Source organism: Bubalus kerabau, chromosome 11 (assembly GCF_029407905.1).
Source record: "Bubalus kerabau isolate K-KA32 ecotype Philippines breed swamp buffalo chromosome 11, PCC_UOA_SB_1v2, whole genome shotgun sequence".
NCBI classification, from domain to species: Eukaryota; Metazoa; Chordata; class Mammalia; order Artiodactyla; family Bovidae; genus Bubalus; species Bubalus kerabau.
In genome coordinates this window covers 83,615,652-83,687,570 of record NC_073634.1, presented here as the reverse complement: position 1 = coordinate 83,687,570, position 71,919 = coordinate 83,615,652, and the positions used below count along the sequence as shown (strand labels likewise).

Genomic DNA, 71,919 nt, shown 5'->3' with positions numbered 1-71,919 from the left:
GGCTCTGTCAAGGCCACATCCGTGGAAAGGATTCTCACTGTGGGCGTGGTGGGCAGAGCGTACATTCCAGGGGCAGGGAGGGGGCGAGGATGTTCTGCCCTGAGGGTAAGGTGAGTGCCCACCGGGGAACCTGTGAGAGAGCTGGAGCCATTCTGGATGAATGTGCAAAACGGATCTAAAACACCCTGAACACTGTCCTAACTGATGTTGCTCAATGATAGGATTTCCTGTGGAAGGGAATCCAGCAGGTCTAGTATCTTAAAGGTACCTGGACTTTGTGGTCATGAAAACACTTCATTTCTGGTCTTGATACTCACCAGCTGTGTGACCCCGGGAAAGTTACTTAACTCTTCTGAACTGATTTCTTTTTAATCTGTGAAATAGAGATTTACCGTGTCACAATGTTCTCACGTAAAAGTGCCTGGGAATGTATGGACACACACTCAGGAAAGCAGGTAAGAAACTCCCTCCTCTCCTTCTGCCCCAGCTTCTACTTGGAAAAATGAAGATTCCCTGAGAGAGACAGAGAGAAAACTACTGAGTGTAAAACATGTGATTGTCTCTTGGTATTTTAGCAATTCTTTAACTATTTTTCACAATGAATTTTTTACATTAAAAAATGCCTAAGAGTAGCAATATTATTGTTTGGGCAGTTAAATGGAAAAAAAACCAAGACACATATCTTCATATTCTTGGTGGCTCAGACAGTAAAGAATCTGCTAATGCAAGAGACCTGGTTCTATCCCTGAGCTGGGCAGATCCCCTAGAGAAGGGAATGGCTACCCATCCACTCCAGTATTCTTGCCTGGAGAATTACATGGTGGGCTACAGTCCATGGGATGGCAAAGAGTCCGACACGACTGAGCCACTAACACTTTCACTTCTTTATCTTCATACTTTCTGTGCACATGGGAAGATTACTGGAAGTAAATACAAGAGAATGGTATGTGAGAATTTTTGCGTGTAGGATTGAGTGAATTTTCCGAGGCTGTGACCCTGTGCAGATGCAATGTTAAGATATGGCCACAGGGGGGAGCCTGTGCCCCTCCGATGACTTTTCGGAGGCCCAGAGGAGATAGTGAACAACTTGAACGCAGAGTGCAGAATGAGCAGAGCGAGACCCGGACAGTCGTAGTTCCTGGAAAGTCACCCCCCAGCCCCCAACCAACCCGACATAAAACCTGTCCTAAGCCCTCCTCTGTAACATTTGCTGACCCTATTTCGTGAGGGCAAAGTGCAAAAAGAGGCTCAGATCAGATGGTACTCACAAAAGCATTCTCGAGTCTGAAGGGTGTGACAGGGGCAAGAAAACAGCCACCCGCCTCCCTCAGTTCAGTTCAGTTCAGTCGCTCAGTCATGTCCGACTCTTTGCGACCCCATGGACTGCAGCACGCCAGCTTCCCTGTCCATCACCAACTTCCGGAGCTTACTCAAACTCGTGTCCATTGAGTCGGTGATGCCATCCAACCATCTCATCCTCTGTTGTTCCCTTCTCCTCCTGCCTTCAATCTTTCCCAGCATCAGGGTGTTTCCCAATGACTCAGTTCTTTGCATCAGGTGGCCAAAATTTTAGAGCTTCAGCTTCAGCATCAGTCCTTCCAATGAATATTCAGGACTATTGGGGGCAATTAGGGCTTTTCCTCTGGCCCCCACGCATCTCTAGGAACCAAAGTGAAAGGCAAAGTCTCACAGCAGAGGCAAGTGTGCCCCACCTCTCCCCGGACACGGGTCAGAAGCAGGAGGCTCCCCGGAGATTCAGGGAGGAGACTAGTGAAGGTGAGACTGCACACCTGGCTGAGCGGAGATGCTGCAGACTCGCCCTGAGCCACCTGAGCTGGAAGAGCCCGGGGAGAGGTGTCGGGGGAAGCAGTCTCTCTCCACCTTGTTGGCTACGTGAGAACCAGAGACTTCTGGGGCCTACTGGATACTATGGAGGCCCTGAGGCATCCATGTTCGCCCCGCCAGACAGCGTCTACCGGGGAGGGACTCTTAAATACAAACGGAAGGGGACGGACGGGGAGCGGGAAGGAAGAGGCTGCCTCGGGGACCAGAAGCTCCCTCCTTAGTGGGATGTGCGGAAGGGCCTGTTGGTGCCCTGAGGTGTGCATACCCCTCACCCCCCACCAGAGGAACCCGCCCTGGACCTCCTGTCACACAGGAGCGCCCACGGTGGGAACGAGGGGAGCCAGGACCAATGGGAGATGAGCGCAGAGACAGTTCAGTGAAACAAAGAGAAAACCCCAAATAACACACACACCCAACAAATGCTGACTTTCCCCCCGCTTTCTCTCCTCCCTGCCCCAATATAGGGAGGTCTTGCTGTCAGAGAAGAAAGGGGGTGTTGTGAGAGGGCAGCCACTTCCCTCCACTCCAAGGGGTCTCTCTGACTTGGGTCCCTTCAGCCTCAAGACCTGCCGGGACCTGGGGGAGTGAAGGTTGTGCACTGGCTATTTGCAATTTTATTTCAAAGTATCCTGGACTTTTAACAAACAAACTACCTGACAGGTGGTGGCATCTGCCCAGGTGTCAGTAAGGGCAAAAAGAGCCACTTGATAGGACAACGTTGAAATTGGTGATTGGAAAAGAAATCCTTTTCAGGTTTTTTTTTTTTTTTTTAATTTTATTCTTGGAAGTTTATTTTGAGGCAATAATTATAAATGAAAGATATTTTACAAGATATTTATGTCAATATTGTTTGGGATAGCTCCACACCGGAATACCGGAAACAAATCCACTAACATGGAAATGGCAAAGATAACTGATAGATTCTTTGAAAAACTACTCGGTACAATGACAAATATATTAAAGGGTTTCTTAAATTTTTTTTTAACTGTGGTATAAGTCGCATAATATAAAACATACTATTTTAACCACAACTGTATAGCTCAGTGGCACTACGTTTTCAGTTAAGGCTGGTCAACACAGCCTCCTGGCCTCAGTTCTCCCTTCTTTAGCTCCTGCTGGGCAGTGCTCTCCCCTCTGCTGCCCAGAGCCGAGGAGAGGAGAGCGGGGAGGGGCAGCTCAGGGGTACACTGGAGTGACAGGACACAGTCCACCCTTCTCTTAAGGCCCCTGACCTAGATCGTCCACTGTCAGATGATGTTGATCAGTAAATATAGCTCTGGGTATTCGCTGCAGACAGTTGCTCTTAAAAAACCACGTAAGTTGGAATAGAATGCAGAGGACATTATAGCTCTCTGCCCCAACCTCCAACCACCCCTCCCCACCCCCCCAGCAGGCTCCCAGCACCCGGAAGATGCTGTCCAACCCCCTCCCTCAGGCATCTTGGCTCAGCTTCAGGCTTCCTGTCCTCTCTGTTGGTTGTATAATCCCCAGAGGAGACTGGATTGTCAGCCTCAGTGATGACTAACTTGGGTACTACAGAGTGTGTATGTGTGTGTTTGTGTGTGTGTGTTTCATAGAGGGCATCATATGTTAGAGAGAGGAGAAAACATCTCCAGTCACCTCTGTAAGAACCTGGAGCCCCAAGAGGGAAGCAACTAACCCCAAGTTCATCAGCAGCCCTGAAACCAGGTGAGGGCAAGGTCACTGTTACCTGAATGTGCTTTGGAGAGCCACCATGGCTCTGTGCCCTACTAGGGATGATGGGCACATAGATGGAACCATCTGGAGGGTCTGAGGACCCTCTACCCAATGGCACACACACAGACTGTTTTGTGCCCTTGAGTGTTTCTTACAATCGCTTCCCCAAAGGGAATATGACCCATTCTGCCTTCCCACCTCTTGGGTAGATATCATAGGCTCTGGTTATTTCTTTTTATTCAAACTAGTCCAGTCCAGTTCATGATGCCAACCTCATATGTGATTCAAAACTGTTCTCCTTGCCTGTTTTAGGCCATTGCTATGTTCAAAGGGTACGGAGTGGGGAGTAGCCCACAGTCCCGCCTCCTCTTTCTCTTCCTTTGCTTCTCCTACCTGCTCCAGTCTTGAATCCAACAGAGTGTTTGGGCAAGGAGGCAGAAATGGGGCAGTGGGGTGCTGGTGAGTGTTTAACAACCAGCTCCCTGGAAAAGATTCCCTGATTTGTAGTGTTTGCACATTTCCATGGGGTAAATGCCCTCTGCCACCTCCCCCTGCCCTGGCTGATTTCAAGTTAGTGATGTCGAGTCACACTACGTGTGGAGTTGGGAAGAGATTTGAGCTGGAGTGAGCACACCCTAGCTCAAAGGGGTGAAGGATAGAGGGCTGGTCTCCACTTGAGTGAGCACAGGTACAGGCTGCTCTTTGCTGACTCCCACTGCCATTCTGGCTGACACCAGTGGCTCTGATGGGCTGGGTTTTTAGTGGGTCCCCGGGCTCCCCACTGCTCAGCTCCTGCTCATGGGAGATCAAACTTTTCCTCCACCTTGGCTCCTGCCAACAGTGCCCAGTCCAGAGCTTCTTGCTGGTGGAGTCCCTCCTGGTGGCAGGGGGTACTTGTAAGTTCGCCCAGGCTGAGCTGTATTCTATCTTGTCTGCTTGACCTCCTGGGAGACCCCATATCCCTGACACAACAAACCCCAGAAGGCAGGGGGTGAGTCCCTTGTCTCTCCTGCCCTGCTCTTTCTATGAACTATTTTTCATTGTCATAACACTTCTGACACCAAATGTGTGGGTTTTCCACTCTGAGTTGTTCTCCAGTTCTCTGCAGACACCAAATGGGTCAATTCAATCCTGGTTCCAAATGCCTTCCTTGATGGCTCAGATGGTTTAAGAATCTGCTTGCAATCAGGAGACCCGGGTTTGATCCCTGGGTCGAGGAGATTCCCTGGAGATGGGAATGGCAACCCACTCTGGTATTCTTGCCTGGAGAACTCCATGGATAGAGGAGCATGGTGGACTACAATCCATGGGGTCGCAAAGAGTCAGACACAACTGAGCATCTGACACACATACCAACTGCCTGGCTTCCTTCCATCACATGAGGACATAGCGAGAAGATAGCCATCTATGAACTATCAAGCCAGTTCTCTCCAGATATCAAATCTGCCAGCACCTTGATCTTAGACTTTCCAGTCTCCAGAACTGGGAGAAATAAATTACTGACCTGTGCAGAGAATTTTATAACTGTATACCATTCAACAAGCTTTCCAGGTGGTACTAGAGCTAAAGAAACTGCCTGCCAATGCAGGAGACATAAGAGACCTAGGTTTAATCCTTGGGTCAGGAAGATCCCCTGGAGGAGGACATGACAGCCCACTCCAGTATTCTTGCCTGGTGAATCCCATAGACAGAGGAGCCTGAAGGGCTATGGTCCTAGGGTTGCAAAGAGTTGGACACGACTGAAACGACCGAGCGTGCACGCACCTTGACAGCAGGTCTTACAGACATTTTGGATGAGTGAGTTAGTGTGTTCATTAGGGTGAACCTGAGATTCCCTCATTCTGTAGGAGGCAACCAGAATGGGAGGGCAAGGGTGTCTGTGGGCCTCCATGGAGTCTTGTCCTGGTCCCACAAATGGTAGGGGTAGAGCTGAGTCTATGGGTTACTTTACCAACCAGCTTTGCTCATCATAGCCAATCTTTGGAGTTCATTTTGGATCTGGTCAATTGGCCTAACTTGCAATGGCACCCCACTCCAGCACTCTTGCCTGGAAAATCCCATGGACGGAGGAGCCTGGTGGGCCGCAGTCCATGGGGTCGCTCAGAGTCGGGCACGACTGAATGACTTCACTTTCGCTTTTCACTTTCATGCATTGGAGAAGGAAATGGCAACCCACTCCAGTGTTCTTGCCTGGAGAATCCCAGGGATGGGGGAGCCTGGTGGGCTACCGTCTATGGGGTCGCACAGAGTCGGACACGACTGAAGCGACTTAGCAGCAGCAGTAGCAGCCATTTGGTGAAAGTTTTCCATTGACTGTGAGATTTTCAATGGCAAGGACAATATATGGTTATGCATATGTAGTGAGATAATATTTTAAAATATTAGTCAGAGTGCTTCTCCCTTCTATATTTTGCATACACAATCTTCCCCTTATTTAGTCAGAGGCTAGGGTTAGCATTGTTGTTAAAGGAATGCAAACAGAAAGAAATGTCAGAGTTTCACTTTTGACTTGCAAAATAGGCTCTCGAAGCCCATAACAATGATTTCCAGGGAAAGGAATTAACTATAGAAGCTCAGGAGTCAAGGTTTTGGCATAAACAGTAGATGAGAAAGAGAGTTGATGAACTATGATTTTCCTGCTCAAAGTTGATAGTGTCAGCTATGAGATGGTGTTAAGACCTTTGGGACTTATATCTAAGAGGGCTGGTAAAGACGCTCAGAAGGGGAGGAAGATGGACGTTCCAGGTTAGTCTGGAAGGATCTGCGATCAGAAGATACCAATATTCGTTTTTGCAAGCCACATGGCAATATCTGCTCCCAGCATGACTTTCGAGTCAAGGAGTAGTGGCATCTCAGTCAGTTGTCTGAGAATGTGGGCCAAGGGTACATTGCAGGATGCCTCACTTACTCCATGTAGTTCAGGAAAAGGGGCTGAGAGTTTCTGAACCCCACAGAGGTATCACAGAAGTGTTATAAATGGGGTGATGGCCCCAAACCACTTGGGTCAGGTCCATGGGGAAACAGAGTACATTCAACAAGAAACGGAGGGTCCAGTGAACACGTGGATATCAGTGATGAGTGGTGATATGAGAGGAATACTAAACAGTGGGAAGCCCTTCCCAGTGGAAGCTCATTGTGGAGTCTTTATTCCACTTATCCTCACTGAGAGGAGATATACAGCCTCCAGAGATTACAGGTGCCTCAGAGGACAAGGGAAGGAAGGTGGGAGAGAAGGCTGAATTTACAGAATTTAACTCTGGGAATCACCAGGTTGTCCCAGAACTACTAAGGTTGTTTTTGTTGTCAGGCAGAAGCGGATTCTCAAGAGTTATATCAATGATAGAGAAATAGAGAAAATAAAAAAAATTTGCAGCTCTGAATCTGAGTTCTTGAAATTCACATTCTATAATCCTAGTTCTTTGCCCTGAACCCAGTACAACCTAAGTGTTCAGAAAACATTTTTTTGATTCAGGAAATGAGGGAATAAAAATTCAGCTGTTCTGATTGTCAGGGAGAGCACCCTTGGAAGACATGCTGCCAGCCTTCTCGCCTAAAGGGTCCTGCCTGTTGTCATTTGGCAGGACTCGCAAACTCTGCCCTGAGATGGATCGCATATAATGAGAATGCAGCAACCTACAGTTGCTACAGAATGCAGTTACATACAACCTAGTACTTCATTGTGAGGACGGAATGGTGTGCTTTGAAGTTTATGTGGGATTTATATTGATTCTTCTCCTTATCCAACTAAGAATTTGTTTTGTTTATGAGAAATTCCTCTTCTATACAGAATAGGAGCATGGGTACTAAGGACCAGGAGGGAAAGTGGAAGATAATTCACATTTATTACTCCCTCTTGTACTTGGAGTGCTCTAAAGCCTTGCCATACACTTTGAAGTTGGCACTATTATTACCCAATTTTATAATAGTTAAATTGTAGCTGTGGTGAGTACCCTTAGCACTCAATAGACCTTCAAATGTTGCTTGAAGGAATTCATAAATGAAAGTCAAGTCACATGCTTAAGGCAGCACAGGTGGTTAAGTGGAAACACCTTTGAAACCAATGTTTCCATGACGCTATGATGTGCATCCTAGGCTTGTAAATTAACTTCTTGGTGATGATTAAAACCCTCTTTCTCTGTAATCGTGGATCTCTTGGTCATCATTCTTTTGTCTCTAAAGTATTTGGGTCTAAGCATCCTTCCTGAAAGCAAGAGAGAAAGGGAAGATGCATGAAGCCTTAGAGAGACTTCCAGGTGGACCAGATGGAAGTTGAGGGACCACAACTTCATGGCCTCTATCTTCTCAGTAATTAAAGTGGCCAGGTCATATGCTAAGGATAACACCTAGAGATTGGGTTGGGATCGAGAAATTCCAGGACTTAGACTGGAGAAGATTTGGAGGGGGTTCTATGAGATTTGTTTGAAATTAGAGTTAAATTTGCAATAGTCAAGACATGGAAGCAGCTTAAATGCCCATCGACAGATGATTGGATAAAGAAGACACTGTATATATGTACAATGGAATGTTGCTCAACCATAAAAATGAATGAAATCATGCAACATGGATGTACCTACAGATTACCATACTAAGTGAAGTAAGTCAGACAAAGACAAATATTTTATGATATTGCTTATATATAGAATCTTAAAAAAAATGATACAAACGAACTTATTTACAAAACAGAAATAGACTTACAGATATTGAAAACAAACTTGTAGTTATCAAAGGGGAAAGAAAGAAAGTGAAGTCACTCAGTTGTGTCTGACTCTTTGTGACCCCATGGACTGTGGCCTACCAGGCTCCTCCGTCTATGGGGCTCTCCAAGCAAGAATACTGGAGTGGGTTGCCATTTCCTTCTCCCCTGACTGGATCTTCCCGACCCAGGGATCGAACCCGGGTCTCCCGCATTGCAGCCAGACGCTTTACCCTCTGAGCCACCAGGGAAGCCCCCATCAAAGGGGAAAGAAGGGGATAAATAGGAGTTTGGGACTAATAGCACAGGGAACTATATTCAATATCTTGTAGTAACCTATATAATGGAAAAGAATCTGAAAAAGAATATATATAATTAACTGAATCACTTTGCTGTTACACTTGAAGCTGACACAGTATTGTATATCAACTATATTTCAATTAAGATAAAATTAGAGTTGAATAAAAGATTTGCTGAGTACCAGTGGGGGAAATCCCCAAATAATTAAATTATTCCCAACTTGTGGATGAGAAAACTTAAGAATTTCTCAAGATTCTAAAGGGGAAAAAAGTGAAAAGTGTTAGTCACTCAGTCGTGTCCAGTTCTTTGCAACCCCGTGGACTGTAGCTTGCCACGCTTCTCTGTCCATGGAATTCTCCAGGCAAGGATGCTGGAGCAGATTGCCATTTCCTTCCAGGAGATCTCCCCAATGCACGCATCAAAACTGGCTCTCCTGCATTGCAGGCAGATTCTGAGCCTGTCTGAGCTCACCAGGGAAGCCCCATTTCTAAAAGCAGTAAGTGGCATTTTAGATTCACGTCAACTTCTGTAATTACCTGTATATTTTTATGGAGTCTGCTCTCCATATTCATTTCCCAGTTGACTATTGGATAGAATGCCTGCCTCTTGACAGCAAGGACTACGTTTCTTCATCTTGTGTTTTCCGAAGCCCTTCGCACAAAGTGCAGTGCTGAGCAGGCTCTCAGAGGACTGGGATCAGAGCCAGAGGGTGGGCTTTAGATATACAAGCTGGGCTTAACTCAATCGATATGCTCATTTAGAGGAAAAGCCCTGGAGAGAGATGGATGGAGACTCAGGTAGGAGCTTAACTCGCAGGCTCAAGGAAATATCCTCCATGAAGGTAAGGCTTCATGGAGTCCAGACTGCCCCTGGCTCATCAGGATTTTCCTTCTGACCTTGATCTGGAGTGAGGGAGGGGATCCTCTTCTTGCTGCTTAACCATGAGTGCACCTCCATGGTCAAGGGCTGACTTCTCGAGGTTTCTTCTTCTTTATGACTCAGCATCCCACTTCCAGCCCAGGATACAGGTTATTGAAAATACTAACTCATATAATAGTTTAGTGCTCTGGAGAAATCTGGGCTTTCACAATCGCAGGGAACCACCAGAGCCATCACTGGGTGTGGATATGAGGATGTTACCTGTGTGTGGCTGTTGAGTGTGTGTGATGCATGTAAGCAATTTCCTGAGAATATGCGTGTGCCCATGCAGGCGTGTGCCTGTGAGCGTATAGGAATGTGGATAACAGTACCTGTGGCCCCAAGTCCTGGACAGCAGATGTACAGCCCCGGAAATCTACTCCTAATTCAGTAGACAGAATTTTCCAGATTTTTCAGTCTTAAAATGACCTGAACCCAAACCTTGATCTGGCTCTCCTGGTTGTGAAAATACTTGCAATACAATGCTATGCCACCATGAAACTTGACGTTTCAGAAGCTAAAATAAATTCTTGAATCTTTGAAGGGTCTTATGTTTTAAAAAAATCTCATAGTTCTTTAGGAACTAAATAAAATAGTAACTATGTATAATATTTATTAATATTAAGTATTTGTTGTCTCAATTGAGATTAGAATTGGTTGCATTAATACAGACACACACATAGACATACAAATAAATTATTTGTTTTTCTCTCAAGTAAAAGAAGTGCAGCTGCTGATATTGATATAATAGCTCTGTGAAATGGTGAGGGCCCCAGGCTTCATTTAGGTAAAGGGGTTTTTATTTGTTTTGGTTGCTGTATGGAAAAATAATGGCTGGGGACCATTAAATTAACTATATATATCCAGGGGTGATATTCAAAATACTTATCAATTGCTAGAAAGACTGTCAGTTCTCACTGGCCCAGGCATTAACCCTTTAGTTGGCAGATGGTGGAAATTTCTAAGGGCTCCTGGGGTAACAAGAAAGACATTCAGGAATCCTGGGGGCAGAGCTACTTACCAACTGGCATAGAAGTATTTCAGTATTTCTGTATCTGTCCTCTCTGTACTCTACAACCAGAAACCCTGGTAATATATTACCATGCTTAATTTTTCCCTGGTCCATAATGTTGACGTGAGAGAGGTTGTTCATCCCAGTGATGTTTATGGTGATGGGGAATTTCTGCTATTCTGGGTGCCCATCATTGGAGAGTGGATAATGTACACAGTAATAAAATGGAGATACACACAGACCAATGGGGATGGAGGTAAAAACCACAGCACCATATGGAATGAAACACATGAGAAGATTGAGATAAAGGCCAAATGACTATTTGCATAAATTTTAAATGTATGCATTCAAAACAGCCATACATATTTTGCAAGGACACATGGAAACTAAGGCGATCAATAAGCTCATTAGAATGGCAGCCTGCAGAAATCAGGTGGCAGTGTCAGTGTGGAAGTGGGGATAAAGGCAAAATAAACAATAAGAACAGGAGAGAGGCCTTGCGTGCTAATGATGATAATATGATGTAACTGAGGAGTATGAGTAATTTAGCTTTCTGTAACCATGGCATCCAGTCCCATCACTTCATGGGAAATAGATGGGGAAACAGTGGAAACAGTGTCAGACTTTATTTTTCTGGGCTCCAAAATCACTGCAAATGGTGACTGCAGCCATGAAATTAAAAGACGCTTACTCCTTGGAAGGAAAGTTATGACCAACCTAGATAGCATATTCAAAAGCAGAGACATTACTTTGCCAACAAAGGTCCATCTAGTCAAGGCTATGGTTTTTCCTGTGGTCATGTATGGATGTGAGAGTTGGACTGTGAAGAAGGCTGAGCGCCAAAGAATTGATGCTTTTGAACTGTGGTGTTGGAGAAGACTCTTGAGAGTCCCTTGGACTGCAAGGAGATCCAACCAGTCCATTCTGAAGGAGATCAGCCCTGGGATTTCTTTGGAAGGCATGATGCTGAAGCTGAAACTCCAGTACTTTGGCCACCTGATGCGAAGAGTTGACTCATTGGAAAAGACTCTGATGCTGGGAGGGATTGGGGGCAGGAGGAGAAGGGGACGACAGAGGATGAGATGGCTGGATGGCATCACTGACTCGATGGACATGAGTCTCAGTGAACTCTGGGAGTTGGTGTTGGACAGGGAGGCCTGGCGTGCTGCGATTCATGGGGTCGCAAAGAGTCAGACATGACTGAGCGACTCATCTGATCTGAACCAAGGGAAGACAAGAAAGAGGAAAAAAAGATGACTAGTAAGTTGTGCTGACCAACACTTATATGTGAATGCAGTTGAATTTAAAGAGGAAGCATGGGTGTATTTGAAAGACCCAGAAAGATCTTTTGGTTCCTTTGCACCACCGTATCTTGTTAGGGTAGGACTGCCTTATTATTATGGTAAAAGCTGTGATTTTTTTTCCAAAATAAATTTTAATAGAAAATTTCTCCTGTCTCAGTGGCTGAATGTGGCTTCCCAAATGGCTCAGTGGGTAAAGAATCTGCCTGCAATGCAGGAGACACAAGAGACATGGGTTCAATCCCTGGGCCAGGAAGATCCCCTGGAGAAAGAAATGACAATCCACTCCAGTATTCTTGCCTGGGAAATTTCATGGGCAGAAGAGCTTGGTTGGCTCCAGTCCATGGGGTTGCAAAGAGTCGGACATGACTGAGCAACTGAGCACAGTGACTGAATGGGTCACTTCCACTGACATCCCATTGGAAAGACCTCAGTTGTATGCTCTCCCTTAGTGGCACAAGAGGCTTGGACATGTAGACTTTATCCCTGGCCAGCAGTGTAACTTGTAGGATGATCAACTGTCCTGGTTTGTTTGGACCAGGGAGGTTCTTGGATCACTGGACTTTTAAAACTGGGACAATCCCAGGAAAACCAGGAAGGGTTGGTTACCTTATGACCCAGGTAACCATTGGGGATATTACTACTGAGGAAGCATAAGAGAGAAGATCACGAGGTTGTTTCTAGCAGTCTCCATCACAGAGAAAATCTTCCTTTTTCTGGTTGGAAATGAAGGCTAGACCCCTAGGTTCTATCATACAAATGAAGGATTATTAAAACAGGTGGAGGATTCCCCCAAAGGAAAACCCACCAGGTTCACATATTGGAGGTGGTTTTTGTTGCCTCTGAATTTGCTTTCCTGACTCCTCCCTGAAGCCTGAAGGCCTGTATTCCATCCTTGTATCCATCATCCATCCATCCATCCATCCATCCATCTCATTCTTTTATTCTTAAAGCAGTCACAGAGCACCTGTAATGGGCCAGGCTTTGTGGTATTGAGCTGAATAATACCACATAATGTCAGCCTTCAAGGAGCTCACAGTTTACCAGAGGAGACTTAATCCAAGGAGGCAACAGTAGTACAGGAGTATAACTGTACAAAGTAAAATGGGACCCAGTGGAAGGAACAACTAAATTGGATTTGCGGGTTAAAGGAAAGCCTCAGAGAATGGGTGATAATGATACTGGAGGTTGCATTGGCATTTGCCAGATAAAGAAGGGGGCAAAGGCTCAGAGAGCACACGAAGAGCCCAGGGGAAGAATGGAGCTCACATGTTAGGCTGGATTGCAAGAGTGAGAAGCGTGTTGGAGTTGGGGAAGAGGTACAGCAATGAGTAAGGCAGAGAAAAGAGTGCGACACTGACACTGGCTGAAAAGGTAGGCCTCGGCCAGATTACGAGCCATCTGGAAGTCCATCCCTTGCGGGATTCTTATGGCCTAAACTTCTTAGACAGAGCCTTTACTGTACTAAACTGTACTGTGTGCATTGACAAGTGGGATGCAGTATGCATTCGCCAAAGCCTTTGACCAAGGCACAGATGTTCCATGGAACTCACCTTGGGGGTTCTCAGAGGAAATCTCCAAGTACCTAGGAGAGCATTCCTTTGTGCCTAGAGATTTAAGTCACATTCTGTCACAGGGTTTTTTTTTCCTTTAATAAAATATAAACCATGTCCCTTTGTCTGTAGAATTGTAAGCTTTTAGAACTCACAAGGACTTTGCTGCTGCTGCTGCTGCTGCTGCTAAGTCGCTTCAGTCGTGTCCGACTCTGTGTGACCCCATAGACAGAAGCCCACCAGGCTCCCCTGTCCCTGGGATTCTCCAGGCAAGAACACTGGAGTGGGTTGACATGTCCTTCTCCAATGCATGAAAGTGAAAAGTGAAAGTAAGTCGCTCAGTCATGTCCGACTCTTAGCGACCTCATGGACCGCAGCCCACCAGGCTCCTCTGCCCATGGGATTTTCCAGGCAAGACTACTGGAGTGGGTCGCATTGCCTTCTCCACACAAGGACTTTGGACATTATCTAATCCAAGTCCAAAGAGAACTGAAAAGGAGATATCACTGTCCTGTTCAAAGGCAGAAGTGGATTAGAATTCAAGTCTTTGAACTTTAAGGCTATAAATATTTAAGGTATTTTCAAATAATATAACAGAGGGCATTTAAAGTAAGCATACAAGTGATTTTGTGAAAGAAGAGCGATAACTGTAGTAATAATCTAGAATAAAAGCATTCTAGCTAATTAACAAGATTTAGTCTTGAGCTGCCTGGCATCCAAGCAAAGACATCAGTGTGAAAGTTTATATGTTTATTTTAACCTGATAAAAGGTAACAGAGGAAAAAAAGAATGTCAGTTCCCACGAGGAGCAGATTGTTGAGCAATCCTATGACAGAGCCACTGTAATTCATTTCACAAATATGCATACCCTAGAGAAGATTGTGGAAATTCAGTCTTCAAGGCCCTCATTGCCTGGTTGAGCATAAACACTTAAAACTTATCTTTGACAAAGGAGGCAAGAATATACAATGGAGACAAGACAATCTCTTTAACAAGTGGTGCTGGGAAGACTGGTCAACCACTTGTAAAAGAATGAAACTAGAACACTTTCTAACACCATAGTGAAAGTGAAGTCGCTCAGTCATGTCCGACTCTTTGCGACCCCATGGACTGTAGCCTATCAGGCTCCTCTGTCCATGGGATTTTCCAGGCAAGAGTGCTGGAGTGGATTGCCATTTCCTTCTCCAGGGGATCTTCCCGACCCATACACAAAAATAAACTCAAAATGGATTAAAGATCTAAATGTAAGACCAGAAACTATAAAACTCTTAGAGGAAAACATAGGCAAAACACTCTCTGACATAAATCACAGCAGGATCTTCTATGACCCACCTCCCAGAGTAGTAGAAATAAAAGCAAAAATAAACAAATGGGACCTAATGAAACTTAAAACTTTTGCACAACGAAGGAAACTATAAGCAAAGTGAAAAGACAGCCTTCAGAATGGCAGAAAATAATAGCAAATGAAGCAACTGACAAAGAATTAATCTCAAAAATATACAAGTAGCTCCTGCAGTTCAATCCCAGAAAAATAAACGACCCAATCAAAAAATGGGCCAAAGAACTAAACAGACATTTCTCCAAAGAAGACATACAGATGGCTAGCAAACACATGAAAAATGCTCAACATCACTCATTATCAGAGAAATGCAAATCAAAACCACAATGAGGTACCATCTCACACTGGTCAGAATGGCTGCTATCCAAAAGTCTACAAGCAATAAATGCTGGAGAGGGTGTGGAGAAAAGGGAACCCTCTTACACTGTTGGTGGGAATGCAAACTAGTACAGCCACTATGGAGAACAGTGTGGAGATTCCTTAAAAAACTGGAAATAGAACTGCCATATGACCCAGCAATCCCACTGCTAGGCATACACACCAAGGAAACCAGAATCAAAGAGACACGTGTACCCCAATGTTCATCGCAGCACTGTTTATAATAGCCAGGACATGGAAGCAACCTAGATGTCCATCAACAGATGAATGGATAAGAAAGCTGTGGTACATATACACAATGGAGTATTTATACACTATGGAGTATTACTCAGCCATTAAAAAGAATACATTTGAAACAGTCCTAAGGAGGTGGATGAAACTGGAGCCTATCATACAGAGTGAAGTAAGTCAGAAAGAGAAACACCAATACAGTATATTAATGCATATACATGGAATTTAGAAAGATGGTAAGGATGACCCTATATGTGAGACAGCAAAAGAGACACTGATGTAAAGAACAGTCTTTTGGACTCTGGGAGAAGGCGAGGGTGGGATGATTTGAGAGAATAGCATTGAAACATGTATATTATCATATGTGAAACAGATTGCCAGTCCAGGTTCAATGCATTAGACAGGATGCTCAGGGCTGGTGCACTGGGATGACCCTGAGGGATGGGAAGGGGAGGGAGGTGGGAGGGGGGTTCAGTGTGGGGAACACATGTACATCCATGACTGATTCGTGTCAATGTACGGCAAAAACCACTACAATATTGTAATTAGCCTCCAATTAAAATAAATAAATTAATTAAAAAAATAATACAATAAATAAATAAAAAGTATGCTCACACACACACACAAAAACCTCAATATGGAGGAACTTCCCTTGTCTAGTGGTTAAGACTTAGCCTTCCAATGCAGGGGGTGTGGGTTCAATTCCTGGTGGGGGAGCTAAGGTTCCATATTTCTTGTGGTCAAAAAACTAAAACATACTTGAGAGAATAGCATTGAAACATATACATTATCATACGTAAAACAGATAGCCAGTGGGAATTTGACATATGATGCAGGGAACCCAAAGCCAGTGGTGCTCTGTGACAACCTGGGGTGGGGTGGGGAGGGACATTGGGGAGGGGGGCGGATTCAGGAGGGAGGAAACATACATATGCCTATGGCCAATTCATGTTGTTGCATGGTAAAAACCAATAAATAAATAAATAAATTGCCAACATCCACTGGATCATAGAAAAAGCAAGGGAATTCCAGAAAAATGTCTACTTCTGCTTTATTGACTATGCCAAAGCCTTTGAATGTGTGGATCTCAACAAACTGTGGAAAATTCTTAAAGAGATGGGAATACCAGACCACCTGACCTACCTCCTGAGAAATCTGTATGCAGGTCAAGAAGCAACCGTTACAATCAGACATGGAACAATGGACTGGTTCCAAATTGGGAAAGGCATTCACCAAGGCTGTATATTTTCACCCTGCTTATTTAACTTCTATGCAGAGTACATCATGTGAAATGCTGGGTTGGATGGAGCACAAGCTGGAATCAAGATTGCTGAGAGAAATATCAGTAACCTCAGATATGCAGATGATACCACCCTTATGGCAGAAAGTGAAGAGAAACTGAAGAGCCTCTTGATGAAAATGAAAGAGGAGAGTGAAAAAGTTGGCTTAAAACTCAACATTCAGAAAACTAAGATCATGACATCTGGTCCCATCACTTCATGGCAAATAGATGAGGAAACAATGGAAACAGTGAGAGACTATTTTCTTGGGCTCCAAAATCACTGCTGGTGGTGACTGCAGCCATCAGTCACCAGACTTCAATTCAGTTGCTCAGTTGTGTCTGACTCTTTGCCACCCCATGGACTGCAGCATGCAAGGCTTCCCTGTCCATCACCAACACCTAGAGCTTGCTCAAACTCATCTCCATCAAGTCGGTGATGCCATCCAATCATCTCATCCTCTGTTGTCCCCTTCTCCTCCTGCCTTCCATTTTTCCCAAAATCAGGGTCTTTTCCAATGAATAAGTTCTTTGCATCAGGTGGCCAAAGTATTGGAGCTTCAGCTTCAACATCAGTCCCTTCAAATGAGTATTCAGGACTTATTTCCTTTAGGATTGACTGGTTTGATCTCCTTGCAGTCCAAGGGAATCTCAAGAGTCTTCTCCAGCACCACAATTCAAACGCACCAGTTCTTCGGTGCTCAGCTTTCTTTATGGTCCAACTCTCACAGCCATACATGACTACTGGAAAAACCATAGCTTGGACTAGATGGACCTTTGTTGGCAAAGTAATGTCTCTTTTTAATATGACAGCTTTTTAATATGCTGTCTAGGTTGGTCATAGCTTTTCTTCCAAGGAGCAAGCATCTTTTAATTTCATGGCTGCAGTCACCATCTGCAGTGGTTTTGGAGCCCAAGAAAACAAAGTCTGTCACTGTTTCCAAAGGGAGAGGAGATGTATCATTCAGGACAGGAAAGGGGTGGTTTTCCTGAGGGTAGTGATTATCAGCTGAATGGTGTGCTAACCAGAAGGGGAGTTTGTTGAGCAAAGAAGGGTTTGGTAGAGGGTTTAAGGAGAGAAAGCACCACTGTGAAGGTGGGACAACATGAAAATGGCTGGTGAGTTCAAGGAATTTTAGTGTTTAATGTGCTCAGATTGGCTGGACTGACATTCAAACTGCGGGATAAAGACTAGCAAATAAGAGCCACCAAATGAGTAAACGTTGTCCATCATTACTGATACCCTCTCACTCTCCCCCTTGCTGCCAGAGATGAGAGCCTCTTCCTTTTCACCTGTAGACCTGTCCCCATTTAAAAACAAATGCGTACTGCTCTCTCCTCCAGGGATGCCTCCCAGTTGTTTTCTTTCCTGAGAATGGAAGCTCAAGGACAGCTTTGGGCAGGGAGAGGGAAGAGATCACATAGACTTGTGGGTAAGTGGGTGAGAGGAGACCCTGAAAATGGGAGGTATTGAGAGCAAGGAGAATATGGAGCCCTGAAGACAGGCTGCATGAGGCCCACTTGCTTGCGACACCTCCACTAACTCCTGGAATCTTCTCCCCACTAACTCCTGGAATCTTCTCTGAAACCATGGAGGGGTGAGTACCAGTGTCAGCTGATGATTAACCCCTTCCAGGCTGATGCATGGCTTGCCCAGGTGCTTCCCTGTAGGCAGGGTTAGTGAAAAGAAAATGGGGTGTCATATCATGGGGCAAAAAGACATTTTGGTGGGGTGGGAGGTGGGCATGTGGGAGCAAAGAGGCTGTCAGACAGATCAGAGCATGGACTTTAGTGATGGAGACTGTGGTCAGAGGAAGGGGCTCTAGATTTGGGGAAGGGGGCGAAAGTGTGGCTGTGTGTGTGTGGCTGAATGTGTGTGCATTCACCACTTGGCCTGGCTCAACCTTGGAATAGGAAATAGACATGCTTTTTACGGTCCATGCAAAGCTTTTCTGTTATTTCATTGGCTTCACATGATCACACTTTGAGGGAGAAACTTTTCTTATAGATGAATAAACTAGGGCTGAAAAGCCAAGTGACTTGCTCTCAGGGCTCCCCACAGGGTACAGCAGGATGAAAACTCAGTCTGGCTCTCAAATCTGCTCCTTTTAACCTAACTTCTCCCCTAAATATGCCCAGAGTGGAGGAGGCCTGTACTTTCTGTCCCCAGGTCTCACAGATGCCAAGTGTGTGTGTGCCTTCCCTCCAGTTCACATGTGCCAGCCAGACCCCACTGGAAGGATCTCACTCGGACTCTTCTGCACTGCAGATGCCTTCTGCAGTGCTTAGAGATATGGAACATACTTCATTCTCAAGTAAACAATGCTAGACTTTTGGGATAAACTTGGTGATTTAAAAATGATTAAACTGCTAACTGCTGGAGAGACCTGGAAGCATTCTTCTCAGGTGCTGATACAAAGTAAATATATTTTTAGAATAATCTTAGCTTTGATGATAAGATGATGGATGGTGCATGAAAATTTACCTTTCCAGTCCACTTGCTAAGGCAGTGTAGATAAATGCTTTGAATCCTCTTCCACAAGAGATGGGGCAGCCTAGAGGGTTCAAAGAGTGATGGGATCAGGGTCAGAGAGCTCCCCCCCAAAACATCTGTTCTCCAGTCATCTGCATGCCCATCTTGCCTTCCTTGAATCCAGCATCCTTTCCTTGCCAAATGAAAATGCTGGAGGCTGAGAGCAGACGACTTTCTCTTCTCCTCCGCCATTCCTGCTGGCCACCATCCTCTCCTCTAGCCAAACCGCCCTGTAAGGTTCAGGTTTGACCTCCTTCTAGAAGCCTACCAGACTTTGTAAGTATTGCTCCCTTATCTGACTCCCACTGTGGGCTTTGACCAAAAATGACGAGAAAAACACCAAAGACACCATGGGGGTACTTCGGTGAGGTCAGAGAAAGTGTCTTTCACTCTTTCTTCACACCCATTTGCCCTCATCCCCTCCCGAGGGCCTGGAACTTAACTATGTGTGTGTGGTCTTGCTAGGTGCTGGTCTGGGACAAATGATGGGAGAGAGGGTGCTGGGTTGCGGGTGGTTGGCAGACTGCGAGATATGGGGCGGGAATCCGAGGAACACTGGGCGCCTACAGCTCGGAGCAGCTGGCTCCGAAGAATTATTGCAAGTCTGCACAACTTAAAAATCTGCAGTTTGGGGGCGGGAGGGGGAGCGCGGGGGTGGGTCCCCGAGCGTCCCATTTCGCCTCCGGGCGGTTCGCTGAGCGTCCTAGCTCAGTGCGGAGGTGCGGGCGGGGCCTTCTGGACCACACGCCGCCTTCGCCGGGGTTCTAGGTTTGTTCCGAGGCATCTCCTTCCGAACCCCTCGACCATCCTTCGAGAAGGGGGCTGACTCGTCTTCCTTCCGCTCAGTGCACACGTCCGCCAGCTCTTCTGACTTGGTAAGTGGAGAAACGGAGCGTGTAAAACAATCTTGAAGACACTGTGCACGAGTCTTAAGGCAGCGGGGCTGGTGGTAAACAGGCAGGACCTGGGGCTGCTTCCTTCGCACTTGTTTTAAAACAAGTTGGGGGCCGCAGTCTTTGGGAAGAAAATTCTGGCAAATTCGCAGAGCTTTGCTTGCGGGCGGAGAGGCGTTGCGGGAGCCGCCGGGGCCGCAGAGGAGGTCACCGGTCTCCCGCAGGGTCAAGGTGCACTCATCCCCGGAGGGCGCGCAGGTGGGAGGCGCGGGGCGCGCTCCTGCTGCTCCCGCCTGGACCCGGCGCGCCGCCCCGGGGGTGACTCTGCACTTGGGTCCGGGCGGGGGCGCGCGCCCCGCGGGGCCGCCTCTCGGTCCATCCAACAGTCCGCTCGTCGCGCGGCCTGAGTCCCGCAGCCGGCGATCGCCAGCGGTACCGCGCCGCGCCCCGGGCCCGGAGCGCCGACTGTGAGCCTGAAGCCAGGCGGCGAGCGGAGCTGCGACCAATGGGGTGGCGGCCGAGCGGGGGGCCCCGCCCCGCCCCGCCCCGCCGGCGGCTCCCGGGCGCCGCGCTCCTGCCGGACTGGACGGACAGACCGACCGACGCGGGCCACCGGGCTCTCCTCGCCGCCGGCGCGGCGGGCGCGGGGCCGCGCGGGGACGCCTGATCTCTGCAGCGCGGGCGGGTGGCCGCGCGGAGCGGAACCAGCCAAAGGCGCCGGGACGCCTGCAGGTACATGCTTGTGTCCCCTCCTCCCCGCGCGCTCCGGAGACTTCTCCGTGCGACCCTGCAACTTTCCCCATCATCCCGCCGTGGCCCAGGTCACGAGTGCACGACCCCCGCAAACCTACACCTGCAGGGGACTTGGAGTCCTGCCGGGCGCGCCTATCTCCGGCGCGCTCCATCCTCCGGTCCCCGGAGCCCGTCGTCGCTGGAGCCCTAAGGATCCGCCTGTTGCGCGAGCCGCCGGCAGCCTAGACAGTGTCTGGGTCCCTTGGAAAGCCGCAGGGAGGGTGTCTAGAATCCATTCTTGGGCGCCGGGTGGGGGACGGATGGAGACGGGAGAATCGAGGAGCGGCTGAAAGGCGGCACTTCGCGGAGGGGCAGCCCTGGGGCGTTTCCTTAGCCTGGAAGCCGTTCCTTCTCTTCCTAGAGAAGAGGAGGAGGCGCTTTCCGGACGGCCGTAAGTGCTTCCCTGGCCGCCTGCTCCGCCTTCTTCCCTGTCACTCTTCCCTCCCCTTTGCCCCGCAGCAGTGCAGGGCGCCCCGCGACAGTTGCTGGGATGAGCGCACCCCGGGCGCAGGGTGCTGGCTTCGGTGCCGCGCTGCGCCCGGGGACCGCCGGCGCGCTCCGGCTAGGAGCCGCTTGGGGCTGGCAGGGCCCGGCCCGTGTCAGGTCGCCCGCCGAATGTGCGTCTGGATCAGTGGTCGTGATGGGAGTGGGTACTTCGGGGTCGCAAACTTCCATTTCCCGCGCTCGGCTGCTTGGCTGCCCGACTTCTCGAGGTGAATCGGCTGGCGAGCGAGCCAGATCGGCTGGCAGGGGCCGCGGCGAGCCGGGCTGGGCGCCTTTCGCATTGCAGGGATCATTTTGAACAACCTCTCCCCCCCCACCCCCACGCACCCCCGCCTCCCCCCCCCCCCCCCCCAACCCCGCGCGCTTCTCCTGCTCTGCCTCTTGTGGTCTCTTTTGGGAAAGGAGCACCCTTTGCGCCATTGGTGTCTGAGCGTCTCGGCTAGGGACCCTGAGACGGTAGCCTAGCTTTGGGAACCCAGGACAGGGGTGGAGGGCAACAGAGAAGCACCTCTACACGCCAGAATGACCCTAGAAGTCCTGGTTTGAGGCTGGGGCCTGGAGGGGGTGTTTCTCATCGCCCTCTGACTTGATTTTTGTCTTTCACCTCACACGCCCCCAGAGTAGGGCAGGTGAGAAAAACCAGATCAGAAACCTTCCCATCCCTTTTCATGTATTTGCTTAAGGGATTTGCATAAGCATTCACTTAGAACTGGGTAAGTTACCCCTTTTTGCTCCCCTTTCTGACTACTTGCAAATACCTGCCCAGGTAAACAGAATGCAAGCATTTTCCTGAGCACCTGCCCTCTTGCTAAAGGCAGATGCACTAGTCCTCTCTGCACATGTCTCAGGCTGAGAGAGGGTGGCATTGATTCTGTGGTTGAACTGGCTGTACTAGGTAGGTCTCACTCTTTACCCGGGTGGTAAACTGCTTAAGGACATTGATTCACTCAGTATGTGTTTACAACCAGACCACGGGGGTTGGACCAGGCCTTGGTCATATGCAGTAAGGTGAAGTTTCTGCTCCCAGTTTTTTTTTTTTTTTTTTCATTTCTCACCAGATTCCTTTCTTCTCCTGTTCTAATATTAAATTAGTCATTTCAAAACTAGGAATGATTAGTATTGGGGTAGGGAGAAGATGGTCATGAAGTACTCAGAAACTCGGAATCCAGAGCTTGCTGTGAATATTTTAAGGAGACTTGCAGAATCTGTTTTGCCTCTGTCTTGTGTCTGAGCCATCATTACCTGGAAAATCAGCCTGAACAAGAAAAGCCCTTAATAAATGCAGCAAAGCCAAGGTTTTCCTGGTCGAGTATGTGAGAGCAAATGGGGAGGTTGGAAGCAATCTTCGTTCTGTTCAGAAGTATTAAAATATTAAAAAGTTAACGCTCTGACACTTGAGCTTGTCAGCAAAGCACCAGCTAAGTTTTTTCTTCTTCCTTATTACTTTAAAGAAAGAGAGGGAAGAGTGGGCACTTCAGCCACCTCTTGTGTGTTCAGTGAATTTTGCCGGTCACTGTCATCCTTCAGAGACTGCCTCCCTGTTCTACCAGAGTTCTCCATCTGCCCTGTGTCTGGCGTTTGGGGCTGGGATGTGTGTCAGCTCCAAGAGAGCAGGCATCACAAGGGTTTTCCTCCTCCTCTTTTTTTTTTTTTTTTTTTTTGGCCATGCCTCGAGGCATGCGGGATCTTCATTCTCCAGTTCCCCAGATTAGGGATGGAACCCAGGCCCGCTGCAGTGGAAGTGTGGAGTCTTAACCACTGGACTGCCAGAGAAGTCCTCTTCTTTATCCTCCTGCAATGTGGGAGACCTGGGTTTGATCCCTAGGTTGGGAAGATCCCCTGGAAAAGGGAAAGGCTACCCACTCCAGTATTCTGGCCTGGACAATTCCCTGGACTGTATAGTCCATGGGGTCACAGAGAATCGGACACGACTGAGCGACATTCACTTTTTATCACAATATCTATCTATATAAACAATAGCATTATGGGCTGGATACCATACGCCAGCTACTCTGCTTGGCACTTTTCCAGGCATTATCTCATTTAATCCTCAAAACACTCCCATTGGGAAGTGAAGCTTCCTTTCTTGGTCATAGAGTGTCTGTGGGAGCCAGCAATACACAGAGCCCATGCAGGGCGCTCTGAGCTGATGGGAGACCGCAGGATGGGGCTGGACCCAAGGTCTCACTAGCAGGCAAGAACAGCTACCCAGGGGGGTTGGAGGCAGAGGGAAGGGTGGGCGTGCTTACAGTCCCTGCTGATCAGGTGTCAAGAAGGTAGATCTGCCCAAGTACCACTTGTGTGAAAAACCTACTAAGACTGGGGGCCTGATTTCTACCTGCTCATGGCTCCTAGACTTACTTTGCTTCTCATTTAGCTGTGAGGATCTTGCTGCTGGACATTATTGTTACCCTAAACGAGGCACTATGTTGAAAGCTCTTGATGCATTAACTCATTTCATCCTGATGACAACCTTAGGAGATAGGCTGTTTTAACACCCCATTTTTTATGTTATTGGCTTAAAACAACAGAAAAAAATATTCTTCTACAGTTCTGGAGGCTAGCAGACCCAAATCAAGTTTGCCCACAGGCAAGGGGAAAGACTGTTCTTGTCCTAGTCCAGTTTTGGGTGGCTCCAGGCATCCCTTGGCTTATTGCTACATAACTCTGATCTCTGCCCCCATGAATCACCCTATTGTAGATGAGAAAAAAGAGACAACTGAGTATCATGTGCAAAGTCACATAATGAAGATAATGGGAAGCTAGAATTCTGTCCCTTGCAGTCTGGCTGTGGAGCTGGAGCCACTGCTCGATTCCTTTTTGTGTATCCCTGTAGCCCTGACCCTGTGCACTGCGCTTAGTAGGACTCAGGCTGGGCTTGTTTGATGGTGACCTGGAGAGGTGGCTTGCTGTTACGAAGCAACTTTTTGGTTGCTTCTCCCCTTGAAACTCCCCATCTCCCCATCCCCATTCTCCCCATCTCCCCTTGAAAAGAAACTTGAAAACTATGCTAGAAAAATATTCTTTTTTCTTTGGCCAATATTATCCTCTCTCCAGTGGAACTCTGCCCAGCTGGTTGGGAAAAAGGGAAACAGACCATAAAGGTCATGGGGTAGGTAAACATTATGGTTATTTCCAGAAAGGATGTTTATTATCAGTGAGAAATCCAGGAAAATCACAGGACAGTGCACTTTCTGTCAAATCCATTAAAAAAGCCAGCCAGTAACCAACTCACAAAAAATTATTGTGTGATTACCTGATGCTGGAAAAGATTGAAGGCAAAAGGAGAAGAGAACAGCAGAGGGTGAGATGGTGAGATAGCATCACTGACTCAATGAATGTGAATTTGATCAAACTATCTCTGTGAGATAGTGGAGGACGGAGGAGCATGGCAAGCTACAGTCCATTGGTTCACAAAGAATCACTAAGTACATAACTTAGTGACTAAACAACAACAACCACCACCTTGTGTCCAGTACTGCAGGCACTAAGGACAGGCAGAATCTAAGATACATTCTGCAAGCTTGAACTTACAGCGGACTTGGAGACTCAAGATTAGCACGCATAAGACAGAACCACACAAGATGCTAAATATGAGTCCTGATAAAAATCACACTTTGTCATCTTTGTCTAGCCTATTGCAGTTTGCAGAAACCTCACAAGGTTATCTCATTTCAGTTCTCACAGTAATCGAGTACAATAAGTGACAGGCTGAGGGGAGGTTAGGAAGTCCAAGTTGCAGATGAAAAAAATAAGGCAAAGTGAGTGAGACTTGGATTTGGCCATTTCTAGGAAATGGCATCCCAGTCCAGTATTCTTGCCCGGGAAATCTCATGGACAGAGAAGCCTGGAAGGCTACAGCCCATGGGGCTGCAAAGAATTGGACATTCCTGAGCTAGCAACACACACAGGAGTCTTCTGACTCCAGGTCCATCATTTTTGTGTCTCACAAGGAGAGCACTGGATGGGGAGGGTCCTTGGAGGTGGTGGAATTTGAATTTCATCCTGAAGCTGGATTTTGGCTGTTACTCTTGGCTAGCTAGAATGCTTAGTTGGGGCAGGGGAGAAGATGAAAGTACCTTTTACTGTTTTATTTTTGCATTCAGTGACCTGGTAGGTGAAACTTGGAGAGAAATCACAATTGTGATGAACACAACAAAAATATTTGGAGTGTGCAGTCAAATGTAGAAGCTGATTTAGAAAAAGTCCATCCTTATCTTCCTTCATCATTTCTTAAGATCAGCCTTTGCAACTTTGTGACATACATCTATGGGCTATAAAAGTTAACTCCTCTTGCTAAGCTCTAAGTAATTCCTAGATTAGTTTGTAGTATTTTTTTGTTTGCAGACAAGGGAGTCTTGCTCTCTTTGGGATCCTGCAGAGCCTTGCATGATGTTTGTTATTTTTTTCAAAAGTTTTCCCAGCACATTTCTGCTTACATCCTATTGGCTAGAATTGTGTAAGAGGCAGAGAAAGAAAGCAGCTTTTTATTAAAAAATTAAATATAATTATTAAGCTTTTTAATTGTTGTATAGTTGATTAACAATGTTGTGTTAGTTTCAGGTGTACAGCAAAGTGATTCCGTTATACATATATATGTATCTATTCTTTTTTAAAAAATTCTTTTCCCGTTTAGGTTGTTACATAATATTGAGCAAAGTTCCTTCCTGCACCATGGTTTGTTTGGAGTAGATACCTTATAAAATTGTCTTTAATTGCACACGTGTTGGATGATAATGACCCAAGACCTCCTTTTAGCCAGTAACACTATAGATAAGCAATTCGCTCCAGTGTTCTTGCCTGGAGAATCTCATGGACAGAGCAGCCCGGTGGGCTACAGTCCGTGGGATCCCAAAGAGTTGGAAACAACTGAAGTGACTTAGCATTATAGCTAAGCAGTTAGTCCTGATAGCAGCTGGCTTCAGTGTGCTTGCTGAAGTCCCCAACAAATGAAGCATCCTGCTGATGTCCTGAGCAGATCACCTGAGCCAGCTGAGCACCCAGCAGATGCTCACCCACTTTGACTTAATGATTAGCTTCTGTGGTCGTGTATATATCCTCTTTACATATACAAATTGGCACAAGCATTTATTCAACAAGTATTTGAGTATCTACCCTGAGTTATGTACTAGGCTGGGGCTGGTGAGGAGACAGATGTTAAACAAATGAATGCAAACACTTAAGTAGTGGCAAGAGTTCTAAAGAATTGCATCTGGGAGAGTAGCAGGGATGGGGGTGCGGGTGCTCGTTTAGGTGGGGGAGCTGGGAAGACCTTACTGAGGAAGAGACTTTTCTTTGAGAGGTGAAGAGGAGTTTATTACATTGAAAAGGCAGAGAGAGAGAGATTTCCAGGCTGCAGAGAGTGTGAAGATTCTAAGACAGGAATAAACCTGGACAGTTGGAGGAACTCTAGGAGAATCGGCCAAGGTGCTGGGAGGAGTTCAGAGAGGAAGGCAGGGGCCAGGTCACGCTGTGCACTTAGGGCCAAGTTCAGGATCTCAAGAGCTTATCACCAGGGCTCTGGGGAGGAGTTCATGGATTTGTGGCAGGGAAGTGTCAGGAGCCAGTTTATGTTTCTAGAAGATCAGCTGTGAAGGCTGTGAAAATGAGAGTAGAGACGAAGAGATTGGAGAGGTTCTGGCATGGCCATTGGGAGGCTAGATAGAGGCATGTTGGAGAGGTGAGACCTCAAGCCAGCTGGGACTGAGTGAGAATGAGTACGGAGTGAGGAAGTGGAGATCCTACAGGTGTAGGCCAGTTATCTAAGGGAACAAACACAGGTGAGGGCAGGGGAGGTTTGGCGTCTACGTCTGTCCCTCTGTCCGTGTGGAAGGCAACTGTGGCCGAGGTTAGGGAGCTGAGACCAGCTCCTCGGTAAACCAACACACACCCATCTCTGAATGGGGAGTTATACAATACTAACACTTCTAGAAGATTAGACATTCCTCTGGCTTTGTCTCCAGTCGCTGAGTAAGTTTGAATGTGTTACTTGTCCTTCCCTGCTTTTTCTCCCCACAACCTGGCAATTTTATGATTAAAAAAATAGATGATCTTTCTACAAATATTCTTCTTCCATAGAGTCATTTAGATGTGTTAATTTGGATCATTTTTATAAATTGAATTAGGAGAACTATGAGTGGGTATGTGGGAACATGTGTGGTGAGATTCTAAGCATTTGGTCTTTGATGATCACCAGCAAGCTGCTTTCAAACTGACTTAAATGGAAAGACATCCGTGATCAGCGTGCTGCCGGGGAGATGCGGAGCCTCTCCCAAGATGTATGGGGGCGAGGCCTGATGGGGAGCGTCAGGCATGGCTAGAAGCCAGCTTTCTGCATCTCAGTGGAATCCTTCTTTACCGGGTCTTCCTCATCACATGGGACTGTTCCTCTGTACCCACGGGGATCCCGTTAAAAGATACAAGAGAGTGACATATGGTCTATCATCTGGGAACCCACGTGTAGCAGAATATGCTGGCCTGAAGATCAACAAGGAACATCACAGGGAGCCTGATGGAGTCTTGAAGAAATGATGGACTACCCACTGACCAATCAATCGTTGAAGGGAAATGACAGCATAAACGGACCATGGAATTGAAAATTACTCCAAAGATCAGTGAAGAGGCATCTGCCTCTTGAAGGCTGCTTTCAGTAGTGCTGACTTATATCCTGACAAATCATTAGTGTGTTCAGATAAAAGAATGCCAGCAGACTAACATTTTGGGCTTGAACATGTTTGCATTTTTTTTTTTTTTTTTGCTTTCATTCTTCTGTCATCTTGTTTGGCTTTCCTAAGTCCTGATTGGCCTGCCAAGGTGAACCTAAAATCATGTACTTGGGCTTCCCTAGTGGCTCAGATGGTAAAGACTCTGCCTGCAATGCAGGAGACCCCAGTTCCATTCCTGGGTTGGGAAGATCCTCTGGAGAAGGGAGGGGCTACCCATTCCTGTATTCTCTCATGGACAGAGGAGCCTGGTGGACTACAGTCCATGGGGTCGCAGAGTCGGACATAACTGAGTGGCTAACAGTTAACACTTACGGTTTACTTAAGATAACAAATTTATTGGCTAAAGAGATGGGAGAACTCCAGGGCTAAAGACTGTAGTTTGCATATTTTTTGAGGTCAATAAATCATACCTTCTGGATAGTGTTTTTCTTGTGGGTTCTTAAGATCCCAGTTTTCTAAGTGTGGTACCTTCATGAGGGGGTGTCATGAGAATCCACCTGCCAATGCAGGAGATGCAGGGTCGATTCCCTGGAGAAGGAAATGACAATCCATTCCAGTATTCTAGCCTGGAGAATTCCATGGACACAGGAGCCTGGTGGGCAACAGTTCACGGGGTCGCAGAGAGTAAGACACAACTGAGCGACTGAACAGCACCACCTCATGAGGACCCTGCCCACCCTCCTCCTATTGGTGATTAGCTCTTGCCTGGCTAAGATTTAGCCCTTTGGCTCTTTCAGGGTTGAACCTTCTTGGTGAAGCTTGTCTCCTCATCCCTAAATGTGTAAATACAAAGTGTCATCATGTAAAAGTGTTTATCTATCTTTCTATCTTTGAGGAAGTATAAAAGGTATCAGTATCCTCATACCTTCTCATCACCTCCTGAAATCACACATCCTACGGTGTAGGCGCTCCGGATATGCAAAAATAGGAATCTCATGAAAGTTCATATGGTGCCTGAGAGCTTTACCTTTAAGCTGTTTCCCCAAGCTTCTGGATCTAATTAGAAATCAAATGTCAGCGTGGTGCCTCCTTTTGGTGATGAGCCCTGAATTCCCTTCTTCCAGCTCCTCCAGGCTTAAAATGTGGAAGCTGCAGCACACTTTGCCTTCTCATCTCATGTCTTTTATTCGAGGCTTTGAAGTAGAGAGTATCCAGTAGGATGTACAGTTATGTAAGGGGACCCTCACAGCTCCTGAGTTAGCTTTTAGTTGCTTTTTTACCAGTTGCTTCTCTCACCCACATCAGCAGGTAAGAGCACAACAGCAAACCCTTCATTTATAAGTTAGTATCAGCAACTTGGAAATAATCCCCACTTAAATGCTATTTCTGTTGCAGGGCGGGGCAGTGTTCCCTCCCTGTTATTTTTTGTTTGTTTGTTTGTTTGTTTTTTAAATTTTATTTTATTTTTAAACTTTACATAACTGTATTAGTTTTGCCAAATATCAAAATGAATCTGCCACAGGTATACATGTGTTCCCCTCCCTGTTATTTGACCTGAGGTCAAACTATGGTGGAGCTAAGGAAGATAATGGGGACCTCCTTCAAAAGTTCCCATGCACACACGGCTGCACTCAGGGCCCCCGACCCTGCACCAGGCCACCACCCACCCATGCCTCTGCCTTAGACTCCTGGACACTCACGGGGAAGTCTGGGCCAGTCTCTCATGGGGTCACTGCTCCTTTCTCTGGGTTCTGGTGCCCCCAAGGTTCTATTTGTACCCTCCAAGAGTCTGTTTCCCCAGTCCTGTGTAAGTTCTGGTGGCTCTATGGTGGGTTAATGGCAATCTCCTCCAAGAGGGCTTATCCCATACTCAGGTCTACTGCACCCAAAGCCCCTATCCCCACAGCAGTCCACTGCTGACCTGTACCTCTTCAGGAGACACCCAAACAAACAAACAAAATAACAGTTCTGTTTCAGTCTCTGTGGAAGCTGGAATCAAGATTGCCAGGAGAAATATCAATAGCCTCACATATGCAGATAACACTACCCTTATGGCAAGAAAGTGAAGAAGAACTAAAGAGTGTCTTGTGCTCAGTCGCTTCAGTCATGTCTGACTCTTGCGATCCCATGGACTGTAGCCCACTAGGCTCCTCTGTCCATGGGATTCTCCAGGCAAGAATACTGGAGTGTGTTACCATGCCCAGCTCCAGGGGATCTTCCTGACTCAGGGATCGAACCCAGATCTCTTAAGGCTCCTGCATTGCAGGCAGATTTTTTACTGCTGAGCCACCTGGGAAGCCCGTAGAGCCTCTTGATGAAAGTGAAAGAGGAGGAGAGTGAAAAAGTTGGCTTAAAACTCAACATTCAAAAAACAAAGATTATGGCATCTGGTCCCATCACTTCATGGCACATAGATGGGGAAACAGTGGAAACAGTGACAAACTTAATTTTTTTTTTGGTTTCCAAAATTTCTGCAGATGGTGACTGCAGCCATGAAATTAAAAGATGCTTGCTCCTTGGAAGAAAAGCTATGACCAACTTAGACAGCTTATTAAAAAGCAGAGACATTACTTTATCAACAAAGGTCCGTCTAGTCAAAGCTATGGTTTTTCCAGTAGTCACATATGGATGTGAGAGTTGGACTATAAAGAAAGCTGAGTGCCGAAGAATTGATGCTTTTGAACTGTGGTGCTGGAGAAGACTCTTGAGAGTCCCTTGAACTGCAAAGAAACCCAACCAGTCCATCCTAAAGGAAATCAGTCCTGAATATTCATTGGAAGGACTGATGCTGAAGCTGAAGGAAGCTCCAATACTTTGGCCGCCTGATGCAAAGAACTGATCATTTGAAAAGACCCTGGTGCTGGAAAAGATTGAAGGTGGGAGGAGAAGGGGATGACAGAGGTTGAGATGGTTGGATGGCATCACCAACTCAATGGACATGAGTCTGAGTAAACTCCAGGAGTTGGTGAAGGACAGGGAGGCCTGGAGTGCTGCAGTCCATGGGGTCGCAAAGAGTTGGACATGACTGAGCGACTGAACTGAACTGAAATGCTATTAGATGTTAGGGTAAAGTTTCAGAATGCCCCATGAAGGCAGAGTTAAATCATAAGGAGTGGAACTGGAGGTGGTTTTGAGCAGTGAACATCTGGGACTGTGTGGTGTAGATAGGAGGGGATAGAGTTGTCTCTCCTGCATACAGGGTCCTGCCCCACACACCCAACTACACAGATACACCCTACACACGCTAGAGGAGGAAGGGTCCCATTAGTGTGGGCTGATTAGCTGATTGGACAAAATAGACAGATCCACAAGAAGTACCGTATCGGGTAGAGAGTTCCAGTTTTAAGCATGAAAAGAATTCTAGAGTTTCAGATGGTGTTTGCATGTTGTTATGAATGCTTTTAATACCATTGAGCTGTATACTTCAGAATGGTTGAGAAGGTAAATTTTAGGTCATGTATATTTTACTACAATAAAAATTCAGAAAAAGAAATTGAGATTGCATTGCTGTGAAATTGCATTTTCAAATGTTTTGGTCTCAGGACCTGTATATGCTTAAAAGGTTTTGTTTTGTGAAAGTCACTTAGTCGTGTCAAACTCTTTGCAACCCCATGGACTATATAATCCATGGAATTCTTCAGGCTACAATACCAGGGAGGGTAGCTCTTCCCTTCTCCAGGGCAGCTTCCCAACCCAGGGATCAAATCTATGTCTCCCGCATTGCAGGCAGATTCTTTTCAAGCTGAGCCACCAGGGAAGCCCAAGAATACTGGAGTGGGTAGCCTATCCCTTTTCCAGGGGATTTTCTCAACCTGGGAGTTGAACTGGGGTCTCCTGCATTGCAGGCAGATTCTTTACCAACTTAGTTACCAGGTAATGTTTATATTAGAAATGAAAATACATTTCAAATTAATCATTAATCCATTTAAACTAACGATAATCTCATACCATGTTAACACAAATGGCATATTTTTATGAAAAATAACTATCTTTTTTTAAACAAAATGATTATAAGTGACATTGTTTTACACTTTTACAAATTTATTTGTCTAGGTTAATAGAACACAATGGAATGCTTAGATTTGCTTCTCTACTAAGTCTGTTATGTTCTCAAACAGACTGTATCCTCTAGAAAACTCCATAGGACACTTGGGAGAGAATGAGAAGGAAACAGGAAAATAACATCTTAGTTTATTATGAAAATAGTTTTGACCTCATGAGCCCTTTAAATAATCTTAGGAACCCCAGAGGTCCCTGATGACACTTTGAGAACTACTTGGCTGGCTTGTGTGCATGCTCAGCCATGTCTGACTCTTTGCAACCGCATGGACTGTATAGCCTGTCAGGCTTCTCTGTCTATGGGATTTTCCAGGCAAGAAGAATGGAGTGTGTTGCCATTTCCTCCTCCAAGGATCTTCTTGACCTAGGGATTGAACGCACATCTCCTGCATTGGCAGGTGGATTCTTTACCACTGAGCCATTGGGAGTCACTTGAGAACTACTGCTACAGAATAAATCCACAGCCAAATTAACTTTTGGTCATGTTATATGTTTTTGTCTCTTTTCATGTCATACTATCTAATTTTGGACCTTCACAATTCCCTGTATTGTTTATCTATGATTTCAGGTGAAAAAACTAGGTGGCTCCTGAAAAAGAGAAGTATCATATCATTCGTTGTTTTCAAGCGTGCATTCCTATTTACTGTGGAGTGAGGACTTCTGCTTAGGTCAGGAAGAGAGTCTGCACTGGTCCAGAGATGATGCCAAAAGCCATCCCTGGGGCTCTGTCCATGTCACTGCTGTGCTTGCCAGAGCTTGGGGTCTCTCCTTTTCTTCCTTCCTGTTCTACCCCACCTTTTCTTCCTTATATGGAGAACTTTGAAACTCAGAGAGAAGTGAGCACCCTTAGGATGTAGACTGGAGAAAGGAGAGGTGTGCAAATTAATTTTAATAAGTCAAATTGAAAACTCTTTTTTAACTCAGGTTTTAATGAAACAGTAACAATAACAATTGATGAAAGCAACCACAGGATTGGAGACAGTATTTGTTCTAGCCATATCTGACAAAAGAAATTCTAGGGCATTTTAGGAATTTTTAATTTCTATGCTAGTCTACAGTTTGAATTTGCGAGAGGTATCTATGATCATAGGGCTTCCCTGGTGACTCAGACAGTAAAGAATGTGTTTGAAATGCAGTAGACCCAGTTTCAATCCCTGGGTTGGGAAGATCCCTTGCAGAAGGGAATGGCAACCCACACCAGGATTCTTGCCTGGAGAATTCCAAACTGGGGCTTCCCAGGTGGTGCTAGTGGTAAAGAACTCACGTGCCAATGCTGGAGATGTAAGATGCAGATTTGATCAGTGCATTGGGACAATCCCCTGGAGTAGGAATGGCAACCCACTATAGCATTCTTGCCTGGCGAATCCCATGGACAGATGAGTCTGGCAGGCTATAGTCCACAGGGTCACACAGAGTTGGACATGACTGAAGCGATTTAGCATGCACACATATGATCAAAGGGAAGAGTTTATAATCAAATATGGGGATCTCTATGTTATTGGCATTTTTGTTATTTGAGTGTTAAGTATTTTCTCAAGGGTTGGCAAATTTTTTCTATGGAGTGCAAGATAGTAGTGTTTTAGAATTTGAGGACCATGTGTTTTTGGTTATATCTACAAATGGTCCTGACATGATATTTTGACTTACTGTTTTTCAACTTTATGATGGTGTGAAAGCGATACATGTTCAATGGAAACTATACTTTGAATTTTGAATTTTGTCAGTTTTCTGGGCTTGGGATATGCCATTAGATTCTTTCTCCTGATGTTGGGCAGTGGGAGCCAGCTGCAGCTCCCACTCAGTCACGTGATTCTGACTCGCATCCCCTGGGGATCTCATTATTTTATAATTTATTTATATTGATAAAGTTTGGAGTGAGTCATAGTGGATAGTTCTGGGCAAAGCGTTAAAAAAAAAGTCCTCCCAGCTTGGTTTCCAGGAGCTGGATGTGGATATTTGTGAAGCATAAAAACATTTTTTCTCCCTTCCAAATAATGGATTAGATGTTACATAAACCATCATATTTAAAATGTTAAGTGAAACTTTTTTCACTCCATGAAATAAATAGTCTCTGTGACAACTTACTACAGCAACAGACATTTGGCTGTCTCAGAGTTTTGTTGTAAATATGTTGAGGATTTATGATTTAGCAAAATCTGTGACTTCTAGCAGCAATAGATGCTTTTCTACAATCCTTTGGAAAGACCTTGATGTATCAGGGGCACAGAATAGGTAGAAATGATAGCTTGGTCAAACATTCTCATCCCACATCCTGGAGCCCACATACAGGGAAGACTGTATGGTGTGAAGGCACCCTCCGAGCAGGCTTCTCACTCTTGAGCAGGAGAATCCTTTTTTTTTTTTTTTTACCGTTAGGTAGAACATTCATTTAGTCAGGATCCCACTAGACATCTCCCACTTGCCTGCTGATATCCCTGTGTGTTGGTGATATTGCTGAGAAGTACAGATCTGTAAGCACCGAGTATTGTGCCTGTGTAGCTAGAGATGTGTGCGTGGATGTGTGGACACATCAACATGTGTGCAGTGCCTCAAAAGAGAGTGTCCTGGAAGAGATGACGCTGGAGCTCGTTTCTTGAAGACCAAACAGGAATTAACTGAAAAAGGAGGGAATCAAGGGGACAACTTCAGTGAGATTTGGGAAAGAGAGTGTACCCTATGGCTGGGGATGGGAAGGAATATGTTGCAGCCCAGGAAGAGGGGTTGGAAGTAGATGGGTGTAGACAGTGGTCAGAGATACAGGTGGGGATGTTCTGGCTTTGACATCTGTGGAAAGAAGTTTGAACTCTGTCGTGAACACACTGGGGAGCTACTGTAGGTTTATGGAAAGTATAGACACATTCTGACACGTAGTTTAGGAAAGTCTCTGGCTGCTTGTGGAGAGGGAAGGGGTGTTCGTGAGAGGTTGGGGTGAGATGATGTCACTGACTTGACTATGAGTAGGATTTGGGGCATTAGAGACCTCAGTCACCCACAGAGGTAATTTGACCTGATCCTTGAGACCTGAAATTCCTTAGATTTCTACAGTATTCATGTTGTTTTTAGTCGCTCAGTCCTGTCCCACTCTTTGTGACCCCATGGACTGTGGCCCACCAGGCTCCTCTGTCCATGGGATTTCCCAGGCAAGAATACTGGAGTGGGTTGTCATTTCCTCCTCCAGGGGATCTTCCTGCCCCAGGGATTGAACCCGAGTCTCCTGCATTGGCAGGTGGCTTCTTTACCACTGAGACACCAGGGAAGCACGTACATTATTCATACTCATATTTATATGTATAGTTCTAAGGTCGAGAGTGGAGAACTCTGTGGGAAAGTTGAATGGACTTTTCAGCCACACATCAGTTTCCTCTTCCTGCAGCCCTCTCATTTCCTTTGAGTAATTATTCCTCCCCGTCTGGTTGTTGTCTTGGTGGGATGGTGGTTGTTAAGGATGCCCCTGAGATTCCTTCTGCCCCAGTCCAGCCATGGGATGGACAGACAGTTCGCCCAGCCTGTCAGGCGTCTGTCAGTGGAGGGATGGTAGGATGGAGGAGCCTCCTGGTGTGTTCCTTGTTCTCCCTGGCCAGATCGCTTCTTCTGTCAGTTGTTTCTGTCTCCATGTCCTTCAGAAGGGCCCCGGCTCCTGTCTGTGGCCACGTGTGGCTCTTCAGGCTTCTCTTTGGCCCACAGAGCTTCAAAGAGCCTTCTGTTTGACACAGATGGGATTTATCAGTGAGCCAGCCCAGTTGCTGTTGTTTGTATCCAAAGAGCCCTTGGTGTTGTGAGAAGTGTCCAGAGGCCTCACTTCATACCTGAGCACGAAGACTAACCTCACAGCCTTTCCTACTGGTTTTGAAAGGGGAACAGGGCAAATGCAAGAAGGGTGTTGGCTGGAAGTGAGTGAGGGGTGTACTGAAAGAGACACAGGAGACTAAAGCTCTGCCGGTGAATTTTGCTGGCCTCTTATTGTTGCTGTGGGTGAACCTGATGCAGGTGTGTCTACCTTGGGGGCTGGCGTGGGGGTCAAAATAGCATCAAAGAGATGGGTCAGTCTCTGTGTACTTAGAATTCCAGGTCTTACTCAGCTGACACTCAGGGCTCTGGCAATGCTTAATGATAAAATGGAATAATAAGTATTTATATAGTGCTGTTCTTAGGTGGTGCAATGGTAAAGAATACACCTGTCAATGCAGGAGATGAAGGTTCGATCCCTGGGTGGGGAAGATCCCCTGGAGGAGGAAATGGCAGCCCACTCCAGTATTCTGGCCTGAAAAATCCCATGGACAGAAGGTACCTGGTGGGCTGCAGCCCATGGTGTCATGAAAGAGTCGGACATGACTGAGCATGCATGGCCTTGGTCTTAGATTAAGTTTTGGGCAGATTCAGACTCAAGCAGTGTGGATCCACAGTTTATCCTGAAGGCCAAGGGAGCCATCAGAGCATGTTAAGGTTGTGCATTTTATTTATTTATCTTTTTTCCTTTTTTTTTAAAAAAAAATTAAATTGGAGGATAATTGCTTCACAATCTTGTGTTGGTTTCTGCTATATGACAACGTGAATCAGCCATAAGTGTACATGTGTCCCCTCCCTCTTGAACCCACTTCCTCCCATATCCCACCCCCTCTAGGTTGTCACAGAGCACCAGTTTGAGTTCCCTGTGTTATACAAGGCTGTGCCTTTTAGAAGGTAGCTTTAGCTTTGATGGAAGAATGAATTTGAGAGTAGAGACTGTGGACAGGCCTGGGTGGGGAGGACAGTCAGAAGTCTATTGAGTAAACCATGGAAAACACTGTGTGTCTGAATTGAAGCGGAGGCAGGAGAGGAGAGGGGAAGGAAAGGGGCTTGAGAGATGTTTGGGAACAGAGGATGAAGGGAAAGTATACACGTGTTGTATTTCAAGGTCCCATTGGGACATTCGAATGGATACATCCAGTAGGCAGTTCTGTGAATCCACAAGGTAGAAGGGGGCTCTGGGCTGGAGATTCACACCTGGGCTCTTGATTTCAGTGAAATTTTCAGGGAGAAGAGCAGCGAGATGAGAAACCCATGGGATGGGGGAAATGACACAAATTTGAGGTCCATGGGATATATCCAGGCTACAGATCTGTTGATTTGGGTAACAGTATTAAAACATTAACCACAAAATTGATGACATTGAAAAAGTTGGGAAAGTTCCCGTAAAAATAAGATTAATGGATATCCTTGACAGTGTGGGGTCATCTGGCCACCTGATGCTCACAGATGAGGGGCAGTGATCCTTTTCTGGCAGGACTGGTGCTCTCCAGGTTGTCACAGTGGCCAGGTGACCTCCTTTTTCATCTTACCTAGTCCCTGTAGGTATTTTATTTTGTGAATTCAGATTTAAGCTTCGGGAAGAAGAAACAGAGTCTCATAGGAAACCAAGAATAAGTAGCCAGAGAAGTGGCATCAGTGAACTGCAAGGGCTGGGAGGTGGGCAGAGACAAATGCCTTAAACAAGCAAGTCACTCAGAGATGTGACGTGAACTTCGGCTTTAGTTGTCTGGAGGTGCCTTTGGCAAAACATTTAGTGCAGCATTAGGGCAAGTATTGTAGGAGAAGAAGGAAGGATGAGTGTAAAAACTGTTTTCGAAAAGCTGTGTTGCAAGGAGGAATTTGGAAGATTTTTTGTATTTTATTTATTTATTTATTTGACTGTTCCTGGTCTTAGTTACAACACAGGGGATCTAGTTCCCTGACCAGTGATTGAACCGGGGCTCCCTGCTTTGGGAGTGTGGAGTCTTACCCACTGGACCACCAGGGAAGTCCCTATTTTGTGCTATTTTTTAATATGTGAGTGATTTGAGCATGTCTGTATAAGGATGTATGTGATATAAAATAGTACTTCCTTTATTTGTCCTTGACTTAGCTTTTATAACTACAAGAAGTCCAGTCTTCCATTGCCTGGTTGGCAGATTATCCTACAAGAAGAAAGTTGTTCTTATTAAAACCACATGCTCCTGGGGTGTAGCATGGAGTGAGGTGCTTTATATGTCTATGAAGATAGCACTGTGAGCTTCAGATTTTATCAATATTAAAGGCAGCTTTGCTATTTTAGTAGGTAAGCAGCAAAGCCTTCAAATGGGTAATTTTGCATTTTAAAAGCAGCAGTACCCATGTAGCGATCTCTTACGTGTTTTTACTCATGCCATTGTAAGCTGTCCATTTCCTTTTTTAAATCATTTGCCAGGTGAAATCTGTGTGATGATCCTATCAACCAACATCACTTCTACTACATTCTGAGTTAGTGTGCTTTTATTGGTTGTATGCCATATGTCAATTTCTCTATTTACTTTTTTGTATTTGTTATGCTATAACTTGATTCATAACTTGTGTGTGTTAGAACTTATCTATTTTGTCTTTGATGTAAAACTCTTTTTATTAAGGAAAAAAATGTATCTCCCATCTGCATTGGCTGATAAGTAAGCTTCTTTTCATCTGTGGTGACCACAGTTTCAAAAGCATATTTTGTGTGATTTTTATTTCCTCCCATTGGGCAATAGAGACTTTCAAATTCGACATGGTGTGGAAGCAGCCAGTAGCCAAGAAATGTGATAAATGTCAACCAGCTAATTGATTCATCAATCAATTCAGTATGCAATTTTTGAGACTCTCATATATGTCATGTGAGGTTCAAGGTGCTGGGGATACAGTGAAGCATAAGATAAAAATTTCTGCCTTTATGGGGCTAATATCCAAGTGGGGAAACAAACTATAAATAAGATAAAGAAACAAAGCGTATGTCTCTATGTATTTTACAGATTAACAAATGCTAAGGAGAAAAAATAGAGTAAGGAAGGGGACCAGGAGTTTCATTGAGGGATATTTTAGATAGGGTAAACAAGGAAAGTGTCATTCTGAAGCTGTTATTTGAGTAAAGACCTGAAGGATGTGAGGAAGAAGGATGTGGGATTCAATCACCTGGACGCAGAACATTCGAGGCACAAAGATCAACCAATGCAAAGGCCCTGAGGCAGGAATGTGCCTCACTTGGCAGGATTAAGGACTGTTACAGAGACTAGTCCCTGCATTGGGAAGATCCCTTGGAGAAGGAGATGTCAACCCACTTCAGTATCCTTGCCTGGGAAATTCCACTCATAGAGGAGCCTGGCGGGCTACAGTCCATGGGTCGGAGTCGGACACAGCTGAGCAACTGAGCACACAAACAAAGAGACCAGTGTGCCAGATGGCAGTGAAAGAGAGTGAGAGGAGTAGGAGATGAAATCAGATGAGTCAGGCCAGGGAAGGGAAACTTTACTCTGAGTAAGATGGAAGTTACTACCGGCGTAACATGAAGTGATTTACAATTTTACATTCTTAACTTTTTTTGTGCCATGGAATCCTTTGGCAGTCCTGGATCGTCTATGGACCACTTTTTAAAATAGCATTTTTAAATGCAAAAAAAAAAAAAAAAAAAAGCCACAGAATATAAAAGAATCCAACTGTATGGAAATACAGTTACCAGAATATTAAAACCAATTTATAACTTAGCAATATATGTTCTTCTCTATTAATTCATTAAAGACGATCTAGCCATTTTGGATCACTGCAGTTCCTGGTTCTACCCAGTGGTAGCTTCTAATTTTTCAGATATTCTATAACAGTGATAATGCCAAAGGGTTTTTTGTTTTAATTTCTCTGACCACAGCTTTGACTAGATGGACCTTTCTTGGCAAAGTAATGTCTCTGCTTTTTAATAAGCTGTCTAGGTTGGTCTTCGGAGAAGGCAACGGCAACCCACTCCAGTACTCTTGCCTGGAAAATCCCATGGATGGAGGAGCCTGGTAGGCTGCAGTCCAAGAAGTCGCTAAGAGTCGGACACAACTGAGTGACTTTACTTTCACTTTTCACTTTCATGCATTGGAGAAGGAAATGTCAACCCACTCCAGTGTTCTTGCCTGGAGAATCCCAGGGACGGGGGAGCCTGGTGGGCTGCCGTCTATGGGGTCGCACAGAGTCGGAGACGACTGAAGTGACTTAACAGCAGCAGCAGCAGGTTGGTCTTAATTTTATTTCCAAGGAGCAAGCGCCTTTTAATTTCATGGCTGCAGTCACCATCTGCAGTGATTTTGGAGCCCCCCCCAAAATAAAGTCTGTCACTGTTTCTACTGTTTCCCCATTTATGTGCCATGAAGTTAGTTTTCTGAATGTTGAGTTTTAAGACAACTTTTTCACTCTCCTCTTTCACTTTCATCAAGAGGCTCTTTAGTTCTTCACTTTCTGCAATAAGGGTGGTGTCACCTGCATATCTGTGGTTATTGCTATTTCTCCTGGCAATCTTGATTCCAGCTTGTGCTTCATCCAGCCCAGCATTTCTCATGATGCACTCTGCATATAAGTTAAATAAGCAGGGTGACAATATACAGTCTTGACGTATTCCTTTCCCGATTTGGAACCAATCTGTTGTTCCATGTCTGGTTCTAACTGTTGCTTCTTGACCTGCACACAGATTTCTTAGGAGGCAGGTCAGGTGGTCTGGTATTCCTATCTCTTTAACAATTTTCCACAGCTTGTTGTGATCCACACAGTCAAAGGCTTTGGTGTAGTCAAAACTATGGTTTTTCCAGTAGTCACGTATGGATGTGAGAGTTGGACTATAAAGAAAGCTGAGCACTGAAAAATTGATGCTTTTGAAGTGTGGTGTTGGAGAAGACTCTTGAGAGTAACTTGGACTGCAAGGAGATCCTACCAGTCCATCCTAAAGGAAATCAGTCCTTAATATTCATTGGAAGGACTGATGCTAAAGCTGAAACTCCAATACTTTGGCCACCTGATTCGAAGAATTGACTCATTTGAAAAGACTCTGATGCTGGGAAAGATTGAAGGCGGGAGCAGAAGGGGACAACAGAGGATGGGATGGTTGGATGGCATCAGCAGCTCAATGAACATGAGTTTGAGCAAGCTCCAGGAGTTGGTGATGGACAGGCAAGCCTGGCGTGCTGCAGTCCATGGAATCACAAAGAGTTGGACATGACTAAGCAACTGAACTGAAAGCTGAATTTCTCTGACTGTTCCTTGTGGCTGAATGGTTCAGGACACCTGGGGTGTGGTCTCATGTTTCAGCAGATTCTCTGTATGGCCACATGCAACCCATTTTGCTTCCATAGGGACATCTCTCTCCTGGGTAACTCCCAGCTCACCAAGGTGTGGACAGTACAAGTTCTTCATATTCTGAGAAGAAAGAATCTATTTAAATATGTCCAGGGACTTTCCTGGCAGTCCAGTGGTTAGGACTCTGAGCTTCCACTACTGGGGAATCCCTGGTTGGGGAACTAAGATCCCACAAGTCACAAGGCACAGCCAAAAAAAAAAGTAAAATCAATAAGTCTAGGTCATATGGCTACATCTTGGGTGAGTCCAGCCATTTTCTGCTCTCTACCTACTATAGGCATTTTAGTCCCCACATATTACATAAGTTCTTTCCTCTACTTGGAGAGCAGCCTTACTCTCAACTGTTTTCCTTTACTTGTTTGTATTTGACCCAACTCTTAGGGCTCAGCTCTGATACCCCTGGTCAGGCAGTGTCTCTGCTTCCCCATCCCAGGGGACCCTGTACCTCCTCTGAACTGCAGCACCTTCTCAGTGTCTCCTCTTGTGTTGCTATTCTGCCTTGGGTTGCAGTTGTTTATTTACCTATTTTCTCTCCTCCAACATTTTCTAAGCTCCTTAAGCACAGAGGACAAGAGCCATGTTGTGTTCTGTCTTCTGTTATTTCCAGGACAGGCCTGCCTTAAAGCGGATGGAATGAAAAGCAGAAGCTTACAGTCCTACACGTGATGCCAGAGCACGTCGGCGGAGGGCTCTGTCTCACCCAGACCTGTAAGTTGACTTAATGTCTGCTCTTCTGTCTCTCCTCCCTTCCCAAATACTGACCAAGGCTGCTTATGACCTTTTATTTTCCCAAGTAGAAATAACTGTTTTCTTCAGTGTTTTTGTAATACTTTAAAGAAATTCGCAGAATGCTGAGAGGTACAGAATAGAAGGCAAAAATCACCCCAAATTCCATCATTCAGAGAGAATGTGTTTAACATTTTGGGGCATATTTGTATAGTTTTTTTTTTTCCATTTCATAAAGGCAGACATAGTTTATAAAGATCAGATCATGACACTATTGTATTATAATTATTTTCTTCTCTTACTTACCATTTTGTGACTTACTTTTCTTGAATCTCTGGGCAGTGGAGTCCAGTGGATGAACAGAGCTTTAGAGCATTATTGTTTGAATTTAAACTGTCAAACCATCACTTAGGAGCTACTGACTCTGGAGGGTTAGTTAACTTCTCTCTTTGCCAGATGCTGCCTCTGTAAAATGAACCCAGTGGAAATACTACTAGTCCAAGTGTTGTGAGGATTAAATGGATTCAGGTGTGAACACTTAGAGAGGCGCCTGACTTGGTATGCAGAGCTGTTATGATCATGTCAGCATTTTCAATGGCCACAGAGTATTCTTTGGCATGGCCTGCTCCTAATTTTATTTCACCATTCCCCTATCGATGGACTTTTAGGTTGCCTTTATACCCTTATGAATAATTAATGATGTAGTGACATCGTTGTATCTACATCCTTGGACACTGTGTCTGATTTATTTCCTCAGGATACATTCCAAAAGGTGAAACTGTGGGATTTTAAGATATACATTACTAGTGTCCTCCAGATTTCCTTTAATAAATTGACACTGCTACTATCTTTGCATGATAGATTCCCCCCCCACCCCCGTACCCACAGAACTGTTTTCTTTCAGTTGATCATTTTATCACTGTGTTAGTGTAGATGTTGGATGCATCAGTCATGTCATTGCAAACGTGGGGACAGATAAGACTGAACTCAAAGTCTAAAGTCCCCAGGTGGGATGATTTTCCTGTTTCCTGGCTGCAGGCTGAACCCCTGCTTGTCAGCCGTGAAGCTGGGGGACTCCTGCAAAGTGGAGGGAGCCAGGGCATTCCTCCCTGGGGCCAGTGGAATGGTGGCAGTCGTGGAGGAAGACCACGCTAGGGGCAGTGGCCGTGTGGTTTTGCTTTTCCTTACGAGGTGCACAGCCTTCCACAGGACCCTCCTTACCCTCCTGTTTGTGGGTTGTATTTGAAGATGACTCAGCAGCGGCTTGCTGCCTTTTACTGCTCCCCAGGGGAGGTCGTCTAGGAACAGAACCCTGGGGGAAGACAGTGGTGTTCAGTTACCATGCTTGTAGCCCTTGGGATGTCTGGGGATGGTGTTGCGTTCACTCATTCTGGATGGCCAAGAGAAGTATAATTTGTATTAACCCTTCAAATATCATTTAGAGGCCTTGCTTTAGCAAGCACTTACTGGTTTTCTCTCTGAATACCATAATCCCTATCAATTTATTTTTAATTCCTGAATATTTTAGACCCTGGGAAGCTTTCATTTTTCTCTTGAGACAGAGAAAAAGGAAGGAAAAAAAAATCTTTGTTAATTTAAGGATTTTTCCTATTGACTTAAGGTATTTCTTTTTATATTTTGGGCTTCCCTTGTGGCTCAGGTGGTAAAGAATCCACCTGCAATGTGGGAGACCTGGGTTTGATCCCTGGGTTGGAAAGATCCCTTGGTGAAGGGAAAGGCTACCCACTCCAGTATTCTGGCCTGGAGAATTCCATGGACTGTATAGTCTGTGGGGTCACAAAGAGTCAGACATGACTGAGTGACTTTCACTACCACTTTCATATTTTATTCATTTATTATTTTATTATTGGAGTATAGTTGCTTTATAATGTTGTATTAGTTTCTGCTGTATGACAAAGTGAATCATCTGTATATATATACATATATCCCTTCCCCCTTGAGCCTCCCTCTCACTTCCCCCATCCCACCCCTCCAGGCCAGTAGAGCACCCGCTGAGCTTCCTGTGCTGTTCAGCAGCTTCCCACTGGCTGAATTACACGTGGTAGGTGTATATGTCAGCGCTAGTCTCCCAGTTTGTCCCACCCTCCCCTTCCCACTCTGTGTCCACATGTCATTCTCCACTGAAATTTGATACTTTGGAAAAAATAAGTCATTTGGAGATAGATGGTGGCTCAGATGGTAAAGCGTCTGTCTACAATGAGGGAGACCTGGGTTCGAGCCCTGGGTTGGGAAGATCCCCTGGAGAAGGAAATGGCAATCCACTCCAGTACTATTGCCTGGAAAATCCCATGGACAGAGGAGCCTGATAGGCTACAGTCTATGGGGTCGCAAAGAGTCGGACACGACTGAGAGACTTCACTTTCACTTTCACTTCATTCTTAGGAAACTACTTTCTGAATTAACTGGACAGGGTTGTATTATTCTGATTGCTTTGGATTATAGGATTTAAATATGATTTTACTGGCACATTAAATTCTACTATGGTGGCCTGATTGCGTTATTTTAGCTTTATTTAAGCAAAACCCTTGACGACAGTTCTTACTAATGAAGCAAGCTAGAGGTGGAGTCCGGAGAAGGCAATGGCACCCCACTCCAGTACTCTTGCCTGGAGGGTCCCATGGACGGAGGAGACTGGTAGGCTGCAGTCCATGAGGTCGCTAAGAGTCGGACACGACTGAGCAACTTCACTTTCACTTTTCACTTTCATGCATTGGAGAAGGAAATGGCAACCCACTCCGGTGTTCTTGCCTGGAGAATCCCAGGGACGGTGGAGCCTGGTGGGCTGCCGTCTATGGGGTCGCACAGAGTCGGACACGACTGAAGCGACTTAGCAGCAGCAGCAGCAGCAGCAGCAGAGGTAGAATCAGCGTTTACCTTTTCTTTGTCCTTGTATCGCATCATTACTCTTAGATTTTATGGGAAATTGGCCTGTAGATGATGAATAGGGGCAAGACTACCAAACTGATATTTTGTGGCAGATCAGAGTTTCCACAAGATTGGCAGCTTTGATTAGGAGTGGGTGTGGCCAGCAGGAGCGCCCGGCCCACAGGAATTAGGCCACATCTTTGAAACTGTATGAATGTGTGGCCCTGGGTATTATTCTAGCACTGAAAATGTTAGCAAACAGAAGACCGACTCACTGAGAAAATCACTAATCTTTACACTAGACTCAAGATTCAAGTTGTGTGACACATGCTTTGACTTTCAACAAAAGGTTAACCTTGCTTTTATCTTTCCTCATTTGCAAAATTTTGCTTGTCTGACACCAGAAATGCCAGCACTGAATTCTAAAAGAATATGTGTTTTGGAGAAATTTCCCCAGCCCCTGTCAGCAGATGAAGTATTGGTACAATCTGTCTTTCTGATCTTTCTGAACTTCCAGCTCCCATATAGGTGTCTGTGGTGTTTTTCACTCTGCTTGCTGATTTTGCTCTTGAGGGGACATTTGGCAGTATCTGGAGATATTTTGATTGTCACACCCTGGGGGCAGGAAGGAGGTATACTGCTGGCATCTAGGTAGAGTCCAGTGCATGTATGCATACTCAGTCGCTCAGTCATGCCTGACTCCTGTGACCCCATGGTCTGTAGCCCACCAGGCTCCTTTGTCCATGGAATTTCCCAGGCAAGAATACTGGAGTGGATTGCCATTCCCTCCTCCAGGAAGGATCTTGCTCCTCTAGGGCATCTTCCCGACCCAGGGATCACACCTGTGTCTCCTGCATTGGCAGGTGGATTCTTTATGACTGAGCCACCTGGGAAGCCTTTGGGTAGAGGCCAGAGATGCTGCTAAGTGTCCTGTAGTGCATAGGATATCCCCCAGGAAAAAAGAATTATCCGGCCTCAAAATGTCAGTGGTGCTGAGGCTAAGTGTCCCTGCTATAGAAGTTTGCAAGGTCAGCATGTCTCCAGGGAAGTCGGCAGGTTGCTAGGAGGGTGCTCCAAGGTGTCATTTACCTGGTAACCTTATCACGGATTGGGGTCAGCTCTGTCTTAGACTTGCGACTTCAGAAACTCAGGTGTCCCAGAGCTGAGTAAATAAACTTCTGTTTGCTTTACTAAGTTCCACTCTTTAAATAGAAGTGGTGGACAGAGTGGACACTTGTGTCAGCTGCATAGCTTATTTGCTCTGTGTTGGCAAGGAACCTGGGAACTGAAATCACCAGCAGGTGCCTCAAGGAGCTGAGAGTCAGAACAAGGGGAGATTTGGGAGTATGTAATGCTATCTGAGACTCTGAGCTCTGGAGACTTAAAACCCCACTCAAGATGTATCATATCAGTGTTGGAGATGCTGTAAAACTCTTCTCCTTTAGAAAGTTCTGGAATGGGTCTTGGCAACCAATTTTTATCTTTAACACTTTCTTCCTCTGCTTCCATTGCTGATCCTCTGCCTTTCATTATCCATACTGATTCTTTTAATTAATTTACTGTTTAGTCTTGTTGGCTTGGGGGAGAGGAATTGGCTAAAAACAAAAACAAAAACCTGTCAGGTGTCATTGTACAACAGAGACAACTAATTTGAAGATTGATATTAGGACACTGTCCCTAACTGCAGGCTTCTCAGTCTTGTGGGTGGCACTGAAGTCACAACATTTCAGAAGAATGTGAGCAGAGCAGTGACAGGTGCTCTCAGCATTTTCTACAAACTCAGAGGACACAGACCTAGGCTGCAGTGTCACTTGGAGTGCTGCTTTTAAGTTCTCAGGCTCTGGTTTTAAAGTTTAATTTTGGGAGAGCAACATTATTCCTGTGATTCTCTGGGAGAATGATGCAGGGCATCATTATCAGTCTTGTGTACTGTCTGCTCGTCTGTTTGATTCTCCTCGTTCTGTTCCAAGATTGGATGTCAGGCCTCCGGGTGATGAAAGAGTCCTGTCTGCCACTTAATCTTCACCTTTCCCCTCTCAGTATTGGAGGTGGTCATCGTGTTCATTTTTGAAAGCTGTAGTCAGCCCAGAAGGAAATATAGCCAGGCTGGACAGGAGCCCAGGGATGCCACTGAGGGTCTCCCTTTGTCCTGTAAAGAGAGGAGTTCTGTGGAGGCTGGAGATACTGAATGAGCTTGATGTGTTTTGTCCGGATCCTGCTGAATCACTCAACAAAGTCAGAAACCAGCAGAAGTGCAAAATCACGAATGCTCCAGTCTTTTTTTTTTTTTTTTTGAACAGTTGCACACAGATAGGGATGATGGGAACACAGAAACAGAACCAGTTGGTGGGATTGTTCAGCAGGAAGAGGGGAATGTGTCAGATGTACACATTTTTCTTCCCCTCAAACCTGCTGGTTTGGGCCATGTCTGCCATCTCTCCTAGTTCAGTTCAGTTCAGTCGCTCAGTTGTGTCTGACTCCTTGCGACCCCATGAATTGCAGCATGCCAGGCCTCCCTGTCCATCACCAACTCCCTGAGTTCACTCAGACTCACGTCTATTGAGTCCATGATGCCATCCAGCCATCTCATCCCAACCCTTCCTTATTTTCCCGCAAGGGCTAGAAGAGGATCTTGATTTTCTATACTCATTGAAATCAGGCAGACCTACCTAAGTTTGAATCCCATCTCTGGTACACACAGGTATGGAGCTTTGGGCAAACAGTGTCTTTGAGCCTCAGTGTCCCACCAGTAAAATGGGAAGGTTCCTGGTGTGTTATAGGGACCCAGAAAATGCTAGTTATCGTTTTACATGGAGAGGTCACACCTAGTGTATGAATGCTATAAGCAGGGGATGAACTGACATAAATTCACATCAGTTCAGTTCAGTCACTCAGTCATGTCTGACTCTTTGTGACCCCATGGACTGCAGCACGCCAGGCCTCCCTGTCCATCACCAACCCTAGAGTTTACTCAAACTCATGTCCATTGAGTTGGTGATGCCATCCAACCATCTCTATCCTCTATCATCCCCTTCTCCTCCTGCCTTCAATATTTCCCAGCATCAGGGTCTTTTCCAGTGAATCAGTTCTTCACATCAGGTGTCCAAAGTATTGGAGCTTCAGCTTCAACATCAGTCCTTCCAATGAACATTCAGGACTGATTTCCTTGAGGATTGACTGGTTGGATCTCCTTGCAGTCCAGGGGATTCTCAAGAGTCTTCTCCAACACCACAGTTCAAAAGCATCAATTCTTTGGTGCTCAGCTTTCTTTATAGTCCAATTCTCACATCCATACATGACCACTGGAAAAACCATAGCCTTGACTTGACAGACCTTTGTTGGCAAAGTAATGTCTCTGCTTTTTAACATGCTGTCTAGGTTGGTCATAACTTTTCTTCCAAGGAATAAGCATCTTTTAATTTCATGGCTGCAGTCACCATCTGAAGTGATTTTGGAGCCCCCCAAAAATAAAGTCTGCCACCATTTCCACTGTTTCCCATCTATTTGCCATGAAGTTATTGGACTGGATGCCATGATCTTAGTTTTCTGAATGTTGAGCTTTAAGCCAACTTTTTCACTCTCATGTTTCACTTTCATCAAGAGACTGTTTAGTTCTTCTTTACTTTCTGCCATAAGGGTGGTGTCATCTGCATATCTGAGGTGATTGATATTTCTCCCAGCAATCTTTATTCCAGCTTGTGCTTCATCCAGCCCAGTGTTTCTCATGATGTACTCCGCATAGAAGTTAAATAAGCAGGGTGACAATATACAGCCTTGACATATTCCTTTTCCTATTTGGAACCAGTCAGTTGTTCCATGTCCACTTCTAACTGTTGCTTCCTGACCTGCATATGTATTTCTGAAGAGGGAGATCAGGTGGTCTGGTATTCCCATCTCTTGAAGAATTTTTCACAATTTATTGTGATCCACACAGTCAAAGGCTTTGGCATAGTCAATAAAGCAGAAATAGATGTTTTTCTGGAACTCTCATGCTTTTTCCATGATCCAGCAGATGTTGGCAATTTGGTCTCTGGTTCCTCTGCCTTTTCTAAAACCAGCTTGAACATCTGGAAATTCACGGTTCACATATTGCTGAAGCCTGGCTTGGAGAACTTTGAGCATTACTTTGCTAGTGTGTGAGATGAGTGCAATTGTGCGGTAGTTTGAGCATTCTTTGGCATTGCCTTTCTTTGGGATTGGAATGAAAACTGACCTTTTCCAGTCCTGTGGTCACTGCTGAGTTTTCCAAATTTGCTGGCATATTGAGTGCAGCACTTTCACAGCATCATCTTTCAGGATTTGAAAATTGGAATTTCAACTGGAATTCCATCACCTCCACTAGCTTTGTTTGTAGTGATGCTTCCTAAGGCCCACTTGACTTCACATTCCAGGATGTCTGGCTTTAGGTGAATGATCACACTATCATGATTATCTTGATCTTGAAGATCTTTTTTGTACAGTTCTTCTGTGTATTCTTGCCACCTCTTCTTAATATCTTCTGCTTCTGTTAGGTCCATACCATTTCTGTCTTTTACTGAGCCCGTCTTTGCATGAAATGTTCCTTTGGTATCTCTGATTTTCTTGAAGAGATCCCTAGTCTTTCTCATTCTGTTGTTTTCCTCTATTTCTTTGCACTGATCACTGAGGAAGGCTTTCCTTGCTATTCTTTGGAACTCTATTCAAATGAGACTGAGACAGAACTGTGTTTGAGCGTCTCCTGTGGAGGTACAGGTCGGCAGTGGTCTGCTGCAGGGACGGGGCTCTGGGTGTGGGTATGGCATAAGTCCTCTTGGAAGAGGTCGCCATTAACCCCACTATAGAGCTGCCAGAACTTACATAAATTCATATAGAGAAATATTGACTGATTTTGTGTGTTTTCCAAAAACCCAGTCTTTTGGACAGAAATCATGGTGAGGGGAAATGAAGCAAGGCACAGGAATTCTGACTTTTAGGGGAAGAAGAGAAAAAAGACAGCCTAGGATGTTGTTCATGCCTCAGACATTGATGCCCACTGGGCACCAGTTTCTGTAAAAATGATACATTTGGTCTGTCTGTCCCTGGACCAGCCCCATCCTGAGAAGGTGATGAGCCAGTGTCCAGCACTGCTGAGGTTTTCAGAAGTGCTGAATAGCCTAAGGACTTTGTTGATTTTTTTTTTTCTTCAGTAATTAATGTAGTCATATCAAAGCTGTTTGTAGTTAGTTAATTATCTCCTAGCCAGATTAATCTTACCTTCCTTTAAAATGTGCTACTTTTGGAAAGGTGTCTGGTAGGGAAAGGAAGCCTATATTTGTGTGCTGTACCCTTTAAAAAAGGCACGACATTTCTACATATCCAGTGGAACACAAATATCTGAGGCTAACCCTTTGAGCTGCCGCTGGGAGGCCGTGGAGGAGGAGGAGGAGGACGTTAAGGGGGAGGAGGGAGAGAATAAGGAAGAGGAGGAGGTGGAGATGGAGCGGGGGAGAGGAGGAGAAAGGGGAGCAGAAGGACGAGGAGGAAGAGGAAGATGAGGAGGAGGAGGAAGATGGTAAGGGGGAGGAGGGGGAGAATAAGGAAGAGGAGGAGGGGGAGCTGGGAGGGGGAGGACCATGACAGGGAGGAGGGGGAGAATAAGGAGGAGGTGGAGGGGGAGATGAGGGGGAGAGGAGGGGAAGGGCGGAAGGAATGGAGGAGGAGGCTAGCTCCTGAATTTTATTTGTGCATGTTGAAATGTCTCTACCTCTTTGCCAAGGGTCCCAATCACAGAAGTTCAGTGTGGGTAGAGCTGCACTTTTTCTGTATCCTTCCTCATTGTCATCTCTGTTAGAGGTGGAAATTCGCTGCAGGGTTGCTCTGGCCCTTGTTGGGACCGGCTTGTGGTTCCTGCTTTGCTTCCCACCCCGTTGCCCCCTGGATGTTGGTAGGACACCTCCACGTGTTTGTTCTTTGGCTTTGGTCCTCTGGGCTCCGAGATGGGGGAGAGGGCAAGTGCTGGATCTTGTTTGTAATCGCAATGCCTGGATAATATTAGGCAGAGCTTCAGATATAATGAAAGTTTGCAGTGACTGACACAGCTGGAAGCATGTCTTTCACTTTTTTCTGAAGCTCAGGATCAATCCTTTCTTCTTTATCTTCCCTATTTCCCCTTTGAACTTAGCATTGATTGGAAAACATGAAAATCGATAGGTAGATGCTTAGATACTACCATGGGAAAGCACCACCATGAGGCAAAGCTTACCCTGTTGGCAAGTAAAGTTTTTTTTTTTTTTGCTTTCTTTAATTTATTCAGAGAGAAAAAATGAAATTTATCCTCTTATTTTCATATTAACTCTCCCTCATACATAACACACACACACACACAACTAGAGGACTTTGATCTAGCATGTGTAGTCATTTCTGATGTCTGAAAGATGACAGTGACCAATGAAGCAACATTGAATTTGGCCAGCCTTTGAAACCTATCGATTTCAAATTAGAGCAGCAGTATTCATTCTATTAGTGCAGTCACACTCAAAACTTGGTCTCTAATATGGATAAAAGGTGTTCAATTAGAAGTTTATAAATATGTTGTTCAGTCGCTAAGTCATGTCTGACTCTTTGGGACACCATGAACTGCAACAAGCCAGGCTTCTTTGTCCTTCACTATCTCTCAGAGTTTGCTCAAACTCATATCCACTGAGTTGGTGATGCCATCCAACCATGTCATCCCCTGTCGCTCCCTTCTCCTGCCCTCAATCTTTCCCAACATCAGGGTCTTTTTATAAGTATACCCTTGAAAAATATACTAGGAAAATGATGCTCCTGGAAGAAACAGTGTGGGAGGTGAGTGACTAACGTCCTAATTCTAGGACCTCATGTTATGGATGTTTTGTTGGCCTTGGGGTCAGTGGAGATGCCCCAGGTGTCCATTCCAGTCAAGATCTGAGTCCTGGAGCCTGAAAGTGGTTGCGAATCACTTCCTGATGCCTCTGTAGCCACGTGACCAAGGGGAGTGATGGGTTCTGGGAGTTTGATTGGGCTCTACAATATGAGTCTAATTAGTAAAATGCCCAGAGCATTGAGTCTGAGATAAAACTTCTTGGATGTGTTTTCTCCTTGGAGTTACAACATGACTGATACTTTTTTCTGCAGGTGAGAGTGATTTCTCAGCGATTGCTTCGGCTACAACCAGAGAACAGGATTCTTTTCTTTTTGGCTGCTAAATGCCTCTGTACCCCACACTTTCCAGTGAGGGGAGAAGGCTGGAGCTTCTTGGATGATGATGGATATTCCGCTGGGCAGGATGAGGGCAGAGTGTGTGACATCAACACCACAAGGGTAAGAGCTGCCTGTCTGGTGTTTTCTCTGATGCCAGCATTTACCAAAGGAAAGGGAGAAAAACTTAGTGACAGAAATGAGGGTTAAGCATCCGGGAGACTCTTCTGTTTGTAAACATCCATGGGGCAGTTGGGGTAGATGACTGAGGAAGGAAGGGAGAGGGCTGGCCTGGAAGGACTGGGTTGCTCTGTGCTGGGAGACACAGCAGGTCAACTTTGGAAGATCCTGTTGTCCACGTGGCCCACCCTCTTTTGTGGTTATAGTTCAGACTTGAGGAAGTGACACTCCTCACTGTGACAAGGTTCCATTTGTGTCCATTTGAGTTAGCCTGGCCTGAAATAAGTGCTATGGTGCTGAACCTGAGAAGAATCTTGCTCTGGTCCCAGATTGAGGACTTACTGGCAGTACTGGGCCTGGAGACACACTTTTGCTTGAGCTATATAGGTGTCTCAGATGGTAAAGAATCTGCCTCCAATTCAGGAGATCCAAGTTCGATCCCTGGGTTGAGAGGATCCACTGGAGAAAGAAATGGCAACCCCCTCCAGCATTCTTGACTGGGAAATCCCATGGACAGAGGATCTTGGTGGGCTACAGTTTATGGGGTCCCAAAGAATTGGACACAACTGCACAACTGACACTTCCTATAGTGTTAAAAACTTTGGATCAATTCTGATTAATGTTGAGATATCCCACCTAAAAATGAGTATTTTTGTGTTTTCCGGGAACACTGTAAGATACCCCAAACTGGCCTTCTGTTCCCAAAAAGGACTCATGCCGAGTAGTCTTTGCCTCTGAGATAAGCCTGGGTGGTTCACTGCAGTCCCAACCAGCCCCCTTCATTTGTGTAACTTACTTGTTTGGTTGTTTGGTCACTGGAGGCATGTCATTTCACCATGCCTGATCTACAGCCTTCTGCTAGCTCTTTCACAAAAACAGTGTTTTGTTTTGTTTTGTTTTGTTTTTAAGAACAGTTTACAGAAAAATTGTGCAGAAATTGCTGAGTTCCCATGTACACCCTCCCCTTATCCACACAGTTCATCCTACTTTTAACATCTTGCCTTGGTGCAGTGTTTATTACAATTGATAGCCAATACTGACATATTATTATTGACTTAAGTCCATAGTGCATATTAGGATTCACTCTTGGTGTGGAACTTTCTATGGGTTTTGACAAACATATAGTGGCATGTATGGACCATCACAGCATCATATAGGATAGTTTCACCACCCCCAAATGCTCTGTGCTCCATCTGTTCACAGTCATAGTTTTTATTGATTCTTCCAGATCAAAATGAATGTCTTTCACTAGAGCATGGACAGCACTTAGCATAAGGGGCTGGGGCTGTGGTGATGACAAGACATAGTCCCCTCCATGGAAAAGCTTGGAGCCTGGTGACAGTAATGGTCAGAGTTGTGGAGGATAAAGAGAACTATAAAGGCAATAAAGAGAAGGATAAAGAGGATAAAGATAACTATAAGGATATAAAGATAACTAAGGATAAAGAGAACTATAAAGACACTGTAATCCCTTGCCCGGGGTAGGGGTGGGGTGGGGGGCAGTGCAGATAAAAATGCACCTGAAAGGCTATGGAGAAGGTGAACAGAGCTGGGAAGTAAGGGCAGGGGGAATGATTCATGTGGAGCAGATCATTCAGTGCTCCAGCAGTCCACCTCTGGACCTCATCGCGTCACCCCGACAGCTGTCTTTAGGGTCTTCTCCAGTGAGTTGGCTCTTTACATCAGGTGGCCAACTGTCTGCATGAGGGTTCCTCTATGTAATGTGATGAGGTAGCTACTGGACAGTTAAGTCTCCCCTCTTGTGGCAAAGTCCACATTTTTCCAATTTCTGGTTGAATATCTTTCACCTCTGGTTCTTTGCTTTTTACAAACAGGACAGATTTCTGGCTTTTGGGTTCACTGAATTAGCCTTCTAAAGCAGCTCCCCTGCTTGGAGATGAGCTGGGTGAGTTACAGGGATCCCTGGAGTTTGCAGAGGGAGTCAGCCATTCTAAATGGAATCTCGAGGAAATGAGCACCTCTCTAGTATGACTGTCCAGATGGAGGTGGCAAGAGAGGGAAAGGAGTAAGTAGGGGCAGGAACAAGGAGGTAGGGGGGGGCTCATCTTTTTTTTTTTTTGGTTCTACCTATTTGTTGCTACCAACCCATCTCCCTCCACCCCCGTCATGCATGTTTGCTCTGTCTTGTGACCCCATGGACTACAGCCCTACCAAGCTCTTCTGTCCATGGAATTTTCCAGGAAAGGATACTGGATTGGGTTGCCATTTCCTTCTCCAGGGGACTCTTATCTTAATCTCTTATTTTTGAAATAAGGCTTTACATGTATCTTATGCTTTGTGTTTTCAGAAGACTTTTGTGTTTGTTATTGTATCATCAAAGTGTGTACATCATCTTTTATTGATCAAGAACCTCCCATCCAAGGTCACAGAGCTGGGAAGTGGCACTTCAGGCACAAGTTTTCAGAGTCTTAACCTTGTCTTCTTTTCTTTAGGTGCTTCTGATAGTTCAGCATGGATAAGGGGACCTGGTGGGTTCATTTCTTTCAGTGCAACATTTAAAAGTTGGATTTGGGTTATGAATCTTCTGAATTAGGGTGACTGGGGACCTGGCCACTGGTGTGTTGTCAGCTGCACGTAATGCTGTTGGAACACGGATGTGGAAGAGACCAGGAGGGAGTTTCCTTGCTCTGCTTGGCCAGTGGGACTCACTTTGCATCCAGGCTTCCTCATGGACTGGGAAGAGCTGTGTGGAAGGTTACTGGGTGGGGGGGGGATTGGCTCCACTTAGAAGCCTCAGGATACCCAGGAAATGCTGATCCCTGCAAACAAAGACTTAAATCTAGAAGGCTCTCTGAGGCTTTGTATGGCCTGCACACTGGCTCTGGGCATGTCCTCCTCGATGTCTCATAAAGAGCTATTTCTTTTTCAGGATTGTGCTGTAAAAAGACATCTGATCCACAAAGATCTGAATCAAGGACCACTAGCATCTCCATTTCCAAATCCACAGTCAAGGTGGACCATGCAATGCCACTGACATTTCATTATACTCTCTGCTCCTCTGTGACCCAACGCTGACTTCTGATTTTCTTTTCCTTACATGCTACCCACACCAGTGCATGGGGAGCTTGCTCTGGGAGAAGGTCATCACCAGGGAAGGTTCCTGGTGAGAGGATGCTCAATACTTGGGTGTGGATGGAATTTAGATTTTCACTTCTGTTTGCATTTGTTTCGTTTTATTTGGAATAGTCTCACACAGCATGGCTGGAAATAGAATTTAGCATGATGGTGAAGAATCCGCCCGCAGTTCAGGAGACCAGGGTTCGATCCCTGGGTTGGGAAGATCCCTTGGAGGAGGGCATGGCAACCCACTCCAGTATTCTTGCCTGGAGAATTCCCTTGGAGCCTGGTGGGCTAAAGTCCATGAGGTCACACAGAGTCAGACACGACGGATGGACTAAGCACAGTACATCACCCTTTTAAAAAACATATATGATTTTTCTTTGAAAGTGAATAGAATGAAATACAGCTTTTCCAGATGATTATTCCATAAAGACTGCAATATTAATGCAGAAAAATGCTCCCCTCTTTCTCGATGATAGGACTAATGTAGATTTTGGACAAGTGGGAAGGACAAAAGAATCTAGGTTTTTTTGTTTGCTTGTCTGTTTACTTTTATGGAATTGATTTAAAAGAGTGGTTCTGCCCAATAAAGCAAGTAGAAGTGGCTTGTATTTGTTATGCCTTTCTTACTTTTTTGAGCAAATCAAGTGCGTTATCAAAGCCACCCATGCACATGTGTGCATGGATATGTGTCAACCTTTAAAAGACACAGTTTTGAGAGCATTTATAAAATGAGTTTGAGAGCATGACGCAAGGAGAGTGGTAAGAGGTTAATGGCTTTGGAAAGGCTTTATGGATGCCACCTGGAGAGAAATAGATCAACGTAGTGTTTAGTTTAAACTGCCAGAGAATATCTTGGATTTTTGACATCTTTTTTCTTTCTTTTCAATCTTACAAACACCAGGAGACACAAGGTGGCCAAATACAGTATATGGTGTCCTCACCATGAGTGATTTGTGTTGATAGTAGGCAGGAGGATTGATGCAATGAAGTGAAGCTCTTGAGGAAGAGAACGAAAATAGCACTTGAGTTTCCTACCTGTGGCCAGATGCCTTTGGAACACATAGATGTGCCTGATCGGAGACCGCATGTATCCTTGACATGCTAGTACCAAATCCCCTTCCAGAGTATATAGCATTCTTTATTGAGGCTGACTAATAAAATATATAAAATTGAAGACCAGCCAGTTAAAGACCTTCCTCCTTCCAGTTAAAAAAGTTAAATGTTTGAAGCATAGTGGAAAAAGTTTGCCCTATAAATCTGTATAATGTTGGCTAAATCCTGAGCCTCAGGTTTTTCTATTTGTGACACGGGGTATAAGATCTACCGCTAGGACTGCGGGAGAATTAAATGAAGTCATTCATTCAATGATAATCACTCATTGCTTATACTGAGGTACTACGTGAGTTGCTGGGAATTAAAGGATGCACAATAATGTATAGAAAACATGTATTACCGTGCATAGCCGCACAAGGTGCTTAGTAGATTTTTCTTGAAACATTTTTTGATGGAGAATTTTTATATGTACAAAAAAAGAGAATAATTCATTAAATTCCTTGTACCTGTCACTCAGCTAAAATAATTGCCATAGTTATTAATTCATAGCCATCTTGTATGGTCAGTGACTCCTCCCTGTCCTTCCAACCCCACACCAATGAATTATTTTGAAGTAAATTCTTAATGCAGTAAAATTTTATCCATAAATCTTAGCATATATTTGTGAAAGGTAAAGGTTTTTTTAGCGCATAATTATGATACCATTAGCACATTGAAAAATTGAACAATTATAATTTTACATTATCAAGTGTCTAGTTTAGTGTTCAGATACTCCTGATTTTCATATATATATTTTTGAAAGCATTTGGCTAGCTCGAATCAGTATCCACACAAAGCCACACACTGAATCTATTTGATGTGTCATTTATCTGATCCATCATTTGTCCTGTATAATTTCCCACAGTCTGGTTTTTGCTGATTGCATCCCTATAGTGTCTTTGAACATGTTCCTCTGAAATATCCTATTTGATTTTAACTGTTAGAGCTAGATCAAATTTATGTCTTATTTTATTTTTTGGCTAGGATAGTTCAGAATTGTGTATGTGTTTCCATCCGGAGGCACATTCTGTCTTGTCTCTTTTTGTTACACTGGCTTGAACAGTGAGTTCAGGTATTGTTCCTCTGAACTAACCATTGTGGAGTCCCCTATTCGTTTTTTAACTGGGTTTTAGCAGCCATTTATGAACACACTCAGATCTGTTATTTTATTATGAGTTGCACAATGCTGAGATTTTAATTCTATCATCCCTTCACTGTTTTCCAAATTGGTCACACCATTTTCCACTACTACTCATTATGCTCGAAGGTTCTGATTTCTCTGCATCATCACACTTACTGTGTTATAACATAAGACTTGTATTATTATTACTTTTTGATTATATCCATCCTAGTTGTGTGAAATGGTATCTCATTGTGACTCTGACTTGTGTTTCCTAGGGACCAATGATGTTGAGCATCTTTTCATGTGTTTTTTTGGCCATTTATATATCTTTGAAGAAATGTCTATAAAATCCTTTGCCCATTTGTCTTTTTACTGTTGTAAGAGTTTTTTATTTTTTAAATCTATTCTGGATTCTAGACTCCTATTAGATCTATCAAGTCAAGTCAAGTGTTAGTCACTCAGTTGTGTCTGACTCTTTGCAACCTCATGGACCACCAGGCTCCTTTGTCCATGGAATTCTCCAGGCTAAGAATTCTGGAGTGGGTTACCATTCCCTTCTTCAGGGGATCTTCCTGACCCAGGGATTGAACTCGTGTCTCCTGCATTGGAGGCAGATTCTTCACCATCTGAGTGAACCCCAGGGAAGCCCAATAACTTGCAAATATTTTCTCCTAATTTGTGGGCAGTTTTGCTCAGTATTTCCAAATTCCCCTTCATTAGAATTTCCCTTCATTTTGTTTCCCCAATTGCAGTGTGCAAAAGTACCTGCTTCCCCACATACTTAGTAATAGAGTATGTAGCTCAGTTTTTGTATTTTTTTCCCCATTTTGTTATTAGAAATGATTTGTTGTTGCTTAGTCACTAAGTCATGTCTGACTCTGTGACCCCATCGTCTGAAGCCCTCCAGGCTCCTCTGTCCGTGGGATTTCCCAGGCAAGAATACTGGAGTGGGTTGCCATTTCATTCTTCAGGGGATCTTCCCGACCCAGGGATTGAACTCTTGTCTCCTGCTTGGCAGGTGAATTCTTGACCACTGAACCACCTGGGAAGCCCATTAGATATGATACTGCTCCGTAATTTTAATGTGCATTTATCTTACTACGAGCAAGGTAGAACATTGTTTACCTGTTTTAAGACCCATTGACATTTTTTTTGGTAAACTGTCTATTCATATCTGGCCCATTTTTCTATATTGTTTTTCTCTTTTTCTTCTCAGTCTAAAGCCTTTTATATGCTATGTATATTAACCACTTGTTTGTGATATAAGTGGCAAATATATATTTTTTAACATTGCTCATGGCATGGTTTTCCATACCAAATTTTACTTTTATATAATCAAAACTTTTTTTTTGTATTTTTAGTCAAAATTAAAGAGATTTGTCTCACTTACAGAGAAATTGACCCAAATCTTTATTTAGTGTTTGTATAATTCTCTCTCTAAATATGGTTTACACTATATGTATATTATGTACATTCCTTTATATGTTCATTTATGTATCAGTTCAGTTCAGTCGCTCAGTCGTGTCCAACTCTTTGCGACCCCATGAATCCCAGCACGCCAGGCCTCCCTATCCATCACCAACTCCCGCAGTTCACTCAAACTCACGTGCATCGAGTCGGTGATGCCATCCAGCCATCTCATCCTCTGTCATCCCCTTCTCCTCCTGCCCCCAATCCCTCCCAGCATCAGAGTCTTTTCCAGTGAGTCAACTCTTCGCATGAGGTGGCCAGAGTACTGGAGTTTCAGCCTTAGCATCATTCCTTCCAAAGAACACACAGGACTGATCTCCTTCAGAATGGACTGGTTGGATCTCCTTGCAGTCCAAGGGACTCTCAAGAGTCTTCTCCAACACCACAGTTCAAAAGCATCAATTCTTCGGCACTCAGCTTTCTTCACAGTCCAACTCTCACATCCATACATGACCACAGGAAAAACTATAGCCTTGACTAGATGAACCTTTGTTGGCAAAGTAATGCCTCTGCTTTTCAATATGCTATCTAGGTATAGCTTCATGTATAAAATATATGTAAGATAATTATATATAAGGTATACTATAAGTATATATTAAATATATATATATAAATATACCTTTGACACATAGTATTTTCTGAATGGGAATGAATGATGCTGTTAAATGCTGGCCTGAATATAGCAGTCTTGTAAATAACCATGTTCGTTATCTGCTCTTCTTTCTTACTTCTTCGAGTGGGTGAACCAGCACACTGCAGAGCAGAGGGGCTGACATAGGGAGCCCTGGCTTGGGTTTTGCTCTAACCCTTAATAGCTGTGTGATGCCCATCTCTTCTAATCCTGCTTCCTCACCTGCAAAATCTCAAGGTAATAGTGAGGAGCAGATGATATAAGGACCGATTGTAATTGGCCAGGGACTAGGTTCATGTAAGGGAACCTTGCTACAGTTTATAATGGTGAGGTCTTCTTTTTCCCTGCTCTCCATAGGCTGTTGTGGGCTGGACGCAGCCAAGGAAACCAACAGTGTACTCTGGCAGCCATGATGTGGAGAATCTCATCTTGTCCTCTGAGTTGAAGCATCTGATCTGATATAGAGATGCTTTCTTTTTTCTCTCCTCTAAAAGTCCCATAATGAGAGATCCCTGGTTTTATGATGTATGTTGCTATTGTGATTAGGCTTTGTGGAATGAGGGCTTCCCTGGTGGCTCAGGTAAAGAATCTGCTTGCCAAGCAGGAGACCCAGGTTTGATCCCTGGGTTGGGAAGATTCCCCTGGAGGAGGGAATGTCAACCCACTCCAGTATTCTTGCCTGGAGAATTCCACGGACAGAGGAGCCTGGTGGGCTATAGTCTATGGGGTCAAAAAGAGTTGGACATGACTGAGTGACTAACACTTTTTGCAGAATGCATGGACCTCAGAACAGGCTCCTTTTTACTGGCATAAAGTGAATACAAAGCAAGGAGGACAGATCAGGAAGATGGCAATTATGGTTGATAACAATGTTCTTTGGAAAAGTGATTTTGGAACAGTTGGGAAATGGATGGCACACTTTCTGATTATGAGACTGACTTCAGCAGGTTGTATAATGAAGGGAGACAGTGGCTTTCAACCATTGTGGGTTTCCGGGAAAGCTAAGGAGATAAAAAATAATCCACCAGAAGAAAATGTCCATGAAAGCCTTAATGCTAGCTTCACTAAAACTCGTTCCTTGGAACATTTTACTCTTGTACTTGCCATGAACATAAGCCTGCTTTCAGAGATCTGAGGTTCCATAAATATTTGGACCACGCCATGAGCTCTGATTTAGGCCCTTCAAAGAAGATCTCTAACTAAAAATAGAAAGCTGAGGCAGGAAAAAAAATCATGTCTTTTGGAGAGGTCAGCACATCTGTGAAGTGTTTTGCTATGCCAGGCCGTGGTCTCTGGTTTCACGGGAACATTGTCAGTGCTGGTGTGTCCAGAGCAAATGGAGCAAATAGCCTTGTATTCTCTCTCACATGGAGCTTCCTCCTAGGGTGGATGGCAGAGGGCTGTGTTTTCAGGCTGTGTTCTCTGGAGTGTCCTTTTCAGAGGTGGAATCTCTTGTCTCGCTGACAGCTTCGTCTCTTTGTAAACATAAGGACAAGAAATTCCTACCTGGCCTTACGTTTCCTCTAATGATGTCATCCGGCTGTGCAGAGTAGAAAACACATCTTCCTTTTGACTTTCTTCTTCCTTATCTTTTCCTTCCAATCAATGACCAAGTCCTCTTGATTCTACTTTATTTGTTGTTCAGTCACTAAGTCATGTTCAACTCTTTGCAACCCCATGAACTTCAGCATGCCAGCCTTCCCTGTCCTTTGCTATCTCCCAGAGCTTGCTCAAACTCATATCCATTGAGTCAGTGATGCCATCCAACCATGTCATCCTCTGTTACCCTCTTCTCTTCCTGCCTTCAATCTTTCCCATCATCAAGGTCTTTTCCAATGAGTCAGCCCTTCACATCAGATGGCCAAAGTATTGGAGCTTCAGCTTCAGCATATTTCCTTTAGGATTGACTGGTTTGATCTCCTTGCTGTCCAAGGGACTCTCAAATCTTCTCCAGCACCACAGTTCAAGAGCATCAATTCTTTGGTGATCAACTTTTTTTATGGTCCAACTCTCACATCCATACATGACTACTGGAAAAACCATAGCTATGGCTATATGGCCCTTTGTTGGCAAAGTGATATCTCTGCTTCTTAATACCCTGTCTAGGTTTATCATAGCTTTTCTTGAAAGAAGCAAGTGTCTTATAATTTTGTGGCTATGGTAACCATCTGCAGTGATTTTGGAGCCCAGGAAAATAAAATCTGTCACTGTTTCTACTTTTTACCCTTCTATTTGGCATGAAGTGATGGGACTGAATGCTATGATCTTTGTTTTTTGAGTGTTGAGTTTTAAGCCAGCTTTTTCACTCTCCTCTTTCACCTTCATCAAGAGGCTCTTTAGTTCTTCACTTTCTGCCATTAAAGTGGTATCATCTGCATGTCTGAGGTTATTGATATTTCTGGGCAGTCTTGATTCCAGTTTGTGAGTCATCCAGCCTAGCATTTCATATGATGTACTCTGCATATAAGTTAAATAAGCAGAGTGACAATATACAGCATTGATATGCTCCTTTCCCAATTTTGAACTAGTCCATTGTTCCTTGTCCAGTTCTAACTGTTCCTTCTTGTCCTGCATACAGGTTTCACAGGAGGGCAGGTAAGGTGATCTGGTATTCCTATCTCTTTAAGAATTTCCCACAGTTTGTTGTGATCCACACAGTCAAGGCTTTAGCATAGTAAATGAAGCAGAAGTAGATGTTTTTTTGGGATTCCCCTGCTTTTTCTATGATCCAGTGGATGTTGGCAATTTGATCTCTGATTCCTCTTGCCTTTTCTACATCCAGCTTGAACATCTGGAAGTTCTGTGTTCACATACTGCTGAAGCCTAGGTTGGAGAATTTTGAGCATTACCTTGCTAGCATGTGAAATGAGTGCAGTTTTATGGTAATTTGAACATTCTTTGGCATTGCCTTTCTTTGGGATTGGAATGAAAACTGACCTTTTCCAGTCCTGTGGCCACTGCTGAGTTTTCCAAATTTACTGGCATATTGAGTGGAACACTTTCACAGCTATAAAATTCTTGAATTTGTCACCTCCTCTTTATACATACCACTGATGTATGAGTTTGCGTTCTCTCACCCGTTCTGTTGTAACCCTACCTCTTTGGCCCCAGTCATTCCTGACAACAGTCTTCTATCCTGCTGTCAGTGGGGTCTTTCTAAGTTATAGTCACAAATACAGCCATGTCCACTTATTGATTAAGGTGATTTAGCAGTCTCATCTACAGGATCAAGTTCATACTCTTTTTTTTTTTTTAATATTTTTTTTGATGTGGACCATTTTTAAAAAGTCTTAAGTGAATTTTGTTACAATATTGCTTCTCTTTTATGTTTTGTTTTTTCTTGCCACAAGGCATGTGGGATCTTAGCTCCTCAACCAGGGATCCAGCCTGCACAACCTGCAGGTGAAGTCTTAGCCACGGGACCACAAGGGAAGTCCCATGTCTAGACTCTTTAGATTGATTCACAATTCTCTTTGCAGTCTGACTTGTCCCCACCTTTTGATGCCCAATGTTGGGAATGTCCTTTGCCCCCATTGCTCAGCTCTGCTTAAACCTTTAACATTTACCTAAATAGAACCTCTGCTAGGAAGCTTCTCCAGACAGAGGATTGGTGGTTCCCCAGTAACCCCAAAGATGCTCGACTCACTTTGGTAATAATACTACTACCTATATTGGGTTATTGGATTATAGTAAGGAAAAAAACCAGAAAGGGGGTGGGAGGGATATGTGTGTAGTGGATATAGCATGAGCTTTGGAGTTTATCAACCTGGGTTTAAACCATGGCTTTACCATTTGCTTATCTTGTGATCTTGGACTTAACTTCTCTGAGTGTTTACTTTCCTATACATCTGCTGTGTAGTATTGAAAGGATGAAATCACATGATATATGCAAAAATTCATTAGTACTTGGTTGGAACTCAGTACGTGACAATCTCCTGCCTTTCTTTTATTTGCATCATCAGCTCTGAGGAATCAGCATTGTATTGGATGATGGTAAAAACCTACTATTTTCTCTCTGAGAAACAGTTTTGGTACATCTTGGTTAGAGTCAAGACTAAAATAGCCTGTATATGCTGGGCCAGTATAGACTTGAGTATCAAAGATTGGGAGTGTGTAGGAGACTGTTTGTGAAGGGAGGAAGGAGATGGCAGAGGAGCATAGTTGTGTCAGGAAACTGATACTGCAATTAACATAAAAAGGTTTCCCTAAGTCACTTTCTTCCCTTGTGGATGTACCTGAAACCCCATCCCATGAAGTGTAACTGTATCTTTAAGATACTAATGGGACAAGGAGGTAATTATATCCTCTTGATTGTCCACATCCAAATGTGGGAAATAGAGCTTTCTCTAAAAGGAGTGAAACATGGGAGCATAAGAAGAAACCTACATCTTTTGTAAGAGCTGATCTGAGCCCCAGTGATGTGTGGCTTATGTACGAGGTGCAGAGCAGAGAGCTGTTCCTGAATGTGCTTGACCAAGCCATAGGAACAGGAGAGATGAGCTGCGAGCCAGGCAGCAAATAGCCTGCCACGTTTGAACTGAGCATTTCCAAATGAAGAAGCCTTGTGGCTGAGGTTGGAGATGCTTGTATTGAGTAAGTGATCTCAAATGCATTGCTTTTGGGGTATGGCATGCTATTATGAATGCTTCAAAAATAGAGAAATAGGAATTGGAAATTCATAAAAATTATATGGCAGTCTTTTCCAAAAAATGGATATATAAACCCATTCTTTAAAAACTAAAAACCTATTTTATGTTGAATTTCTTATTGTCAAAGGGGGATAGTATATTCTTTTTTATTTTGTTTTCTATTTTGCTTTCTTTTTTTTTTTTAATGGTATGTAGTCTTTCTTTTTTAATAAGATGACTTTTGTTTCATTTATTTATTTTTTCTGGTTGAGTTATGTGGCACGTGGGATCTCAGTTCCCCAACCAGGGATCCAATCCGCACCCCCTGCGTTGGAGGCATGGCATCCCAACCCCTGGACCGCCAGAAAAGTCCCTCTGTTTTTGCTTTTAATGTAGCCCATTATCCTGGAAAGGGCAGATTAAAAATAAGCTTGGCACGGCTGCTCGGAACAGGGCTCACGCCGTCTTGTGTTCCTTTCAGGGCCAGCGTGAACTCCCTCGTCTACCTTCCCAGCCAGCTCTCCACCGCCTGGATCCACCATGGTGTTTGGTGAGTTTTTCCATCGCCCTGGACCAGACGAGGAACTTGTCAACTTGAACGTGGGGGGCTTTAAGCAGACGGTCGACCAGAGCACCCTCTTGCGCTTCCCTCACACCAGACTTGGGAAACTGCTTAGCTGCCACTCGGAAGAGGCCATCCTGGAACTATGCGATGACTACAGCGTGGCTGATAAAGAGTACTACTTTGATCGCAACCCCTCGCTGTTCAGATACGTCTTGAACTTCTATTACACGGGGAAGCTGCATGTCATGGAGGAGCTGTGCGTGTTCTCGTTCTGCCAGGAGATTGAGTACTGGGGCATCAACGAGCTCTTCCTGGATTCCTGCTGCAGTAATCGCTACCAGGAGCGGAAGGAGGAGAACCACGAGAAGGACTGGGACCAGAAGAGCAACGACGTGAGTACCGACTCCTCCTTCGAAGAGTCGTCTCTGTTCGAGAAGGAGCTGGAGAAGTTTGACAAGCTGCGATTTGGCCAGCTCCGGAAGAAGATCTGGATCCGGATGGAGAACCCAGCCTACTGCCTGTCGGCCAAGCTCATTGCCATCTCTTCCCTGAGCGTGGTGCTGGCCTCCATCGTGGCCATGTGCATCCACAGCATGTCGGAGTTCCAGAACGAGGACGGGGAGGTGGACGACCCTGTGCTGGAAGGTGTGGAGATCGCGTGCATCGCCTGGTTCACGGGCGAGCTGGCCATCCGGCTGGTTACCGCTCCCTGTCAAAAGAAATTCTGGAAGAACCCCCTGAACATAATTGACTTTGTGTCCATCGTTCCCTTTTATGCCACGTTGGCTGTAGACACCAAGGAGGAAGAGAGTGAGGACATCGAGAACATGGGCAAAGTGGTCCAGATCCTCAGGCTCATGAGGATTTTCCGAATTCTCAAGCTTGCCCGGCACTCGGTGGGACTTCGGTCTCTCGGTGCCACACTGAGGCATAGCTACCACGAGGTTGGCCTGCTGCTTCTCTTCCTGTCGGTGGGCATCTCCATCTTTTCTGTGCTTATCTACTCTGTGGAGAAGGACGACCACACCTCCAGCCTCACCAGCATCCCCGTCTGCTGGTGGTGGGCCACCATCAGCATGACGACCGTGGGCTATGGAGACACCCACCCGGTCACCTTGGTGGGAAAGCTGATCGCCAGCACGTGCATCATCTGTGGCATCTTGGTGGTGGCCCTTCCCATCACCATTATCTTCAACAAGTTCTCCAAGTACTACCAGAAGCAAAAGGACATCGATGTGGACCAGTGTAGTGAGGACCCGCCAGAGAAGTGTCAGGAGCTCCCTTACTTTAACATTAGAGACATTTATGCTCAGCGGATGCACGCCTTCATCACCAGTCTCTCTTCGGTGGGAATCATGGTGAGCGACCCTGACTCCACAGACGCTTCAAGCATTGAAGACAACGAGGATGTTTATAACACAGCATCCTTGGAGAACTGCCCCCCAACGTGAGCAGGGACCTTTGTGCCTGGACCGCGTGTCCCTTCCCGATGTTAGGTTAACACAGCTTTATCAACCTCAATGGGTTCGTTAAAATCATTTACTTCTCAGGGTGTACTCTTCAGCCATAGTTGGACATTTCATTGCTCTGAAATTACAGAAATGTCTTTATTTTTCTCAGTGAGGCGAATGAAATGCCTTGCTCTGAAATTTATTTTTTACAAGAGAGTTGTGATATGATTTTGATTTTGCAAAAAAAAAAAAAAAAATTATGGTATATGGTATTAGGTGGGATTTCTTGCTCCGGCTTCTGTATCATTCTGTGTTTATCATTTACTCACATTGAGCTAACTGACAAGTAGAATCAAAGGCCCAGCTGGAGGCTACATGCATGTAAGATCCACAAAATGAGACAATGCATGTCAATCCATGTTCACATTCTAGACATGGATAATAGGAGCCTAATAAATTGCCTAATTCAGTACAGAGAATGTCTTGGTGGTATGTTTTTATGTAAAGTAACTATATTTCAATACGTTCACAATCGACTTGGTAGAGAAAATGCTCTTTTTAGCACATCAAGAGCCCTTTCTGTTTGTTTTTGAATTTTGGATATACATCATCAGTGGGCTAGTTCTTCTGTTTAGTACCGTTGGTGGAGGTTTGCAGGTGGAAGGGTCATGTTCATGATTAAACCACACTTCCCGGTGTAACCTGATTATGCATGTACATGTTTAGGACATACTCAAATTGGTATATGTGCATGAAACATGTGCCCCTACAGATCTGTTTCCAGTATTTATTTTCTAATTTCAACTGCTAGAATAAAACCTCATCACCTGAAAATTGTGGAGCAGAGTAAACCTACACATTCACAGACAGAGATAACATTCAGTGGCTGGAAGGAAAGAGAAATGCTGTACAAACCCACAGATGTGACTCACCGTGGCCAGAGGAGTGAGACTTAAATCACTGAACACGGCTATGCCAGCAGCTGTGAAATGAGCTAGTATTTAAAAATAGCCTGAGAGGCAGCCATGTCCACCTCTTATGTTTCTACTCTTCATAACAGGAGAAGGCATATTAATACATACTCATTTCCAGAGCAGTGACAGCAGTTCTATCCAATGTGAAGAGAATGTAGCTAAAATCTTAATTTTGGAGATGCATGGCTTCCCTGGTGGCTCAGACAGTAAAGAATCTGCCTGCAATGAGGGAGACCTGGGTTCGATCCCTGGGTTGGGAAGATCCCCTGGAGGAGGGCATGGCAGTTCACTCCAGTATCCTTTCCTAGAGAATCCCCATGGACAGAGGGGCCTGGCGGGCTACAGTCCATGCAGTTGCAGAGTCGGACATGACTGAGCCAGTAAGCACCACCAATGACGACTCTAACTCATGCTGTCAGATTGGGCTCTTCCTGTGAGATCTTCTAAATGGAGGAGCTGCGTGGATTTATGATCCAGCTTTTTAGGTTTGCAGATGTGTTTTGTTGAAAGAAGGTTGTTCTCTCTAGGTTATCTGATGAAGGTAATTTTTGGACTCACCACTCCTGCTGTTTCCTTGACTTTTGAGATGGTTACAACTAACAGGATTTATAGTCACTTTTAAATCTGGAGGCTTATTACATGTATATGTGTCATCTCCTGGGACTTCCCTAGTGGCTCAGTTGGTAAAGAATCCACCTGCAGTGCAGAAGACCCGGGTTTGATCCCTGGGTCAGGAAGATCCCCTGGAGAAGGGAAAGGCTGCTCACTCCAGTATTCGTGCCTGGACAGAGGAGCCTGGTGGGCTACTGCCCATTTGAAGAAATGTTTCCTTTTTCCCGAATGCCTTTGATGTTGGCATAATTATGTTGACTTTGAAGCATGGCAATAGGATTTGGAACCCAATTTTATTTAAGACTTCCCAAATAGTAATGAAGTAATTGAAGACTGCTTAGATAGTAATAGTGATAGCAGTAGTCATAGTAATAACAATAGTAGTGGTAATAAACAGCAACAGCAATAATAATAATAAGCTACTATGTAAAGGCTTTACTTATATAATCTCATTTATTCCTTACAACATCCCTAGCAGCAAGGTTTGATTAACGTCCGGTCTGGGGGATGGGGGAGAGCAGGGAGGGGGTAGGGAGTGAGTGTTTTAATAGGGACAGAGTTTCAGTGTAGGAAAAGTTCAGGAGATGGGTGATGGTGAGAATTACACAACCACGTGAATGTGTTTAGTGCTACTCTACAGTTAAACATGGTTAAAATAGTGCATTTTCTGTTTTGTGACTTTTACCACAATTAAAAAATGAGGACACAGGTCATAGGAAAATAGCTCGAGTTCTCATGGCAAGTAACAGACTTGGGCTCAGATCCTGGGAGCCAGACTCCGGAGCCTGTCGCTGGAACCCTGCACTGCACTGCCTCCTGCTGCGCTGGGTTCAGGAGTGGATTTAAGGATGCGTCAGGGCCATGTGCATCTGAAGAGGCAAAAAGCAACAGACTCTGTCAGACGTTGATTTTTCCAGTACGTGAGTAGAAAGGGAAAATACTGGCATATGTACCTTCCTCCTCCTGACTCACAAAGCTAACACAGTTGTTGACAGGGCAGGGTTTTCTAGAAGCTGGAGTAGCCTCTAAGGGTCCTTCCCTGATCCTGAGTGGCAGATGCAGTGGGAAACTTATGGTTCTATAAGAATCCAGAGCATCTCCCAATTAGTAGGTCCTTAAGAAGAGCTTTCTGGATCCTTTTACTCTTGAGTTCTTACAAGCTGTAAAGGACTTGTGTTTCTGCCTGATGTTCAGTCACTTGATCGTGTCTGACTCTGTGACCCCATGGACTGCAGCTTGCCAGGCCTCCCTGTCCCCTACCATCTCCTGGAGTTTGCCCAAGTTCATGTCCATTGAATCGGTGACACTATCCAGCCATCTCCACCGGTATCATGCGTTAATTCCTAGGAGTGGCTGGCCAGAGCATGTGATGGTGTGTGGAGTGAGTGGTGGGCTTTGCCAGCTGGAACTCTCTCTCCCAGAGCCTCACTTCAGTCCTTGCCATGCTCTTCAGTTGAAATTTGTGCCGCATCGTTAAGGCTGTAGCAACAGAGCTTCAGACTCTTCTTGTGTTTATGCCTCTCTCGGCTTTCCTGGGATGCATGCAGGTCACCTGTTGGTTATCCCCATGTGGTGAGATGGGGGTTCCTTCCTGAGGGAGGAGCTGAGTCAGTGGCTGAATGCCCACTGCATAGGGATTCTGGAGGTAGAGTGGGTGCTGAGGGCAGAGGAGGAAGCCAGGCAACCTGCCCTAACCAGCATGGCTTCTCTTGGAGCTGTTGAGTCCCAGCCACTGGGGTTCATTTGTTCCATTGGGACCAGATAACCTTGCAGAATTTTGTCTTCTCGTTCTTTGAAATTCCTGTCCCTACCTTGTGGCCACTTCCTCCATTTCCTTGGATTTGTTGTATCATTCTCAACAGCAGCTCCTATGTTGCTTTGGAATGTCCTTGGAGCACCCAAGGACCTATCCCACCAGGCATGATTTTCTCCCTGTCATTCCTTCCCCTTTGGAAATAGTTTTAGTTTTTTGTGTCTCCACTCAGCACGACCTGAGTGCTTACTGGGGTGTGTGCTCAGGGCAGGCACTGAAAATATAAGAATGAGACATAGTCATTGCCCTCAGGGAGTCTTTAAAAGGCTGATGAGAGATGGATAAATCCATTGACTTGCATGTGTGTGTGTGTATGTGTGTACATGTGAGAGAGAGAGAGAGAAGGAAGGCTTCCTGGAGGAGGTGACATCCTCTGTTGGGGATCATTGGTCTCAGAATGTGGTGAGTTCAGTTCAGTCTTAGGGATAAAAACTTTGCTGATTGAGGACAGGTCCCAGTCACAGACATGGTTAATCTCTGCCTTCAGGGCTTCTTTCCCCACCCCTGCTGATCACCCCTCTTTAGTTAAATGATCTTCTGCCTTTAGTTGTAATGATCCCCTTTTTTTTACTGTGGGGGTTTTCTGCTGCTGCTGCTAAGTTGCTTCAGTCGTGTCTGACTTTGTGCGACCCCATAGACGGCAGCCCACCAGGCTCCCCCGTCCCTGGGATTCTCCAGACAAGAACACTGGAGTGGGTTGCCATTTACTTCTCCAATGCATGAAAGTGAAAAGTGAAAGTGAAGTTGCTCAGTCATGTCCGACTCCTAGTAGCCTCATGGACTGCAGCCCACCAGGCCCCTCCGTCCATGGGATTTTCCAGGCAAGAGTACTGGAGTGGGTTGCCATTGCCTTCTCTGACTGTGGAGGTTTAGCAATGCCCATGTAGGTGGACTTTGTGTCTTTTTGCTTGCTTGTCCTCTTTTTGGTTTGTTTGCTGTTGCCGGCAATATTTGGTCACAGTTGCTTTTGTATGTGCCTGAGCTCATCCTCCTGTGTTGATCTGATATTTAACTTAGAGTTTTGGGGGCACTTGGTATTGTCCCCATCTAGAGGATCAAGATGAGCCATTGCCTTGGAACTTCCATGCTCTGAGACCCCTGTTCTATTTTATAGAGATTGATTGATGTTATTGAAGAAGGTTTTCTAACATCCAGAAAGGGATTATTCATGCTATTATTTTGATCTAGAATAATAGCAGTTTCAATATGGTTCAATTTAAGGTTAAAGGTTTGCCTCGTGTTAGCAAAAAGGAATTCTCAAGTTCTTAGGCAAACTCTGTGGCTGGTCCCATCTGTATGTCTAGTTTAAGGAAGAAGTGGGCATCAGGAGGGGCTTCCCAGGCAGTGTTAGTGATAAAGAACCTGCTTGCCAATGCAGGAGACAGGGGTTCGATCCCTGGGTCAGGAAGATCCCCTGGAGGAGGGCATGAATACTCCAGTATTCTTGTCTGGAGAATCCCATGGACAGAGAAGCCTGGTGGGCTACAGTCCATGGGGTTGCAAAGAGTCGGGCATGACTGAGTGCCTGCCCGGGTCACCTGGGAAGCCCACCATGTAGCTATAGTAGTAGTAGTTTAGTCGTTAAGTTGTGTCCGACTCTTGCGACCCCGTGGACAGAGGAGCCTGGCAGGCTACAGTCCATGGGGTTCTCCAGGCAAGAATGCTGGAGTGGGTTGCCATTTCCTTCTCCAGGGATCTTCCTGACCCAGGAATCAAACCCGTGTCTCCTGCATTATGAGCCTGCTATTCAGCTTCTGCTATTATCGAAACATTTTCTCTTCCCCAACTCACTTCCTCTCCTCCCCAGGTTATTTTGAAGCAACTGTCAGTCATATCGTTGAATCTATAAGTATTTCAGTATATTTAAAAGAATACATTTTTTTCAGAACACAATTGCAGTGCCATTAGAAAACTTAAAAGTAATTTCTCAGTACTCTGAATGATACAGTCTTAGAAGATATTGCAGAGCCATTACTTTCCAGTTTCCTGGCATCTTTGAACACCTAGTTCAGGTAAGAATTTCTACAGATCATGGCTAAAAGAGTCACAGCAAAGCAAGGAGCCTCAAGAAGTAATTGAAGTGATTTCTGCTTAGACCTGCAAATTATCTGAGACACAACTATTTCCCCCAGATTTAAAAATCTCCAGAGGCTCAGCAAACACACCTTACAGCTTACATTTAATGTTACAGCTTATAGTTAAGTGTTGCCAACATGGCGGCTTAGATGGTAAAGAATCTGCCTGTAAAGGAGGAGACCTGAGCTTAATCCCTGGGTTAGGAAAATCCCCTAGAGAGGGGCGTGGCTACCCACTCTAGTACTGTTGCCTGGGAAATCCCATGGACAGAGGAGCCTGGCAGGCTACAGTCCATGGCATTGCAAAAGAGTGAGCA

The 71,919-nt window shown here is 45.0% G+C and overlaps 1 protein-coding gene across 3 annotated transcripts; it reads left to right on the top strand.

Moving 5' to 3' along the window:
* Window positions 1–20,549: 20,549 nt before the first annotated feature.
* Window positions 20,550–66,704, top strand: KCNS3 (potassium voltage-gated channel modifier subfamily S member 3). 3 transcript variants are annotated; one of them, XM_055540879.1, is made up of 4 exons: window positions 20,550–20,705; window positions 41,724–41,824; window positions 51,842–52,027; window positions 64,594–66,704. In XM_055540879.1, exon 4 carries the CDS (start codon window positions 64,653–64,655, stop codon window positions 66,126–66,128), a length of 1,476 nt encoding a protein of 491 aa, XP_055396854.1. In that variant the 5' UTR covers window positions 20,550–20,705; window positions 41,724–41,824; window positions 51,842–52,027; window positions 64,594–64,652; the 3' UTR covers window positions 66,129–66,704. The 3 variants fall into 3 exon arrangements, with proteins under 3 accessions (XP_055396854.1, XP_055396856.1, XP_055396857.1); XM_055540881.1 differs by lacking the exon at window positions 20,550–20,705 and adding an exon at window positions 27,099–27,239; XM_055540882.1 differs by lacking the exons at window positions 20,550–20,705; window positions 41,724–41,824; window positions 51,842–52,027 and adding an exon at window positions 63,949–64,077.
* The last annotated feature ends 5,215 nt before the right edge of the window (window positions 66,705–71,919 follow it).

What these genes read in the sequence shown, in the direction of transcription:
- KCNS3 (XM_055540879.1), top strand. Translation starts at nt 64,653, where the DNA reads ATGGTGTTTGGTGAGTTTTTCCATCGCCCTGGACCAGACGAGGAACTT.